Source organism: Cyclopterus lumpus, chromosome 24 (assembly GCF_009769545.1).
Source record: "Cyclopterus lumpus isolate fCycLum1 chromosome 24, fCycLum1.pri, whole genome shotgun sequence".
Taxonomy (NCBI): domain Eukaryota; kingdom Metazoa; phylum Chordata; class Actinopteri; order Perciformes; family Cyclopteridae; genus Cyclopterus; species Cyclopterus lumpus.
The window spans coordinates 7,610,432-7,682,520 of record NC_046989.1 but is presented as its reverse complement, the minus strand read 5'-3'; the positions used below and the strand labels follow the sequence as shown (position 1 = coordinate 7,682,520).

The window sequence follows — 72,089 nt, the reverse complement described above, 5'->3', positions numbered from 1 at the left end:
CGACTCTGCAGAGTCAAGCAGCATCAGCATTTGTAGGTCATGGACACATATTGGATGGATGGATGATTCAATTCAATTCAATTCAGTTTATTTTGTATAGCCCAATATCACAAATTACAAATTTGACTCAGAGGGCTTTACAATCTGTACACATACGACATCCCTGTCCCAGGACCTCACATCGGATCAGGAAAAACTCCCCAAAAATAACCTTTCACAGTGAAAAAAGGGAAGAAACCTTTAGGAGAGCAACAGAGGAGGATCCCTCTCCCCGGATGGACAGATGCAATAGATGTCATGTGTACAGAATGAACAGCATTTACAAAGTTACATAAACACATTACATGAATATGACAATGTATGAATGGAACTCCAATCCATGAAACAGAAGGAGGTAGAGAGGAGGGGGGGCGGGGCATCAGCAGGGCCAACGCGGGAGGCCGGCTCACCAGGCATCAGACATCTCCAGGTCCAATGGACCCTATGAGACGTGAAGTCACAACGACTCCGGGGAGGAAGCAGAGTTAATAAGGTGCAATGGAGAGATGTAAATTCACCCATAAGGAGAGAGAGAAGAGGAGATAGGTGCTCAGTGTATCGTAAAACATCCCCCAGCAGCCTATAAGCCTATAGCAGCATATCAAGGGGCTGGACCAGGGCAAACCTGATTCAGCCCTAACTATAAGCACTATTAAAGATGAAAGTCTTAAGTCTATTCTTAAATGAGGTGACTGTGTCTGCCTCCCGGACTGAAAGTGGAAGCTGGTTCCACAAAAGAGGAGCTTGATAACTGAAGACAGAAGACAGTTGGAAGGAATGTTTGGTAATAAAAAGGTAATAGCTGGTTTTCACCAATTAAATGACCTTGAGGACCACTCATTTCAGGGTTGTAGCGTTCAGAAGAATGAGAAGAATATGGAAAAATAGATCCTCTCTGAGGATTATGGCAACCAATGTTTGTTTTTGTACCTGAGTTTTGGGAAAGAACATAAAAATCTTGGTTGTACAACATGGTGGAGAGAAGAACGCACCAGGACTCGGCTTAGTTGCACTCAGTAAGTCACTGCTTTATGTTTTGAGAGGAAATACCTCAAAGTATTGATGGAAGTACGTGCAGCATGAATCAGTGCACTGTACTAGTTTCAAATAATGTGCTTTTATTTATCTTTTCTTTTACAGAATATTCCATATTCTTGTATTTTCAGGCAGTGAGATCGGATATTTGAAGAAAGGCATTCATTCTGGCCCGTTCATTTTCATATTGATACTGAGGCTTTATTGATATACAATACAAATGAAACATTCTCAGAGTCCGAGGTAATAACGATGCATCAAAATGTTTATTAGAATATCAAAATGATGTTGAAATGTGAAATGAAATAGATAGGTTGACCCCAAAATGATTTGTGGCCGCTGAAGTGTCGGCTTGTGGGCTTCCCATGAATACTTTTTACACAAATGACTTCCATTTACTGCAGCACTGTTCTAGGCAGTTACTTTTATACCCTGACTTGTGTCTATACAACTGGGGAAGCAATTATTCAACTTGAATAAAATATGATGGCACTTTATTTTCCCTCTCTGCCTGCATTAATCGAACCAAGTCTTCACATGAAGGCCTGTCCACTCTCAAATGAAACTGTCAAACATCTTGTAAGTCATCCAGAAACGCACTAAGAGGAAGTTTTATGATCAGAAATGAGCGCGTTGCTCAGCTGATGTCAGTCCAGTAACTGATTTGATTTTGCGAGGCCTCGTTCATCCTTGTCATCCTTGATATGTACGAAGATAAATCACGCTTCGCAAACATGAACATCTGACAATGCGGCATGAAATAAAACGTGCTGCGCTGCAGTCATCCAGCTGTTCACCGTCCCGAGGTTGGAATGTGCTGCCATGCGAAGCCTCGGAAGAAGACATTCATTAAAGGATTAGGCCCCACACTTTGTACTGACACAAGAATGAGGGCAGCTGAAAGGAGAAGAATGAAATGATCAAAATGATATTCAAGCACCGTTTTGCGCATGAGCGGAGATGCTGCCGGTGTAAGTAGCGGGAATCAAAACAAAGTGCAAAGATCCTCCCTTTTCTGAGGGAGCGCCAGGCCGGCAGAGATAACAGCTGAGGTGGAATCCTGCCGTGGCTAAGCCTCTTTGGTGCACTTTTTCCTGTTGTGTTTTAAGGTGTCAAAGAGGCTGAGATCAAAGAAGCCGTGGCCACTTTAGTGTTTCCTAAATGGAGCAGTGATCAACAGCATCTCAGCAGCCTGAGAAGGACACTTTATCCCTGGAGAGCAGCAGCAAAGATGAATTCAGAAAGTAATTCAGTTAGGGAGCGTTTCATGGGGTCTTCCAGGGCCTTCCAGTAAGAGCTCATATTTTCAATTTGAGATGTCTGCACTCTACTCAAATAGTTCATTCTTTAGTGTCCTAAAAAGTGGTCTTAAAGTGTTTCAGCTGCAGTTCCAAACCAAACAGAGGCATTGCATTACTTTGCTTGTTTATTGAAAGTTTCAATAATAGGCAATTTGGCCGCGACAGTAGGAATCCTCAGCCGAAAAACATAAAAGTGGCAGTCTGTGTGGTCTGGTGCTGCCATTTCAGTGAACTCCAAAGAAGCCGGAGGACCAGGGCCAGCGTATTTCCCGTAGCATAACACACGCCGACAGCAGGCAGACATGGCAAACTGGACGCTCCTTGTTCTCACACTCTGTGCCAAATTGGGGGGAAATTCTTCCAGTGGCAAGTATCAATTACTCACTTTAAACAAACATCTAAGGCTTTTGAATATCAACATGGTGCGTGCATGTCTCCCTGTAGAGCATCTGATACGAGGAGACCACACACACGGAGTCACCTTTCGGCATCACCTTTTCCCTCACACTGACTTTTCCTCTTTTGCACGCTCCGTGCGTATACCGGTTCTCTTGATCAAGAGTTTTATCAGACATTAATCAAGGTGACAACTTCAGCCCACAAACAGAAGGACGGGATACATTTTTCGACAATGTCTTCGACATGTCAAGTGTAGTGAAGTATTATATACACCACAGAGATTCTGTCTGACACTGTGGGGCTGTATTCAGTCATTTTTGTTAATGAGAGCTTCAGCGGGGGACGGGGGGGAACACATCCATCATCCTCATTCTGAAATGCGTCACCTGCACATCGTATGCGAGAGGAGTCGACAGCCATGAATGCTGCGCTGCCTGGCTCGGCCCCATCTGGCCGAGATACACAGGCAACTTCAAACGGCCGAGCTTCAACCTCAATCTGGAGGAGGCAGAATCTCAAGATTAAGACTTTAATTTTGCTCTTTATGTGCATGTGTGTGCAAGAAAAGACAACACAAAATTAAACACACTACTTGGGGTGGGGGCAATAAAACCGATACAGCATAGTATTGTGATATTTAGCATGGCAATATTGTATCGACACCCAGCCACCAAGTATCAATCTTATATAACAACAAACAAAGTAAAAAGGAAATAGTATATGATAATAGATTGGCTATAGGCCTATTAAAAATGGACTGAAAACTGTAACTTATTAGATAAAACTGATATTGACAAACTGTGTTATTTGCAGTTAAAAAAAGGTAATAAATCACAATATACCTAAATATTTACTATCTTGCAAATTATTTTCAAATTGAAATAATATCGTATTGTGAGGCCTGTGATTCCCTGAGAAATTAGTGAAAATAAAAGTGTTTATGACAACAGTTATTAGAGACACACTTTGTATTTCTGGGTCCATTTGCAGTTTAGTTGTGGTGTTTGTATATGTGTGCAGATTACTGGACAACTGTCAAGTAGAAAAACATTTTTTTTTACTTACACTGCAATTTAGTAGATCACTGGTTTGAAACTAGCTATTAATGACTGAGCATTTATGGAGGAATTCTTAACTATTGCAACTCAATCCTTCTTGTTTCTGTTTAAAACACCACATCGTGGCGTCGTTTCCATCTCAGCTCAGATGTGTATTATCTCATGTTAAAAGTCAGTCTGGAAATGTTTGAAAAAAATAAAGGCTTAGCATTCATTCACACAAACTAAAAACCAACAGAGGAAACCGTTACTCCTTTCACCAGCAACCACTTTGTTTAGATACGAGACAACCATAAGGATTTTGTTTTTTGCCGTCCTCAATATATTTATATTTTGACGACGAAACATAAGCCTTTAATTACCGGCAGATAACATATGCAGAGAGGCTCACCCCAGCTGTCTTTCACTCCTGCTGCTACAACATTACCGGCATTGGTGGGATGACGTTAGCCGTTAAAGCTTAAGCTGGTGCATGTCAGCAGCTCTAACACACTTTTTGTGTGAAAAGTATCTTGAAAAAGAGTCAAAAGTCCGCCACTCGCTTGGAAATTGAAAACATGAGGGCGTTCTCACACAGGAAGGAAAGAGGAGGCTTTGGTTTCCTAAAGTGTTGACAGTGCAAGGCCACCTTATACAGAAACCTCCCTTGTTAATGGCTCCTTGAGCAGCTCCCAATACAACAAAGAACTGAAGTATAATGACGGTACTATCAAAAACAAATGTATATGATGTAATATCTTCATTGGCAGTACGCTGTCATGAAACTGTAATACTGACCTGGAAGAAAAGGTCAATGGTTTGAATGTATATAACTTCCAAAATGTACTGTTGCAATGGCAAACAATCTTTCGGCTCCGAGACCGCTGTTCGTTGATTTATTGGTTGCGCAACTGCTGTATTAAGTAACGCCACTTCCATAGTTATTTTAACCCATTATTTTCATAAACCTTGTTTTAAAAACCTGAAAACCTTAGGTTTTGGAAATTATTGTAAACGATGGAAGTTTATTTTTGAAAATACTGTCAGCATGTAACACACAGAACTTGACACAGTTGCTGGATTATGGTATAAAGAAAAATGTAAGATATGTAAGATATCGTAAGATATCATACAAACCGTTGTATGAGGATACATTATAATGAGAGGCACATATCTAAATCAGGAGTCATGAGTAACTATGAAACAGGTGCTAATTAAGCTTCAGGGTTGTGTAAAGCATCTCATCCAGAACAAATGAAAAACAATCTTTTCGTGGACTGCTGATCAGAGAATGTTTTGAGGCAGCAAAGCGTACAAGTTGAAGGTCACAGTGAGAATGGCTCTCGACCACGAGAATAAAGAAGGAGCCGGGTTTTCATGTGAAACTAACAAGAGTCATATGGGGAGAAAAGGGCACCAGCAGTGCACACTGTGGATTGATGGAGAGAGCAGAGTGAGCGATCATGGCAACATTGTGTTTTTCTTGTGCCGTTAGAAAAACAGACACCGGGACTTTGTGCAAGTAGCAGCCACACCATAGTACGTGGTTTTAGGAGCAAATGAGCAATATAACCACTCGTGACTCTTAACGCTGACACCATGTATCAACATTAAACCACAGCAAACTGCAACTCACTCTCTATTTTGTCAATCCATTCAGCAAATAAATCGTGTTTTGAAATCAATCGATCACGATGCCGTTTCACTTCAGAGAAACAATCGTTGATGTATGCTGAGGAACTAGCAATCTCGTTTTCATGGAAACCAAACAAGAGTTCATTATAAAGATGATTGGAGGCTCCATCAGATCACTTTTCACTGGAAACAGCTTGCCGAAGGGCCCCGTAGGCTTCAAGCAAAACCCTAATTTCCTTGCAAATCCCATACAACAATATTAGTTTTAAACCAGGAAAGAATTGTACGTCATCTCGAGAGAGCAATGGTGGCCAAAACTGTAGAAAATATAGTCACAGGAAGGATTTAACACTCCTGCCAAAAGACTGAGAGAACTGTGTGAATGTGTTCATATTGCAGGCTCACAAAACCTCTCTGAGGGGGGATTTAAATTGTGTTATGACTATTTTTCACCTCTGAATATCCAGCGGGATCCAACTATACGATGCTATTGTTGAGAAACAATATTGATAAAATGATATTGCTTCTGATTGTAATATTGAATGTTGGAATGTTAACTCAATGACATGAACTCTGTATAACTTCAACCAGGGGCTTAATAAAGGCCCCAATAATAACAGTGTATTCAAATAAGCACATTGTGGACAGGTGGTTTTATTATTTATTTATGTGGCTCAATATATTTAAAAAAATGTCATATATGCTTGCTTTCTTCATTTATCTTTTTTTTTGCTATATTTTCATTGAAATATTGTGTCACATAATATTTTATATTCTACATTAAACATCTTAGGGATTGCTTCTTTTATTCTGCTAGAAGTAAGTGCAGGTCATTCAGTTTTCTCTCCATCATTTCCTTTTGCTGATAGAGCAACCAAAGTTCCCCTCATGGATCATTAAAGCTTCATTTTAGCTCGTGATTAACTCCAGTTTAGCTTCGAGCAGGGAGCGGGGGGGGGGGGGGGGGGGGGGGGGCCCACACACAACCAAAATGTGATGCATCGTCAGCCTGTATTTCTCTGAGAAGGATATCTGTTGCATCACTTTGCATTTTTGTGTAATGACTAATGTTTTGAAAGCAATACAAAAAAAGGCCAAGACAAAAACTAGGGTTAATTGCTGCGTGGGATTATGATAATAACTTCAGTAACTTCCCATACACAGAGCAGAGGGTGAACTGTGTTAAAGGGGAATTCAACAGCCTTTTAGCTGCCAGGTAACCTGTTTGACCACGTAAGCTCTTCTTCTGCATTCAGTGGTAAACTAAACCAACGGAAGCAGATATTCTTACCCACAAGAAGAAAATATGAACAAAGTATAATGCCGTCGAGCTAAACATATATAACATATGCATGCTAGCTAGCTAGCTAAACTGTGTGTTTGTGTGTGTGTTAGGAATATGTCCTTTTTGATAAACTCTTTGAGTAATCCAAGGCTGCTGAGGCAGTGGGTTCGGTGGTTGACCTAATCAAGCCAAAACCAGCTCTTGCTGTTTCTAAACCTACATTGGGCTTTGTGGAAGACGATGACTGATCGTAATTCACTAACCTGGCTTATTGGAGGGCTGACGTAACTTCCCTTTTCACTCTGAGTGATCACATTCACAGTTGACCTTTTCTTGCCAACGGATCATTTTCAGAGGAATGGCGGTTTTTAACCTGCCTAAAATCCAAAGAATTCACGTGATATTCAAGCCGAAGGGCAAAAAGACAAACAGATGGACAGCTGATGCAGCAAATAAGAGATCTGTGTGGCGATTCACACACCTGCTCTGTCAAATAGTGAGCCGAGCAAATAAGAGCCGGCCAGAGGATCCTGGATTGAGTTTAGTCTGAGGCGGCCAGACAATGACCTAAGAGCAGGGTATTGACTCAACGAGTAAATCAAAGAGGACACAGATTATGCACCATGGACCGTAAGAGCACGTGGCTTCAAATGCATTTCAGTAAATCTTCTTTGTTCTTCTTGAGTTCAAACAGCTGAGGCAAAATAAGCTTGTATTCCTCTAAATGCTACTCATATAGACAGCAGGGGCCATATTATACATTATTACCATAGAATGTCTTTTTTTTATCTCATCGTATTCCATTTCTTAATGCGTTTGAGACTGGTGTCGCCTCAATGTTGCAAAGTTGTGATTTTGCCTATTTACACATCCAACAGACACGGAGCACCATAAGTATTCATTTTCAGTTCCAGGCTACATGACGAATGACGAATATAAGTCCAACGTTCACTCTTCTTTTAGTTCTGTTTTTAGCCTCCAGATATCCATGTTAAGAGGAGAAAAACAGGCTGGTTTCAAGAATGATAGAGCAACACATACCGTCATTTACTTAATTGTTAAACTGTAACTCAACATTACATGTGAATAAACCTGTAATTATTATGGTTATCAATAAAATTACTTATGTGAAAGTTAAGGGGGAAAAAAAATAAATCCATTAGTGTGTGTTTTACGTGAGGAACTGAATGAACTTAATAACAGTGTTAAGGCTGGATTTGTGCCTCGACGTTATCGGCCAACAACAGCTGTGTTTGTTTGGTGAATCACAAACATGGTGAGTTTTGGATACAAGTCTCTCTGCCTTCACTTTCCGACATTTTCATCCAGATGATTGCCAGTTGAAGAATTACATTTCTATGTGATCTCAGCACCTGTTTGGCGGATCAAAGTAGTCGTGGAGGTGATGGGGCTGGATGTTAAATTTTTAATGGCTGGTGATTGATCTCAGGGGTATTTACCGAACAAGAGATTCTCTTTGAACACATGTTGGTGGGCGTTGGTGTCCAGCAGTGCTTTGGCAAAGTGTAGCATGATGTAGTCATGCAGGGTATAAAAAAGAAAATGGGATCAGACAATCCCGGCTTTTCGACATGTTTTCTGAGACTAATGTAGAGGAGGGGACAAAGATGTCCATAATGTTCTCTGCATGACTCAACAAAGTAATACATAGAAAGGTGTCAATCGTAATCTGTGGAGCAGGTAACTAGAGGAGCAGTGTTAGAGACACGTTTCTGGTTTAGGGCACAACAATAAGCATGGCCCACATTCCCGAAACCAGTAAAATGCCTCGTCTGGCTTGTAAATCTAGCAACTCACTTTTCCAATCAGGCGAGTGGTTGTTTTTTTCCCAGAACTGATGATATGATGGAAGTAGCCAAGGAGTGAGACCCCTCACTTCCCTCTCACCTCTGTTGAGAGCAGCACATGTGCAGTGTTGATCGGGCTCTCCTGAGCTCAAACTCAATAATCCTTGAAACAGGAGTTTAGTTAGAGCTGGAACTCTAGATTACATTTGTTGTTGTTATTTATTAACTAGATTTCTGAAAAAAAGAAAATGTTAAACCCTGTTTGATCCTATTTTTTCCTTTTTACCATCTTGTTTTAACTAAAAGTAAACTATGACATTTTGTCACGTCAGTCGTTTAACGAACGTCAGATCCACGAGTCATGTGACTCACAGGAATCGCTTGTCACATGACTCGTTTGTCACTAGCTGGTGAAGGGTAGTCACACGAGTGACCAATCAGTCACGTTAGCATGAACCACGTTCATTTCCTTGATCTAACTAAATAGTTGTTGTGACGGAAAATTAATTTAGAAAGGACACTTTGCGTGTAATGATGTGAAAACTGACACGTTGTCCCCGACAACTAGAGGGATATCTTGAGCATCATAGTTTAAAGAATCAATATTTGATGAGTCGAGAGTGAGCATGTGTTGATCAACTCTTGTCCGACATCATCCTCATCACTTCATGTATATTGTTTGACTTATGACGTGTTTATGGACTGACAGACCTGTCTGTTTGATGGTGGTAAAGTTTCCATCGCCAAACAAACCAATTTGGATTGATGCCATCATGCCATTATTCATCTATTGACCAATATATTACTCTAGTGTAGTGGTATTGAACGTAATAAAATGAATGCCCAGTCTTTCTGTGCTGATGAGTACTTTGGCTCTGATGAAATGCTCTCCTATTGGATTTGTCCTCCAGCAAATGGGAACTGTGACTGAGAGCTTAGATCCATACACGCTCTTGTCAACGTTACACATCCGTCTGGTTCACTGGATTCAGACCCCACTTAAAAACATTGTGAAAAATGCAGCTGTATTTCTCATTTGGAGAAAATAGAAACTAGAATGCCTCGGGGTTTACATCCACATTTGTCTAAAAATCTCATCACTTCAGAATTTTAATCCTATGAGACATTTGTGTGAAATTGTCGTAATTCGCATATGAATACAAACACATGTTTTGTAAGGTCACAGTGACCTTTGACCACCTAAATCAAATCAGTTCATCTTCACGTCCAAGTGGCCTTTCGCTCATGTTGTCGCTGAGATATCACGAGAACGCAATGGACATGAGCTCATAATCACCCTCACCTTTGACCTTTGACCTCAAAACGTCGAGTCAGTTCATCCTTGATGGGCGGCTGTTTGCGTTTGTGCCAAATTTGAGGAAATCCTGTCCAGACATTCCTGACAGCCCAAAAACATATTGCCTTCGGCCACGGCGGTGGCCGCGTAGAGGCATCAAAATGTACAAAATTAAGGTTGTTAGCTATAATGTAGTTGAAATTACATATGAACTTCTTAGTGCGTGACATATTTTGTCTTTCGCGAAACAAACCTTCATAAACCGTACAGTATACAGTGCATGAACGTGTATGTTAGCGATAGTGTGAAGTTGAAGAGGTACAATGTGTTTAGCCAAAACAAGTCATTGATTGATGGTTTCTATTAACAGGCGGTAATTTCTGAAATTGTGTTCGGAATTCAAATCTAGTCTTTTTAATAAGATTGCTAGTGGTGAGATTGAGAGTCGCGTTGATGTAGATTGATGGTAGCTTTCTTTCTTTAGACTGAGGACAAATGACGCGGTGGGTGATTAAATCCAGGCCCTTCGCTTGGACGCTTCTGGGGCGGATTTTCCGAGAGCAAGGGACTTGGCGCCGGGGATCCTGTGTATTTTCCACTCTGATCTCTGTTTGGCAGAGGCCTAAATAATAAAGCTCTTTTTACTGAGCAGCCCGGGGTTCCCTGTGTACAAACACAAGCCCTACCCCCCCTCTCGCCACTGCTGTTTTAACACAACCCCGCCGCCATGGGGGTTTACCTTACACCCCACTAAGCTCTCGTCCTGCAGTTGTCTTAAAGTCCGCCCCCACTCTGCCACACTCACACTGGGGTCAAGCCCATTTGGTCTTGAGGTAATTTTACTGGGTGCACAATGCAGGGCTTGATCAGTGAACACAGGAAGCAGCTAACTGACAAAAATCTAAACCAACCCTATAGAGAAAAAGCCATGGAAAAAGCCCCAAGCGAGGGAGGTGATTTAGGGAGTTTTCACTACAGTGCCCACTCCACCCATACATATATTTCCTTGTCAGTGAATATTACACATGTTGTAGTGTTTTGACTGTTATTCTTAATTGCATCATGGAGTGCAGCAGGGTGTGAGACGAGTACGATCACGGAAATGTAGCAGGCAGTGATGAAACGTCCATTCATGCGGGCCACGCATGGATGTGTGTTTATTTAACTACTGTGCAGGTTAATCTGGGCCCTCAAAGCTTGGCGCAGTGTGTTCGTGCCAAGGCTCACAAACTTTCTGTGCTCTGATCAGCCTGCCAGCTTTGAAACCTGAGGCAGCGAAATGAAACCTCCTCCGAAACCTAGAGCCCAGACCCTTTTTGGCTCTCAGAGGAAACTCTCAAAGGTAAATCAAGGTATGTGTTCTGCTAATTACTGCATGAATACCTCGCTTGTCATTAAGTGTCTGCACAGTGGAAACATGTTCCTACGGTACTGTTGTTAATTACAACGTGTCCCTGACTGAATTCGGTGGCACCTTAACCTCCACATGCCTATAAACGTAGACATTTTAATGGAGATCCAGTCTCAATGCACCAGCTGCGTAGGCGAAGGAGCGTGCTCTAAAAGCCAAAACAGTAGCTCGGCAGTAGAGGAAAAAATTAAGCAATTTTTCCATTTTTAACTGGCTGAGCCATTTTACCCATGAACAATAAAATGAACAACTTGTAAGCCCGGGGGAACACTGGAAGAAATTAGTGCTCGACTGCAGTCGCAAGTCAGCACAGCCACAACACACACGGCAACGCCCTACTTTGTGTGACAGAGTTGAAGGCAAATGCTAGTGTGGCACCCAAAGATGTTGTGCTGTAATAATAATAACTTTATTTATATAGCACCTTTAAAAACAGGGTTTACAAAGTGCTCTACATAGAAGCAAGGCAAAACATAACATCAATACGAGTAAACATTTCAGAAATACAGGAGGCAAAGGAGACCATACCATATAAGCAAAGAACACAATAGAGGAATAGAAAAATACAAATACAAAATAAAGCAGAACAGACAAACTAAAATAGAGGAACCAAAGAACTGCATAGAAGGACGACATCACTTAAAATCAGTTCTATAAAAATGGGTTTTAATAAGTGATTTAAAAGAAGTTACTGATTCTGCGAGCCTTCTCCCCTCAGGAAGGTCGTTCCAAAGTCGAGGGGCTCTGATGGCAAACCACACAAAAACTCACCATGACATTGTGGTATTTCAAATGTTACATCATTACAGAGGGGGGATGTTGAATGAGATTGTTTGAATTTTGAAAAAAGATTCAACTTTAATAAATGTCAAAGTATTTCAGACGAGGGCAGCATACAATCTAAATCATCTTTTTTAGATGTAATATAACAGCAAGAACTGTTGTGGCTTCTTTGTGTTCACTTGAGGATTTTATTTTTCCATTTTCTGCCCCTACCTTGAATCTTCTGCACGCTCCAATCTTTAACAAATACCCAAAACAACCAACAGACAAAAGCTCTGGTGTGTTCAGAGTCGAACACCAAATATTATAATATTTCAAACATCCAATATAACGACTGGAGGAAGCCGGACGCCAACAAACACAAACACCTAAAGAAGAGTGGCTGAACTAAGAAAATGAGAGAAGTCTTTATTTTCTCGGTGGAGTGAGGAAAGAAGATAACACTGGTACCAAGCACAGCTCCTCTGGCACCGAGCCACTGCAAGAAAAAAAATAATAAATCAAGAATCAGTTAACAGTTTGACTTTGTAGCAGCACCTCCCTTCTCTGCAGTCCATCTGTGAGTAAGTTATATTTCTCCAGAATGTGCATGGATGAGGTGCTTGTTCAGCAGCCTCTCCAAAATACACCGAGTGGCCATCTGTGTGTGGCACAGGTTCTACCGCACTTACTTGTGTTTCACTTTCGTCTCCCTCTCTTTCAATTACTTTCTTCGAAGTTGTTTCGGCATCCTCTTTGCCATGCAGCTTCGACCTCCCGTTTCTGTATTTCGTCTCTATAAAATGATACAAGGCTTTATCCAGTTATCTTTTTTGCTGTGCTCGGGTGCACACAGCTCCCTCTTAACTATACACTCTTGTCCCATCCATCTCTGCTGCTTCAGCTTCCCCCGCTTCTCCACTTCATGCTTCATGATGATTGGCTATCTGATGTCTACCATGCTAACTAGCTAACAGCATACAACTGACTGCACAATGCCTTTTCCTCCCACCACTCGAAACAGAATAAATATGTGTTTGTGATTTCTGCAGCGTATTTCAGGGTGTTGGGTTTGCAGGTGCACGATGGATCCCGGTGTGGACAGTCGATAACATCTGAGAAGCGGCAGCAGGCAGATAGGATCAGCCGTCCTCAGGCCAATGACGGACTTCATCATGCAACAACATTGCAAAGTTGACCATCATGCCGTGGATCCTCACAAGAGACAGGATACATATATACTCGAGGGCGAGTGAGGTACACCATCACCCATCCTGTGGTAATGCTGGTGATTCTGTCACATTACCATTCCTTCACATGTCTGTGCATTAAGAATGGAGCGTGAGCCAGGAGGCAATCAGTTTTAGGGATACGAATAATGGGACAATACTGACTCAAAATAGCTAGATCGGGTGTCAGTCAAAGGGGCCGATCGGTTCAATTCAATTCTATGTTCATATATTATATACATTATATATCGGAATTTTAATTCCTGTTAAAGGTTTGACCAATTTGTTGCTGCAAAAGTTTACTTTAGGAATCGGTCCGGAAATGTTTAAGTCACGCCCAATGTATCTTTACACATAAGGAATTATCCCAGTTTATCAATGAAACTCTGATCTGTTCTCCTTATCGGCCGAAACTCAAAGCCCAGGTAGCGTTATCGAGAATTTAGATCAGGGCGTCCCTATCTTAGCGTAGCATAGAGACTGGAGGGGGAAACAGCAAGCTTGGATTGTTTGCAGTAACAAATAAATGAAAAGGCAGCCAATAGAAGCTCTGCATAGAGTTGCAGGGGAGACAGATAAGATATATTCATCAAAAAAACAATTGCTCTCCCTCTAAAACCCACAAACTGTCACTTGTTTTTTGTAGATTATTCTTTTATCGTTTTCCAGAACAGTTTTCACCCTTTTCTTGTCTTTATGCTAGGAATAAGAAAAGATTAGTGTATCCGTTTTCTCACTTACTCTCAGCAGGAAAGCATAAAAGTGTATTTCCCAAAGTCTCTCACTTTTTTTGACAGACAAGTTTATTCATAGCAAAATGTTTTAAGCCATTTTAAACAATATTGCCAGTCAATGATTATATATGAATATTGGATGTGTTGCATCAGTGTGAGGAGTTGCCTTTCAGGTATTATATTAGCTCTTTAATTTCCATCTGTTTAGTCTAGCTGTAATAGTTTCTTAGTTGTGAACGTCTAGAGGATTTATCACAAAGTTTATCAATGTCAGAATCTAAAATTGCATATACTATATAATCTTTTCTCTCCGTGTCGCAATCCGAGAGCAAAAGATGGAGATGTGTTTTAGTCTGAGCCAATAAACATTCAGTGGATGAAGACGCCTCCATGTGTCTTAACATTAGCACAATCGATTTAACAAATGCTAGGAAAAGTGGGGGAAAACGGTTAAATCCTCTTTCCAACCTCCTTCACGCCAGTCTCCATTTGCATTAAGAGACACACTTTCAGAGTTTCAATGCAGAAAAATCAAGCAACCAAAGGAAACGACAACAAACAAGCAAAAGCCCTTGGTAAGAAAGAACCAAGTGACCTAACTGTTTGCATGCACAGTAGGTTCTTCCAAGCAGAGCTATGCCATATGCATACAAGGGGCCTTATTCAAACATCCACCTCTGCATGTGGGTGGGCATGTTTTCAGGAGTTTCCCCAGTGAGCCTGAGTTCACACCCTGCTCGTCCTCGTCCTTCTGTGACCTTCCTGTCTACAGTTCATATATTCCACATTAATAAAGGTTATTTAAAAAAAAAAGAAACTCTGCAGTGCGGCATACTGTATAAATAGTGTTGACACAACAAACTAAATAAACTAATAATAATAAACTAAAAGGGGAATGATGTCAGCCGTGTGTATCCTCGATACCACCAAACAGAAATCTCCTCTTTGCACTTTTTCTCACCAAAATTCTCTCCAGAACTAAAGTGTGAGAATAACAATAGAAGCATCTGAGTCATGGCGGATGACTGGCAGCTGTTGTAAAACTCATTTGTGAGAATGAAGTGAGTTAAATAAGAGTGCAGAGAATGGTACTTTTTTTTAAGCCATCCTAGCAGCTGGATTTTGCAGTAATGATTGATCTACATGCAAATTAACCTGTCGTGCCAATGACAAGTCATGACAGAAACAACCCATTTATGCCAAGAATCAGTCATTAGCTAACTAGAGAACAATGAGATCATGAGATAATCAGTCAAATGGGAGTACTGGCCTGGAGTCAGGATGAGCTCATAACAGAGCTGCTCAGAGGCAACTTTATCTCTATTTATGCCAATGAGAAGTTTAATGTAGTCATTTATTAAAACCAGGACTTTGCTGTGTTCATTTTCAAAGATGATTAAATAGCAATAGAACAAATCATAATATGGCACTGAGGACACAAACTATATCCATAACAGACTGATGATTGTTTTCGCTCTCTCTCTCTCTCATGCTACTCACCTGGAGCCTTCTGTGCTTTCTTGTCCCTGAGAGGAGGTTGTAAGTAACAATGCTGCCACCATGTGGCCAAGGGAGGTACCTACCTACAGTCAGTATTTATTAGTTTATTACTGAGAATTTATGTGATCAGGATCATAAGTAAGAATCCTGTGCAATATCGGTTAAAGTCGATGCATAGACCCTTAAATTGGATCAGAATAGCACCAAAAAAAGGACAAATGTATAGCAGCAGAGGAGTAATCCCTCTTCCAGGACGAATAGACATGCAGCAATGTCTGTACACTGTACATCAGTGGGGGAAGAATTATTCAGATCCTTTACTTAAATGAAATTACCAATATGTTCATGTAAAAATACTCTATAAAGAGTAAAAGTCCTGCATTCAAAAGCAATATACGTTTGTAGGTGACCAACGTTTCCACGACTTTATAGGGAGGGATTAGCCAATAAACCCCAGAAAGCAACAGTAGACACACACATCACCAATGCAGACAGCATAGACATGTATGAACAATAAAGCTCCATGGCACTGCAGCCACAAACACACATTTGAGAAAAGACCGAGAGCTGTAACTAATTATTCACACTAGTGTGTTATTGTAGGCTGCTCGCCAGCACCATGAAAGTCCTCATCAATCTGCTCAAGGCTCAACTTCTCTGCTCATTTATTCTTAAAGCATAATATGAGCAGTCAGTCTCTCTGTTCCAGTACAACAGTCCACTCAGTATAGATAGATATATACTTTATTCATCCCCAGGGGGAAAGTTGTTAAAAAACAGTCCATTTGGCCTCTTTGTCCCACTGTGCTCCTAAAAGTTTTCAAACATTTTATAAATCAATGAAACTGCAGTCAAATAACAGCAGAAAGTCCTCACACACACACACAGAAACACACACACACGCACGCGCACGCACACACACGCGCACACACACACACGCACACACACTGGAGGTGTTAGTAAACCACGTGACAATAACATTGTCTGCATGACTATATATAATCCACTTTGTTAATTTAATAACGTTAAAATTAACGCCTGACAACGACGAGCCGATGACGACCACGCGACTTGCCGAACAGCCAATCAGAAGTTGTACCATCCGATTTGGGTTTGAGCATGCGCAGCGTTTGCTCTTTTTTTCCCCCCACACACTCGTGGTACTGGACATTGTGGGCGTGGAGCGGCGCTGCAACTTCTCGAGACAAACCCCATTTTGAAACGACACTTTTAAACTGTATAATAATGATAAATCACATGATTGTTATGTCATGCATTCATTTTAATTGTTAGTTGAAATAATTCATTAAAAACACAAACACCAACAAAGAGCTTCTCCGTTGGCCGCCATGCACAGCTGCCATCTCTCACGGTTTCGCCGTGTGACACACGCATTTGCATGTTTTCACACGCACTCACGCCACACAGCCAATTTCTCACGGCAAAAAAAAATTCTGATTTTGGGCAGAGTGGGAGGTCTGTCCCCTAGACGCGTTCGTTCCTTTTCAAACTCCCCGGCGATAGGTGGCGCTAAGGAGCGCATCCGTAACCCTATTCGCTGCATTGACATCCTATTTATCCCAAAGAGTCCCGAAGTTAGCAACAGAAGAAGATGTTCAAAGAGACACTCTGGAGGAGCAGAGACTAAGGTATGTTAACTCTCTTAAACTTAGAGACTAAGGTATGTTAACTATCTTAAACTTAGAGACTAAGGTATGTTAACTCTCTTAAACTTAGAGACTAAGGTATGTTAACTCTCTTAAACTTTAAATCTTGAAATAAATGATTCGTTGTGTTTTGTGTGGTGAATGTAAACTCAGCTGTCATAACAAGCAGCAGGAGAGCACCTTGTTAACCTCTTGGTATACTGCATGCTCAAAACATCATAGCATTGAGCATACTCACATAGCATTTATCTTTTTATTTACAGGCCAAAGAAAAGGACCCTCTCAATCGTTTTCCAAACAGCACTTTGAACAGGTAAGATGTATTCCAAAGAATTTAACATAAAGACAGGACATTTGTGCAATAGAATTAGGCATGTTTTTGTAAATGAGAGTAGTTATTAAAAAATATTTTAATTCTTTAAGGTAGCAAAGATGTCTCGTAAAAGACCTTTAACTGGCCGAGGACAAACTATGCATGTTGTATCTGAAGTTTGTTACAGTATACTTACAGTATTAATGAAAACAAAATATGGTATGTTTTTCCATTTTGTTTTTGGTTCATTTTCAATAGGTGACAGGAGCCAAAGAATTTCAGAGGCTTGCTGCCGTCGCCAAGCTGGTCCTGGTGTTGCCCCATTCAAATGCAGATGCTGAGAGGGTGTTTTCAGTTGTGGGACTAAATAAAACAAAGACCAGAAATAGCCTTGGCATTGGATGGCACCATGTCCTCCATCATGGCCATAAAGATGGCCGACCTGGAGCCCTGCTTCAGATGGGAGCCCCCTCAGCGGTCATCAAGGCCTCCAAGAAGGCCACAGGCCAGTACAACCTTGCCCACAAATCGTAAAAAATTCTGATCTCTGATACCTCATTTTTTGTTATTTTATTTATGTGTTGAACCATTGTTTTGGTTAAAAAGGCTACTGTTTAAGCACTTTATTTGTTGCACTTTTTTGTTTCATAATGAAAAATATTCCTCCCTAACTAATCTTGTGTCATTTTTTGCTTTTTTGCTCTTAAGAATACAATTATTAACAATATAGGTTAGGTTTCAGTTAATAATTAGTTGAATACCATTGTAATCAGAATGTCAATCAACCTACCTTGGTCAAATCTTAAACACATGTCTATTAATTAGGCTATATTGTGATACATAGACAGTCATTGAGGCACAACAATAGTTTTCTGGTTGAATGTTCAGCTCAAGTCTAGAAGGCCCTGCAAGTCATGAGCAGATGAACATGAATCAGAATAAGTTCAGGTATTGCACATGCATGAAATAACATCTACTTAAACCAACATTTCCTGGAGGCGGACCACCGTGTCTTTGCTTCACAGAATGTAACCAATGTTGTCCATCTCCAGTAGGCCGCCCCTATCAACGACTATGGGCCCCACAAACCACCAGAATGCAGGGCACAACATGGGCACAACGCCAAATTAATTCCAATTTCCTGATATTTGAGCCACCAACGTGTGTGGCTGCGTGCGCGTCAACATTTTGGTCATCCCCGACAAAATCTCACTCCCAAGGTTTTTTGAAAAGTTGGCAGCTCATGATCTCTTGTGCAGCTTGATTTACATTTACAATGGTCACGTGCATCCACCAACAAACGGGTGACATTCCTGTAACGTATGTATGTTAAGTGGATGCAACTGCAGCATCCCGGCTCAAAGGCTGCAACTTAAATGAGAGGTCATGCAAGTGTCAAGTATAGTAAACACATTTATTTAATAAAGAATACCAATAACTAAACAAGGCAAACACGGAGAGTCAGTAATATGTGTGTAAATGTCTGGAGCTAAACAAAACTGAACAGCAGCTGGAAAAACCCTTTGGCCGAGCTTTCGTAAAACATTACACAGTCCTAATAAAAAGCACCAGTAACGTCAGGGCTTATCATTACTTAAGTATCAAATCATTTTAAACATGTATGCGGTTCTGTTTCTACACCGAAAGATACACACTGTATGTGTGTGACCCCAGTTGGCCACTAGATGTCCTCATTGGTTCGAATTTGGTCAACCGTATCTTGTCCTTGATGTGTCAAATAATTTATTCAAAGGTCATAAGGCAGGTTGGTCATAAACTACATTTGTAGCCTGAATCTTAATATTTAAACATCAACATCAAGAAATAAGTTATGTTGCTTGAGATATGTTCTGTATGTTTGCCACATTGTGGCTGTTTGATAGTATTTTGGCGAGTATTTTGCCGTCCACATTTCCTAATGAAATCGGTCTATAGCGACCACACGGCTCTGGAAATCTCCTTTTTGTTGTTGTTATTGTGAACAAGGTTTATTTTCATACTTGCAAGTGCACTACCAAATGCAGTCAATAGTCTAGGGCAGTTACTGTATATCATTTATATATAAAGATCCAATGGGTAGCCATTGTCTCCATGCGCCCTTTTGGACCTCCCTCTTGTGGAGTCAGGAGGAATCATATATTTAGTCTGCTCCTTTATATCTTCATCTGTGTTTGAATCCCTTTGAACTTAAATCTTCAACTTAGTGAGAAGGAGAAGTAAGACCAAAGTTATCAATGTTATCACTAACATTCCACTTCAGAGTTCACATCAGTGATCAATATTTAAAAAAAGCAATCACTTACTTCACATGTCTCAAATATCTTATCTTGGTCAGCATTTAATCCTGGATCTATAACATACATTTGACCTGTAGGACAGCTGGTCACGTCAGACAGAAACACATTTCAGGACTCCCTGAACAGAGTGGAACGCAGCCACTCTCTCTCTCTCTCTCTAACGCTCTAAAACTCTCCATCTAACTCTATCTCTCTAAAACTCTAAATCTCTAAAACTCTCCATCTAACTCTATCTCTAAAACTCTCTAAATCTCTCCAACTAACCCTCTCTCAAACTCTCTCTTGAATGTTCACATTTCTAATAAAAAGTGACTGTCCTGTATTGTGTATGTAAACAAATACATTCCTTGACTTGTGTAATGCATTTAAAAACAAAGTATACTCATCGGGGCCTTAAAACAGGTTTGAACTGAGGGCCTCTCACACGGTGGGCATGCTTCAGGCTTTATTACTGCAGAAAGTCTTAACAGAGAGTCTTTGTGCCCTCAGAGGCGTTGGGGCCCCACAGCAGTTGTCAGCTACCCAGTTTGTAATCCAGACTTGAATAGTGAATTTTATTCTTTACAAACAAGGACATTAACTTATTTTAATAGTTTAATTTTACTGGCTAATAGGACATAAATGTTGTGACAACCCCTTTCTATCCATCAGGTGGTTCTTCTTTGTCTTGACGACACGTCATGCTGTGATTACTGGAGGGAGGGAGGGGGAGAGGGAGAGAAAAAAAGAGAGAGAGAAAAAAAGAGAGGGAGAGAGAGCTGCTGTGCATTTGTTTACAATGATCTATGGCTTTCAGTCAGGTATAGTTTCACCATAAGATATACATTGTGATGTAAAACACGTGAAATAAAAACAGACTTTATAAAACTTGTTTTATTTCATGTTAAACATGAATAGTGTTACAGATATTACACAACTATAATATAATATAATAATCGCATCCCTCACTGGACTGCCATGGATTAGAAACGTGTTAATATGCTGCTGTATTTTAAATCACAAAGATCTACTTCCAAAATCACCACCAAAAAAAACGTGGATACTGTGTGTGTGTGTGTGTATATATATACACACATACATACACACATGTATATACATACATATATATTTATTTATATACACATAGTACACAATTAATTGTAAACTTAAAATACTGACTGGTTTTTTTCATATAATTTAGAAAATTTCATACACATTATATATATATATATATATATATATATATATAGCATATGTTTAAAATTGTGCATTCTCAGATTTAATTCAGCATTTCTTTTTCATAAATAGAAAACACATTATAAATTGACTCTCGGAAGGGAAGTTAGCGTGGGGGGGTTTAAAACTTGGATTCTTTGATGATAGATGCTGCAGCCGGGCTCTCATTGTGGCAGTCGGATGGTCCCTATCAATCAAAACAGGCTCGTTAATTCAACCGTTTTATGGAGTCAACACAGAAGTGGTCTCTGAAGATGGCCGAGTCTGAGAATTCCTCTAAAAACAGTAACACCCATCGTCCCTTCCACTCTGCTCAATCTTTGTAGCTTTACATCTCTACGCTCATTCTGTACACTAAATAAATAAATAATAAATAAAGATAAATGTGTGACTGAAAAGAGCCCAGATGATCTTTTTCACATCATCTTACCTGCACATTTCTACAACTTTTGCTCCAGCTTACTGACAGACACAAGGTGAATAAAATAAGACTGTAGTTTCATTCATAAAGATGTAGTTTCAAATCTAAGTCTCTGTGTACCAACATGTAAAAGTATATTTATGCCTATAATAAAACAGGTGAAGTGAAATTTCTTTTTCTTCACATCATTGTGTGAATTGAATTCAGCGTGCTCGTAAGAAACCGAGTGTGAGACAGAAAAGTCGGGTGGAAGGCAGTGCAGTGGGTGATTACCGACAGGGTGCTGATGATTGCGCGTACCTTTGTGCATTTGCGTGTCGAGCTAAGATTTGAGGAGGTTTTTTTTTTTTTGTGGAAGCAGAAAAGTTTATTGATCAGGCTTTGAAGGAAGAGTCTCTGGTTGGGAGATGAGCGTCGTGGCTCCGTAGTCTTGTCCCGGTATCTGCCCCGCCGCCTAAAACAACAGCTGCCAATCACTTCTCATTCAGTGCTTATTAGAGGCGCGAGTCTCCGGCCCAGGATGAAGCTGCTGGGACAGAATCTGATCTACCGGGCAGTTTTTATGAATCCCTTTTTCTATTTTATAACTGAGATTCTTGAAGTTAAAGTCAAATCCAGCTTTGCTGTATTTCGTAAATGGAAAAAAAAGTTTAGCATTGTGCAAAATAAGTTTTATTTCCTAGAGTAAGTCGAGAAAAGTGAGCTTTTGGGACGTTATTAGGGGGATTTGGTTCCATTCAATAGAGGAAGCCAACCGTTTCTCCCCGCTTCTCTTATTTAAGCTCATCGTCTCCTGGCTCTGCAGCAGCTTACATTTACCAGACAGATACGAGTGGTACCAATCATCTCATCTAACCTCTCTCTTTTGGAGTATATCATCTCTGTTCCTCACTGCGTCCGAACATTAGAAGAGAGTGCTGGTCTCCTCACGAGCAACTTCATCACAGACCTTGGAGACTCACGCAGGCATAAATAATGACAATTTTGTCCACGATCATGTCGCCTCCCGAGGGCAGCATTGCAGGTTCTTTTTCCAACAATCTTCTACCAACGGCTGGCAAGTTATTCAGTGGTGGTGAAAAATAAAAGGCATGCATTGGTTAAGGACTAAGCCAGCGTGGATTAAGCACAGTGGGTAAATCACAGGGGGTAAAGCATTACTTGTCGGTACTATCCAGACAAATTCAATAATCTTCAAAGATGTGTGTTACTTAACACATGCAAGCGAAAGAAAACCATCATGCAGTGGAGCAGTATCGGGTCATAGTCACCCATATTTTTATGTTAAATTGGGGTTGGCATGCAGGCCGACTCAAAACAACACAAATAGACACAATAGGGAGCAGAGGGAGTTATTTCTGGAGCGTAAGACACACTTTGACTTTGACTGCACGCAAACGAATGGCATGCAAACACATAACACATGGGCCTATTTCCCCTAGCAGCGATGTTGACTGGTCCCAGTAGGAAAAGCACAGGTTTTACTAATAACATTAACAATGGCTCTGTCCATTCAAATGTCGGGTACGCTCTGGGAGAACCTGAAGCGGCTAAATGGAATTCGGCCATTATTAATTATATTATTTACACCCGTGCTTTTCCCGTCTCGTGCGGTCAACGTCATGAAACTATACCACCACCCTTGTTCCACTTCAAGTACACAACAAACAAAAACAAAAACGCAGCACAACGGCCGGCTTCTCGCTTCCACACTTACTGCTGCTTTGGCCATCTGGTTTGCTTTTTGTCTCCGCAGGTCAGACTTAATAAAGCCTGCAAAGGAATAAAGAAACATAACACGTGAAGCCTGCATGACATAATGAAACAAAAAGTGTAGAAAAATGGATTTAATTAAAAAAAAAAGTGGTGACCGTCTCGTAAGTGGCTCTTGTGCACAGACACTTTGCAGTAGTAGTGCACCTTGTTGAGAAGACTGTGGGGTACGTCTAACACAACACATGCCCCCTAACTTACTTTGTAAAATTATGGAAAACAGCCTGATTGCAACTTAAATCATTCACCTCAATTTCCAGTAAGGAGAATGTAATATATTCAATCACGAAAAGGCTACTCAGAGAGCCAGTACTGTACATAGGACTCTGCGGTATTTCATAGAAGTGGGAGTTCAGTTGTCTCACAAAGCGTCTCTTTTCCCCGACACGACGACCACATCAAGAGGTCCACTCATATCTGAATGCTGAGTAAGTCTGCTGACCTCCGTGAGCAGAGTAAGAAAAAAATAATAACTCACCAAAATGTCTTGCAGTGTTTTTCTAGTGTGCACAATGTGTAACGCTTCAGTGGCTAATGGATATTTTAAAAGTTATACATTGCTCATAAAACACTGAAGGGGCCCGCCCATTCAAAAAAATCTTATTGGCTTAATATTGACTGAGGTGGCAACTGAGGCCTGAAGACATTTCATTTAACCTGGAAACAAACTGCTGTTTGTAAGTCTTCTGACTGTATGCTAATTACTTTTCTGAGTGATGTAAAGTTTTCCAATACTCTGTCAATGGACAACGAAATGATTACGGTTTCACCTCCGGACTCGTTACTAACAGTCACCTTGAGTGAGGGGGACAGAGGGAACAACTGAATGCCCGTGGCAACACCCTCTTTTCCAAACTGTATCTTGTTTAAGGGGGGGGGGGAGGAAATGTAAATGTTAAACTCACCTTCTTGTAAATAGATGACATATGTCTTTCTTAAGTACATGCTACAATAAAACAACATTTGACATAATGCAACAGTCTCTGTATCAGAGCAGTTGACCTTGAAACTGTTTAAGTGGCACAGTAGTCATCTTCTGCATTGTTGGAATTCAACATGTTCCCCCCCCCCCCCCACAGGACTGCAGTAAACTCATAACAGAAACAAAGCGCTGAACACGCCGTTACTCTACACGGCGTATGATGCACATAAAAGATCTTACCTGTCAATATTGCGCCGATTAGAAGAAAAACACAGAGGAAGATGTTCCCTGCCAGTGTGCCGAAGGAGTCGATGATCTTCCCCTGGCAGATGGTGAATATAATCCCAAACACCTGTGCGTGCAGGACGCAATGCAAAAGTGAGGAACACAGCTGGTGCACAAATACACACGCTCTCACGACCCCAATAAAAGAACGCAGCAAAAAATCAAATGTTTGCTGAAGCACGTCAGCTCTCCACTTTATCAACAGCAAAGGCCTTGATGTTTGTCTGCATGTAACAAACTCATCTCCAGACTTTAGCACATATTCTGCAGGCCGTTATTGTTCTTTTTGGAGCCATGTATCATTTTCATACATGTCCCCGGGGTCTCTTTAGAAAGCGTCAATGACACCGAGTGACTGTTGAGGTGAAAGAAGGTGAATGACTCACTTTTGTCTGTACAACCAGTAAAAACATTTGTTCTCGTGCCAACTCTTTGGGCTTTTCTGCACTGTATGTTTATGACGTGTGTCGTTGAGCTGCACCTGTGCTGAACAGTTGAGGAGTCCGGATGATGTCCCCTCCGACTCCGGGTACGTCAGCTCGACTGCAAACTCAAAGCCCAGCGGCAGGTAGCCCGTCATGAAGAACCTGGACACACAGTAATGATTAATCATTCATTAAAAAAAGAACAAGCTGATTTAAATCACAACATTTCTGTCACTAATTTGATCTACTTTGAATAATAGAGCCAGTATTTTTTTTTTGCATGAATGAGAATGCAAAAACACACAGGACAGACTGTTTATCTTTTTTATCTACTAAATGTCAATGCCGTGCAGGTCCTTCACCTGACCTGCATTGCAGCAGGAGTGTGGAGCTAGCTGGAGCTCATTTAGTCTCCATTAACAATTAAGCTTTTCTTTCCGTTTGAGTTTGACAGTTCAGCCAGAGTCACATGAACGATGTACAATAGCCGGCATGCATGCATGGCATGATACACGGCATGATACACGGCATGATACACGGCACGATAACATGCCACAGAAATGTGGAAGACCGATCGGTACCGCTGAAGAGATGGAATGATTTCACCAACAGACACACACGACTGCATGTAAAAGTCCTGCTGGCAACAAGATCTGCTTTCAACATTTTTTTGATTCATAGTCGCTCTACAACATTCATTTTAATGCATTGCACGCACAGTACTGTGATGCTTGTAATCTTTAATAATTATTCCATTATTGTTTGTTTTGAATATACAGCATGGACCGAGGCCTCATTGAAAACAGTTATGATGTCAATTAAATGAACTGTTAGAGATGATTCCACACCACTGTGGCCTGTATCCACACATATGTTCTTATCCCCTGAGCAAGAGGCTCATCACTTCTGCTCTATATACTGAGTGTGTGTACTGGGTCAGTATGTAGAGGCACATCTTCCTCTTAGACCCTACTGTGTATATGCTTAATACTTATCAAGATGATCTCTAAATAAACACGTCTGTAGATTGTTGTTACAAATAACATCAGAAATATTGCATTCGGAGAAATTATGGAACAGGGTTGCAGATTTCCAGAAGTTTTCCATCACTGATTTATATTAGTAAAATAAACCAGTGGTGAGCCTCCTTATACGAAATGTGCAAATAGTTAGAACCTAACATGTGATGTTATTAAGGTCACTTTAGCTGGTTTTAAATAGGATATAATGCATCAAGTTTGGTTATAAATATTTCTTCATACATTTTATTTCTGTTTTCTTGGCTGAACAAATTAAGTGTATAGCAACATCAAAGTACTTCTATACCCATCGAAGAATGAATGAATAAATACCCAAGAGCTCCAGCGGTGATGAAGACCACCCAGAGGTGTCCCAGATCGAGCGTTGCAGCATAGACGACCATCCCCACCAGAGCCATGATGTAGACTGCGAGGGTCGTCTGCCTGGAAACACACATGAAAGATATACACAACAATGAGCACTAAAGTGACAACATATACAGAGTACTGCTGCAGTGTACCTCTCCACGCTGCAGTAGACTACTGGAGCTTCTCAGGTCATTTAAAAATGTATTCAGATTAAAAAACAGTCGGATTTAATGATAGACAGATTATCTCATTCTTCGACGCATTGTGGAGTTTTTGACCATTGGGGGCGCTATGGAGCCATTTTGTTAGTTTGTTTTTGTGTGTGCACACAGGACCCACTAGCACATTTTAAAACACAGCATAATCACACTACTTATACTAGAGAATTCACATCAGATTGTCACACAGACATTCATTCATCTTGTTCACAGTGATCATAAATCAAGACTGCATTCTGACATTTGAATGAATGGTAACACCGATAAAATAAAAATAAATCTGTAATTAACTACATTTGAAAGAAAAAACATGTCACATCAATTAAGATATTATAAAAAAAATGCAGTATTAGGATTCTACAGGATTTGTAATAACATTGAAATGTTGAAATTAAAACTGCAAAGTACTTAAAAGACGTGGATTTGACAACAAAGCCAGCTTCCCATTCCCCCCTTTATCAGAACCAAACCCCCCTCCCCAACCCCATCCCCATCCCCATCCCCATCCCCATCCCCCACCCATAGGGTGGACACTGCTGTCCCAGCACGGCCAACAGGCCCATGAGGTCAGTAAGATCACTGTTTGAGCAGCCTGCTGCACCTGGATAAGCAGACAGAGTCCACACACCTAAACAATAAACACGATCTGCAGCGATACAATAAACAGAATGGAACAAAGTTGTCCAAAACAACTTTGACTCCCTCTGTGAATATTTGAGTCCCGACACTGGAAACTAAAAATGTCCTTCAGGAAGAAAAATGCTGTTCTTGCTCTTTTCTGACTCGTCTTACTTGTAGGTTTTTGTTTTGTCCAACCAAATGCCACAGATGAGGGAGCCGACCATCCCGGCAATGACAATGGTGAGGCCAATCCTCCCAGCATTCACCTCTTCTCCCTAAAGGGGTCAAGGACAATAGAACAGAGATTAGTGACCTGATGGTTTGAAACAAAGCAGATAGCTGAGATGAATGATAAGATATCCTTTAGATAAGGTCAAATAAGATAATCCTTCAGCAGTCCCGCAGTGGGGAGATTCACAAGTGAGTTTCTACATCAAGCACACAGTCGGTCACATTTATCAACAAAACCTTCTCATGGAGAGTAACATCATTTCATAAATACATATTTAGAAGGAGTCTATATTGATATTTTGATGAAGAAAAGTATTTGAAATGCAAAATATAACAGCTGAACCAGCTTGTCAAGTCTTGAAATCAGTCGAACTGTGGGAGCTGTAGCATAGTGTGTGCATAATACAGTATATGGCAATACAGAGGAGGCCCTATACTTTCTGTCTATGCACATCCAGACGCAGTCGGCAGGACTCACGGGGTAATGCTCGATGATCATGCGGTTCAGCAGGGTGCCGACAGCATAGAAACAACCCACGTTCAAACCTGGGAGATGGAAAAGAATGTAAAACAAAGTCTGCACACCATGACCCACAGGACCAAAACATAATTCATAACATTTAGGTTCAAGGAATCATTGAGCAGAGTGCTCTAAAGTGAGCAGTCAAAGGTGTTTTGGGGTTCTAATCCGACTGGTTTCCAAAACAGAGAGCGGTCCCAAACCAAACATTTCTATAAAAGGACACGACGGCACGGAGTGTTTCTTTCCTCGAACAAAAGTTTTTGCTGATGTCTGCAACTGAGATATAAAACTGCACAGAAAGAACATTCCCATAAATAAACAAGCACGCAACAATAAGTCTGCTACTTGAACACAACAAGATTTTCAGGGGGAGTGCAGCCGGCAGACAGAGTGACAGGTAGATACGATACGGCCGGACCAACGGGCTACTGAGAAATACACCAAGCTGACGAATAAGTACAAGTACGAGCAACAAAACTACTGAACTGTTGGTGTTTGTGATCCCTGAACTGCGCGGTGACATTACAAATCATACGCAGGCAAACAGCAGGTCAGAGAGACAGACGCACGCACTAATAATAATAATAACAGTCACATGAGTTGTCACGTGAAACGAGGTTAAGAGAGGTCAAAAAGTGTTTACTTAAACTGCTCACAGCTGTTCGACTTCAAAGTGACTTGACAAGCTTGAACCAAACTCATTTCATATCTCAGACCTTGACCTTCATAACATGTTTCATCTTCACATCGACCATTTGTTAAACATTGTCAGACTACAAGTAAACTTTGTACACACTGGCCTCTTGTCTTTATGGAGCGTTGGCACAACAATGATATCTATGACGACATTTGAATTTGATAAACGCGTGGTTAAAAAGGGAGTGTTGGGGCTTTCCTGAAAATCAGTTAATGGTTTAACTGCCATTTCATTTAAGATTAATTCAATAAATCCTGAAATAAATAAAGGCTATAAATCTATCATCGAAATATAAGTATATAAATTAGTCATTATAGTCAATAAATTAAGCTTTAATGGTGAGAGATAAAAAATAATGCTGAAAAAATAAAATATTATTTTCCCATATCTTCGAAAAATTCAAAAGCACAAACGAGTTGCTCTGCCATTACTGTGGAAAAGGGTGAGGACTGACCGTAAGTGACGATGAGGAGGATGAAGGGCCTGTTTCGGAGCAGCCTCAGAATGGAGGCCATGTAGGAGTATTGCTCTGGTGGGATGCTGCGAGCTGTGGCCTGGGCCTGAGTCGGAGGAATTTTAGGACGCTCCTGGAAGACTGACATGCGGAGAAATCAATGTTTAATGCAGAGAACTCACAGAACAGCAGCTGCAAACTCACGCATGTAAAATAAAAAACGGTGGTTACATGTGAACGGGGAGATCAGCCATGAAGGATGATATGCAATTCATACACGTAGTATAACTATAGGCAGCTATACATGTCCTGGTATATTATTGGCATGCTGCATATTTAACATTTCATATTTCGTCAGCATTTTAAGTCTTAAACAGCTATACAATACATGCTGTATTTCACTCACTCAATTTCTTTTTACTTTGAACCCACTAAAAGGGTAAATCCTAGGGGTACGGTAATATTGGGTGCATTCCACTTGTTACTAGGATTGACGGTACAATGCATAAAGGTGAGAGGGACCAGGAGCCCAGGTGAGCCTTGCAACAGGTTACATTCAGACACGTCCACACACGCACAAAACCGTTTGTGCGTGCCAATATTTACCACCACTCTGGGATTCCCCTTATTCAGTCAACCAGATCCACTCATATGGTCTCTAAATGCAGACTCTCTCCATGGTGAACTTTGGCTGACAATTTGTTGAGAGGAAGGCAGCGGCCAAACTTCTTCTTCTCGCTATCTCTCTCTGTCTCTCCTCGCTTGGCACACACTTTATGCAAATCTCTGAATCCTGGGACTGTGTCTGCCCTGCTGACTCACAGGCTTTCTGTGGGGCTTACAGATGGCCCTGCCAGCAGGACAACCCTCACACATGGCATCTCGCATGCATGCGCGAGGGTGTGCGAGTATATGCGTCATATCATGAAACCACTGTGGCCGGCTGGTGAGAATTATCTCGCTGGAGTAACTCGGAGAAGCAGAAGTCCCGTGCATTGCCCGATGGAATCCCATCACACGACCGAACGTGGGTGAATTTAAAATATCCATCCTTCTTTCTCCTGAAAACAAACAACACTAACAGTTTGTTGTGTTGTACATGGTGCCACTATGCAATGCCTTCACAGGCATGCTTTTGTGTTTCTGAATGCAGAACGCTTATGAGCCCCCCCCCCCCGACCCCCACACACACCCTGTCCTGACAGTACAACAGCTTTTTCATGAAACCAGTTCCTCTTCCCGTACAACTGCCCAGCCTACTGTTCTCTATGTACTCCGTAAAACCTCCCCCGAGACATTTCATTATGCTACATGCATGCCAGATTGTGAAAACAGGATCAAGAATCATTTGAGAACCGAACGTACTTGTTCTGACATTGAATGGAAATTATTTGATGCAATTTGTCTTCTTTTTTCGCATTTTTGTTTGAGTTTTTTTATTCTGTTTATCTGTGTTTTTATGTGCGCTTGTACGATTCCACCTTGGCCATTGATTACAAATCTCACCCTGGATAAATAATGGTTGTATAAAAATAAATAATTCTGACTAACCACTCCTGTTATTAATCTCCCTCCCTGTGGTTCTAGTTTTCACCTCAATAACACTGAAGAAAAGTGTGATTTTCTATATATGGAGGTGCTAACAGCTCAATTAAAAAATATAAACTCTGAGGGAATGGTTGGACAAAGAGGGTCAAAATTCATGGGCAGCAGATATAAAGAAGACATGAACTAAGCATATTTCCTCGCAACTCACATCCTGTTACTCACTTCTGTAAAGTCAAGCCAGTTCCTTCTACAAAAAGTCCTTTTGTAGATTCTCCATTTCTAATACATCTAGAACAAACATGTCCTTGACAAAATAATACTCTGGTACTTTTGCCCGTTCCCGTGACATTTCTCCGGACCTTACTTGTACCACAATAGCGTCTTTTTGTGAATTTGCCCTCAAGGGAGGTTTTAGTTGTGGCGCGAACATGCAAGTCAGCACTTTTCTTGTCCACTTCTTGTCAGAGTGGAAGTCTGCCGTAAATTGAAACCATCATCAGGAGGATCCACTGAATAAGAAAATCCAAGTGGACCGAGCGAAAAAGGCCCGGACAATGGACAAGAAGAAGTCCGAGTACGTTTCTGAGGGACATGATACAATGTGGGGAAGTGGACTGAGGTGATGTCACCTTTTCACTCACTGACCAGCTCGCCTCTCTACCCATTCACAAAAACAAATCTGTGGTTACAAACGATCCAGTAAAATCAGTTTTAAAACAGCATTTAAATCCAGTTAATCTAGTTCGTATGTAAATTAAAAAAATTAAATGAGTCTGTCTGCATGGCTGGAGAACACTAGACGTCAGTAACTAAACACTAGTTTTGTAATGTGGACTAAGCCTTTATGTTCTACATGACACCTCTTACCACAGACCACAAGGATGAAGAGTAAGGTGGCCGCTCCGGCTGTGATGTAGAACATGATACGGATGTGGTGAGCCAGCTCGTCCATGTCTTCCACGTTAGGCACCAGGATGGGAGGCACAAGGAACCCGATGGCAATACCCAGCTAGAAGACAATCAATACATATTAAAGTAAGTATTGTTCCATAATAATAAATCAAGGATGCTTTAATGTCACATATTTTCTATACATTCTATATACTGACTGAGTGGTACCACAATAAGTATTAAGGGGCAATTGTTGCTCGTTTTGACAACACTTAAAGTGTATATTTTAGTAATTTCATATTATTTATTGGTTTAATATACATTTAATAACTTTATGACCCAATTGGTCTTTAAAAATAAAATACATTTTTTTAAAAAGGTAGCTGGGAGCAGTATTATCTTCAGTATACATGTTATATTTTAATTATTTCAAGAAAGCTTCGCTCCAATGTCTCGCATCTGAAACTTGCTTGTGCGGTTCAATGAAACAACGTTTTGTCAAAAACAAACAACTTGGAATATGTGTTGTCTTATAACTACCAAATCAGGTTGCTTTATGTTTTAACAGCATATGTGTCATCTGAATAATCAAATGCAGAACTTTTTACATTTAAAGAGCTAAACAACAAGGAGGTTTCAGCAAACGGTTAACACAATTTTCTCTGGACTCTCGCACCGAGACACTAAACGGCCTATGTGACTCTGGCATCCAGCAGAGCTGCATAATCTACAGACAGCTGCCTCACTGTGTGGAGCCGGCTTTTAGAGGAGACATTCAGACAAACCTGGTTCCCCATAACTCCGATGGAACAAGCCGTGGACACCTCCTTCTCTCCAAACCACGTGGCGGCAAGATAAGAAGGAATACCGAGGATAAACACGGTCGCTACCGAGCACAGAAACTGGCCCAGAACGGTGACTAGGAACATACTTGGACTGGCACTACCAATTTTAATCCAAGCACCAATGCAGTTAAAGGCAGACCCAACGATGACAACCTCCCGGAGTCCCCTGTTCTCCAGTAGCCACAGGACGGGCATAATGAGTGGAACGTAAGCGAGCAGATAGATCATGGACAGCCAGTCGATGGCCATCGAGTTAATGTTGTAGAAGCGCGTGAATATGTCGCTAATGATGCCGTACTGAAGCCACATGAAGGCATTGCTGGCTGAGACAGCGCTGAAGACAAACAGCATGAGCCAGCGACGGTGGTAAAGTTTGGTCTCCGCCTTGGGGACGGGCTCTGCCAGGTCCGTCTGTAAAGTCTCAACGTCTAACCGTGAGCCAATGGAGATGGCGCTGCCCAAAAGTCCTGGAGTCCACTGCATTGACGCAAGGCCCGCAGCGGGATACTTTACAACCTTGGACCGGTCTTTGCCACAGAGCAGTGCCTTTTCATGGTTGTCCGTCAAAGTATTGTTTTGCTGCATTTTAACTGTCCGAAAGTGGGGCTGTTAGAGTCCTAACAGCTTGCTGCCATATTAAGCAAACAGGTTACACACTGTGTGCTTTAAGCACACCAGGTGATGTGTAATGAAGGGAGGGTGTGGCCTAACGGAATCAACACCCTATGTCAAGGTGAGCATAATTGTTAGGCAGTTTCTTTTCCTCAGGCACCATCCAATGTTGTGTTGCAATTGTCAAGAAACATGTTGAGAGAAAAGACACAAATTAAGTGCCAAAGATTTGAGAAGAATCAAATGTGAAGCTACCAGGAACCCGTTATCCTCCAGTGCTGTCATATTCTACAACCGCAGCCTACCGGGAGTGCCCAGCAGTACAAGGTGTTCAGTGCCCAGAGACATGGCCACGGTAAGGAAGGCTGAAACCCGACCACCACTGAACAAGACACCAGCGTTGAAACGTCAAGACTGGGCCAAGACATATCTGAAGGCAGATTTCTCTCAGAGGTTTTCTGGACTGATGAGATGAGAGCGACTCTTGGCGGCCCAGATGGATCCGAAACGGGCACAGAACTTGTGGGCCCTTCTTTAACGGGAGTTTTACGGTGAAGGAAAACAGATCACCTCTCTGAACAGAGTCTGGGAGGCGGCGGCTGCTGCTGCACAAAAAGTTGATAGCCAACAGAACAAAATCCAGTTTTGAAATATGACCTAGAGCAGTGATTATTAACCATGGGGCCGCGGCCCCTGATTGGGCCGCGAGCACCACCTAGAGGGCCGCAAACATCTTTCAGTTTTGCGAGTGCCGCGCTACCGCATAGGTTATCAATTGAAGACACCAGAGTTACTACTGTTATCCATGAGACGCTCAGTTACAATACAGCTTCCCACCACTTGATGGCGGTAATGCGTCAGTCAGTTGTTTTACAAGCGCCAATAGGCCGAAGAAGACACTTGGCCGGCTGTAACTTGTAAGTTATAGAGAAGTATTTAAAACCAAAGAATGAAGACGAAAGTCGTGATAAAAACACCAAAAGTCTAAATGTTTGCGCAAGTACAATCCCGACTTCACTAAGAATGGCTTTATTAACGGAGGTGACGAGACAGAGCCCAGTGTGTAGTGTATGTGTGTGTGTGTGAGCTAACGCTACCAACGCAGCACTGTAGCCTCAAAGCTAAAGCGGCATTTCGAGACCAAACATCAGCGCTCGTGGGTTTTTTCAAGAGAAATTAAAATGGGCTCCTGATTGAGTCCCTCTCTAGTAAAATATATGTATTAGTTATTTTTGTGTTAATAAGCCTGACTTGAGCCTTTACATTTGTTCTTGTATTAGCTTGATTTGTTCTCCTTGTTGTTGTTGTATGCACAGGTTTATATACACATGATGAACAAATGTCTTTGTGATCACATTGAATCATGTTTTTGCTTGTTCAACTGTAAGTGGATTTGATTTAGTTATTGAATACAAATCAAACCCAGGTTAAACCAATACGGTGTTACTATTTGAAGGGGCCACTTTGTACTTGAAAAATTGGGCCCCGAGGTCAAAAAGGTTAAGAGCACTGTAGTTGTTCAATAATAAAGTTAATCCTCAAAATTACAAGTTGCCTAATACTTGTGCACGCAGTGTAGTAGAAATGTGTTTTTTCTCAGAGAAGCCATGAGAGCGATCACAGCTGGAGTTACTTTTGCCCTGATCAATAACTCACTGATGCAATTGAGCCTCTGTTTACTGTCCGGATAAAAGTGACCCCAGAAAAACCAAACACATTTAACTTTAAAGAAGTCTCATTTTGTACGCGTGTCATTTCAAATCTAGAATTTAACAGTTTTACGTTATCAATTCATAACTTTTTTAGTGTTATGTCTTTGAGTCATGAATTACTTTATTGTTTAATAAAGACCATTGGAGAGACTAATATGATATGTGCTCTTACATTAAGGAAGTTAGGATGCAATAAAGTAATCTATGACTTGTTGATCGGATCCATGATATCTAGTCCTCGTCATTTATTATCACGCCTTGAAAATTGTTTGTCACGCACAAATGACACGAGACAAGTTGGGTCAATTATATTTATAAAGCGCCAAATCTCAACAGACGTTAGTTATCTCACGACACTTTTCATGAAAAGCAGGTCTAAAGTGTATTCTTTAATAGGTCTTTAAAAAGCTTCTGATGTTAAGAAAATAAGCTCTGATATCTTCAAAGTATTCTGGCTGTCTGGAAGTGTTAGTGTGAATAAGAGGAAGGAAAGTTTGATCAAGGCAGTTTTGAGTGTGGTGTTGAACTTGACTGAAGGCCAAAGTGTTGAATACACAAAGATCACAAACACAGAGCTATCCCGCACCACGCCATGACTTCTCAGTGACATTTTACTTGGAATGGACGCACTGTAAGTCGTGTAGGTGTTGTTTGTTTGGTGTTACATTGGATGATTGAGAGCTTACATAAAAAGCGGCACAATGCTGCTCTGCCACACTGATTTTTGGACATACTACAAGATTCTGCCCTCGTTTCTTTTCCTTTCAAAAAATGTTTGAAGATAACAATGACATATTCTTCTAATGTTTTGTCCTTTTTCCATAATTAGTTGAGGTGTTCCCTGGGCCAAGACCAAACATGTGTGGAGTAGCCTTTCCAGAGAGCCTGATGATCTTAAAAGACATACCTTCCCAGTGTAGTTAAATTAGAGAGTATTACTTTGCTGCCTTCCAACTCCCAAAAGGATATTGGTGATTTACACAAATGTGGATCCTTTATTAGTTTGTTTCTAACAGACATCTTGTTCACATCTACATTTTCTTTTTTGTATTACCCCTTTCTTTCCTATTATGGCCATGGCAGAGGGTAAGTAGACAGAGGTTTGACCACCTGACAAGCTAAAAAGAGAGGTTGTATCTGATCCTTTTCATCGCCGTGGTCATCGCTGGTAAATGATAAGTGGCTGTGAATTGACTGTTTCATGTGTGTATAACAGATGAAACGGGTTTGTCTTCGTCTCTCACTCTTACAAAAACAATATCTTCATGAAAAGGTGACTGCATTTATGTACACACCGGTTGTCACTTCTTGCATGCTGCTGCACTGTATACTGCTGCCATTCACTCCCACGTTAAGCAAGCGATGCTGTGGCTTGCCCCTGAACGTGCGTAATTACGCAGATGTTCCAAATAGATCAGGATGTATTAATGTTGGCTAATCCATAACGTGATCAGTGATAAAGTGACCTATTGATCGAGTGACCTATTTACTGCCTCAGCCTACCTGATTCCCGAAGACTCCGATGGAGCAGGCGGTGGACACTTCCTCTGAACCGAACCACACGGACGCGATTCTCGACGGCATCCCGAGGATGAACACCTGCGCCAAGGAGCAGCAGAACTGTCCCAGAAAGGTGACGGCGAACAGGTTGGGCTGGACGCTGGCCACTTTGATCCACGTGCCGGTACAGTTGAGCGCAGTGGCCACCAACGCGATGACCCGGAGCCCCTTTTTGTCCAGCAGCCAGGTCACCGGGAAGATGAAGGGGATGTATGTCAGCATGTAGATCATGGACATCCAGTCTATGGTGAAGGCGTCCACGTTGTAGAACTTCATAAAAATGTTGTTGATGATGCCGTACTGTATCCATTGGAAGGAGTTGCACAGTGAATAGGAGCTGAAGAGGAGGACAATCATCCAGCGCCGTTTGTACAGGCGGGTGGGTCGCAGCGCTTCGTGCCCGTCCAGATGACTCGGGTCGTCGGCGCGCTGCTCCGCGTTTCCCTCCTCCAGGCGGACGTGGTTCTCCAAGTCCGGCGAGGACTGGTCCGCGTCCAGCGCGGTGTCTCCTAACGGTAGCTTCTCGCTCATATTAAAGCAGCGTGCTAAATATACTCATGGAGTATGAACTGCGCGCTCAACAATCCGTGTGGGGTCGAACCACAACAAACTTCACTAGAAAAAAAAGGGGGGGGGCAACAATTCGCCGTGTTTCATGGGTCAATCCTGAACTTCTGTTAGCGACCGACAGGCTTACGACTTCATGTTTTCATTTAAAAAAAAAAAGAAGAAGTTTAAACTTAAGTCAAAAGGCTGTTTAAAAATCTCCAGCATACTTATTTAATCAAGTATAGGAAGGCTCTACAACTTCCAGCCTGAGCGGCATTTCCTCCCTCTATAGTTTTGAAGTTAGTTCCGTGGGTCGGATGTGCGACTGAACGGTGTGAAAGTTAAATACATCACAGTGACAAGAGAACGGATACATATGATCCCTTGAGGACGATGCTTCCGTGTGTTCACACGTGTCAGCGCGCCTGCTGTAACCCTCTCCACCCGGGTCCTAAAACCGCTCCGGGATTGAAACCAATCGGTCGAATAAGGGCGGAGTTTCACAAACTGTTCTTTGTTGCATCTCAGCCGCCTGCGACGCGCAGATAATGTCACATGCTTTACGTCCACTTTGTAACTCCACGTGGGGCCACTTCTTCTCAAGATATCGACTATTTCTACGAATATGTGAGCACAGCCACTTTGTTGTTGTTGTTGTTGTTGTTATTGCAACTACTTCCCAGTTCATAAACCATTGCGCATGTCCAGTTATTTATGTGTGCACACTTGCGTAATAATTATGGAATGGTTACATCAAGGTGATTGCCTTAGAGGCCTCAGTTGTGTTCAAAGACCAAACGTGATTCCTACCCACTCAGGGCAGGAATGTTTATTTGTGTGCTTAACGTGGGGTACTTTAACTTCACCTGCTGGTGAACAGTGCCATCTAGGGATTCCCTCGTCAGAGAAATAACACATGGAGATGTGTTGTCACGTGTCCCCCTGTTATCAACACCAGTACAGATTTCACACAGTCTGCTCGCCAGACAAGGACAAACACTGCAGGAAGACATGAATAACAACCATGTGAAGGTCAGAAAGTATCACCTACAAGGCTTCACATTTAATAAATATATGTTTTCCCACATCAGCATTGTCACCAGTACACAAGTCGAGACTCGTTGAATGCCCGTTCCTCACTGGACAGACGTATCTTTGAAGGATTTTTTTTTTCTTAGGACTCTCGACTTTACATTCTCTTTGTCCACAATCAAATCTGTCAAAAAAATCTCCTGAGCATTATCGATCTACACTTACACATTGAAACACATTCATAAACACGAGAAAGTAAAACATGACGAGATGACAAAAGGGGCTCTCCATGACACTCAAAATGTACAAAAACCCTGCACCGCCTGAGTCACCCGAACACACAGTAGGTTGTTCTTTTTCTCCCAATGTAAACATCGACTGGTTCGTAACCATTTAAGTTCACATACAGATCACTGATATTAATCAGGTGAAAGCAAAGAGATGAACACAAGCAACAATAAATAGTTTTGAACACTGCTTTTGACAGCATGGGGTCTGTACTGTCATTGATTGGCAAACGTACTGGCCGGTCATGTTAATGTTCATGTTTTAGAACAATGATCAACACACACAGACACGTTCCCAGTCCGTCTTTTTCTCCATTGAGGTCAGTCGTCGGTTCGCAGCACGCCCTCGGTGGCCGCTCGGGTCAGTGCTGGTAGTGTGGCACGGTGATGTGCTGGTGGTGGTAGCTGCTGTGATGGGGAGGGTAGAGGAGGTCGGGGGTCTGAGGAGCCAGGCCGGTGCACTGAGGCTCGTGGCTGCTCAGCACGGAGGACAGATACTTGGCCTCCTCCGTCAGCTGCTTCACCTCCTTCCTCAGGGCGGCGTTCTCCTTCTCCAGGTTCTCACTCTCCTGCCAACGCACAGGGACACCATGTTTGTTTATTAGTGATGCAAGGTTTTTTTTTTACTGTGAGGTGCGCAAATGACATGAAAGCAGTATAATAGCCGGTTTCCACACAAGTACTCTTTGCATATGTTAATGCTTTAACCACACATTTAAGTATATTTAACCCCTGAACATATTAATCTATTAAAAATGTATTTCCCTTATGTCTGTCGGTTGGCTCACAGCTAGCATCATAATGAGGCTGACATTTGTGGTTTTGACTTCAATTTCTCCGCAATAACTTCTGGATGGCGTGCCAGTATATCGGCCCACTCATGTTCCCTTTAGCATAACATGTCATAACTTTGGTTCTCCTCTGACTTTTTATCTGCTTTCCATCTTCTGGCCAAAGTTTGAATCTGTGCAACACATTGGTTTATGATAAAAAATACGTGGCAAACGAATGTCTTTTCAATCAGCTTCTCACTCAGCAAACACGATCATGCCGGTGAACTTTATAAACTATGAAAGATGAGCTTTAGCATCTTAGCATTGCCATTGTAAGCATGTTAGCGTGCCGGCTTCAGTCCTTGACTCAAAGCGCCACCGTACTGTAGACGTGATGCTCAATATGAGTACATTTCAATATTTTGCACAAATGCTACTTGAAGAGTAAATGTACTTTTAAATGGGTTAAAAGGCTAACACATTGTATTTGTGTGCAGTTAAAACAGTTGAAATAGGCCTTTTACACTTTTACATAGCAGGGTAATAAACACAGTAACTGATGAAATAAATTAATTATTGTCTTATTCAATACACTCCCAGAACCCTGCCCACCTTAATGGAACAGGGCCATAATTCATGTTATTTATCACACCTGTGCAACTGTTTTGTATTACCAGAAAAACACACACCAGAACTTAAGTAATAAAAGCATTTCCACAGTCTTAAAGGAACGTGTAACTTTATATTCAAATGGTTTTCATTTCCATACTGAACATGAGTGAAGACATGTATTGTGAGTTCATAAAAACACATTAAAAATCTTCAACATGCCTAACTTTTCCTGAGCTACTTTATTTAAAACATGTTTTTAAAGTGGCAGTGTCCTTCAACATCAACCCTGTGAATACTGATTCACACAGAAAGTACCACAAATCAAAAGTTAGATGATGAAAGTACATTTTCCAAAACAAGCTCTCACGAAGATCATAAAAGTAGAGCAAACTGTGTGTGTGAGAAAAAAAAAGTGTTTCAGGTGTGGGAATAGGACGGAGGAGGGGGGAACCTTCCACTTGGTGAACGAAAAGGTCATCACACCATGGCCGAACGATTATAACGCTGAGCTGTGGGTCCTTTCTGTCACAGCACCTTTGGGCAAACCCCGTGTACATGCGTCACTTAGCTAAATACAGCCCACTGCTATCAGCGCTTTACCAGAAGTGACTGCCTTTTTCTCCCCTCCTGCCCACGGTATACAATTTACGCAGAAGAAGAAAGAAAAAAATACTACTGAAGAAACAGGAAATAAGCCACGGTGTCACAGAGAAGGAAAATTTGCCTTCCTGTTTATCTAGCAAGACGATGACAGAGAAACCACAGAATGTGTTCTGTGGTCCCCTGGTGCTCTCTGTGACTGACACACTTGAAAGACATGGATGTTTTACACTTCACGGGGAGGTTCTCACGTATTAAAAACTCCTTATCTGCCAGCGTGGGTTTTCTGAAGGTCAAACTCCCTTGACTTTATCGGATGAAGTTCACAGAAACAGCTGCTCTGAAAACATCCCGGTGACAAGAGTACAATGCAACACTGATCAAATTGGCTTGAGCTCGAACGAGGAAGTCCCACAGATATGTGGATAAGGCCTCAGCATGTTGAAATGTGTGCTGGTGTGACGGCATGGAGAGTTATTGCAGGTGGACGCGTGAGATAGTTGCATCATCGGCTGAGAGGTCATTGTGTTCCTGAGCCAGTTAAAAGAAGATCTGAGAAAGGCCTGCGCTCTTTTTTTTATAGATGTTTTAGTTCAGTAAAAGACTCCTTATGTGTCCAGTCAAACAAGTATAAACACAGACTACCGATCACGACGCAGAATTAGCAGCATGAGAAGAATAACGGAGGGCATCGGATAAAGTGGCCGTCCCGAACGCCCTTCTGTCATCGGCGCTGCAATCTCTAGTGCTGGATTCTGCTGCAAAAAGGGAGTGATTGCCCACACGTGCTAATTTATTCCTTAAGCTTCTGCAAACACACAGAGCGGCGGCGGTCCAAGTGGGCAGCTCGACAGAGGCCATGACACATCGCCACATGGTCAGGTATAAGAGTTTCGTAAATATAGTGCAAGGCCATTCCCAGAGGCTGTTCCCAAAAGCCTTACTTATGGCCGCAGAAACATGTTCACTAATGCTGCTCAACATCCTCTGGTATGCACCTGTATAGTCTGATTTGTAACCAGCAGTGCAGTTGGGGCTTGAAATAAGGCGTGTGCATCCAGAGTAATCCTTCAGTTTCCCATCCTTGCTAAATATGTGCAGTACTTCATCAAGGAACAGTCATATCACAATGCATTGCTTTTGAGGTCAAATATATTTTAAGAGCGAGGTGTATATTGCAAAGAGAAGCCTCCTCACCAAGTGCAGGCTGTCAGCTTTCTGAGTTTGCCTCATCCTGCTCTTCTGAGCCGCGATCCGGTTCTTCTCTCTCCGCATCACCTTCTTCGCATCGTCCGAGGAGCTCTGATAACGCACAAAGGTCGACAATTAACTGGCGTGCGCCGTGACACACACACACACACACACACACGCACACACACACACACACACACACACATCAAGTGGCAAACCGAGAGAGATGTTCCTGAACCTGAGAAAGTGAAGACCAGACTGAGCGCGTCACCGGCTGCTGCCGGTGAGGTTCATGTGTGAAATGGAGGCGTCGTCTGTCTCAATGACAGTTGGACAGAAGTCGGCTCAACTTGACACTAAATGTGGAGGGCAGGCTCGGGGGAGAGGCTGAGTCACCGGTTAGGTACAAGGCACACCCTGTTTCGTGTCTCGAACACTCGATTTTCTTGGTATCGTAATAACTAATCCACTCCAAAATGTCAGTTATACATCAAAGAGATTACAAAATGCACTCTCTAACGTCTTCTGGATTGTCCGTTAAAGCCCAGAAGCAAAAGGATGCAGCTGAAAACTCCTTTATCCACGTACGAGTGACGCTCCCAGCATGTAACTTGTATAAAACATTTGATTTGCACAAGAGAATGAGCAAGCAATGTGCAAAGGGGACTGGCACATGTGCAGCAAGTCTCACGTGCAGGGACACGTACATTAGTAATAATAAATAATGATACAGCACTTAACACGCTGGCTGTTCCTGACAGCTCTCCCATCATTCACAGTTTGAGGAACTTGCTGAAACAAAGGAGTCCCAACAACTTGGACAAGTGATACATTTTGCAATTGACGAAAGCCTCGAGTGGAGGCGAGTCACGACTGCAGCCCATGTGTGCATGAAACACTTCTGAGAAACTGTGAAGAGAGCCGACGGAGGCAGAAGAACCTCTCGTTGACAGGCGGTGAGTGGCAGCCCACGAAATATGCATCACTCGCTCCAATCACACATTTGGGAGAAATCCGACCAGGGTTTCAGCCACAGGGTTTGTATTTAATCTACAGCTCTTCAGAGTAAAGTCGGATGTAAACAAGTTGCTGAGAGGGAACGAGGAAGAGCACACTTACCGGCCTGCTTCCAGGTGATGGGGACTTGTAACTTGTGTCATTGCTGTCAGAGCCCTGAGCCATAGCCAACCGCGGCGACGGAAACCGTGTGTCTTTGTCCACTTCTGCTTTGTGTTCTTTAGTGTGTGTGTGTGTGAGAGAGAGAGAGAGAGAGAGAGAGAGAGAGAGAGAGAGAGACTCTGTATAGCAGAACGAGTGCTAAGAAGAACTTGGCTTAATGAGTCTCTTTCTTCCCTCTTTTCTTTCCCTTTCTGTCACTCCTCCTTCTCTTTCACTCTCTCGCTCGCGCTCTCTCGCTTTATCTCTCCCCCCTCTCTCTCTCTCTCTTTCTCTCGTTCTCTGACACACACACACACACACACACACACACACACACACACACACACACTGTGAGACTAGCTGTTTGCCTAATTAGATGTATCTGATGTGGCTTCTGGTAAGAATCTGGGTACGTTGCATTAGACTGGAAGTCACATGTCTGATGGAAAGTTAAAGCACATAAGGTCATCTTGTAAACTCCAGAAAAATAACATATTGGGGGTTTAGGTTATAATTAAAATACAAAGGTGGTGGGTATTACCAGTTTCAGAAAAAAGTGTCAACTACTTACCTAGCTGACTATATGTAAGATCAATACTATTGTATGTCGAACCTAATGTTTGGTATAGTGGCAAACTTTCTCCTAAAAAACAGATATTAACGTCGCTGAAACTGTTTTTTCTTGTGTGATTAGGGGTATTAGACATCCTGGGCATTCCCTTCCTCTTTTGTTTTAGCAGCCATTTATGATATGTTTCGACCAAATCCCCAAGAGACAGCGCATCCTAAAACTCCACATGGATGACTGAGTATTCACACTTCATGGTAATTTCCAGAAGTGCACCACGTTTTCTTGCCAGCTGCAATAAGGTGAGGCTGCGTCGAGGGCTCCACCAAAACCCCACCTCGAATCCCCTCGTCACCCTTTCACTCTAAATGTCTCTGTGACGTAGTGAAGGAGTGTGGGGAATCTTCCAGAAAATGCATAGTTTGAGGAGGTTAAATATTCACCGACTGTGTACCGTGGTGGTGTGGCATCAGCGTTATTAAAAGGTCATGCGAAGCCGCATGTGTGATTTCTTGTATTATTTTCTTGTTTACCCCCATCACGAAGTAGCATTTGGTGATGCAACAAGAAGAAGAAGAAAAAAAGAATCAGGACCAAAACAGCTTTGCTTGGCAGAACAGCCCTCCCACACAAAAACATGTTCTACCATCACAGGAATTTTTGAAGAGCTCGGGCACGGCCAGACATTTCTAATACTTGGCATTTAACGCTGTCCAAAAGAGTTGAGGCTGTAAAAGAAAAAGAAAGAGGAGAAAAGCTGATTAGTCAAATTCTGCTAAAACCACAAGCACAAACACAACACAAGGAGTTCATTTCTGGATCTTAAAGGACCTCAAGGTGCTCGGGATATGACAAGCCTTGAGCTCCTCAGAAACTACAAGATCTCATGAATGTTGAAAGGATTTTGATCCCCAAAAAAAATGTGTAGAAGAAGAATGATTTATTTATCTATTTGATATCAGAATGACGAATGTTTCCAGTGACCTATAGCTATTCCATCTGGAGATTATTCAAACAAAGGGAGCTTTTTGTTCCTTTTTTAATCAGGAGCTCAATCGAGCCCCCCGAGAGGCTGTAAAACAGGCCTGATGAAACAAGCTCATAAAACAGAGTTCAAGATGGACGCGCTCGCTCACGTCCATCCTGAGTCACATTCAGTAGAGGGGACGGCTCATGAGAACACTTGACTGCTCTCAACAGTAGTCTCTCTTCTTCTTCTGGCCCCCGCTTAGTTGGAAAAACCCCCGAAGGGCCATTTATTGAGATAGCAAACTGAGATGCCCTCCTTTGTGGTGTTGCTTCTTTGGAAATGACTGTGGGAGGTTTCTAATAAGAACTAAATTATTGAGGGAAAGTGAAGACCGTCAAAATAACATCGGTAGCCTACACATGTTTAAATATACTGAACACATTGTTCACTTCAAAGCAAAGGTCATTTATGAGTCAATAAAGTCCAGTCTGTAAAAAAAGATATGTTCAGGAGATATGTATGTACTGTAGTCCTAAGTATGATGCTGACATAAAGTTACTTTAATCCAATCGCAGATATATAGTTTGGTTACGTTTTTGGTTTACTTTTGTTTGGTTAATATTGGCCAATAACATAGTTTTTGGTCAACCACAAATGTCACCTGTTTGGTGGTTTAGGTTGCTCTTTGTTTTAAAATGATTTACGACAGGAAACATTTCTGATGTGAAAGAATGTTGTTTGTATTAGTTTGAGGCAACACTTCCTCATCATCATCAACCAAACAGCATGTTTGGTCCACAAATGATCCATTTGATAATCTGTAACTCTGTCACAAATATCAAATGTCACTCTGTCCTAAAATCATGGATTAAGAGCAACACTTTGATAGCACCAGCTGCTGGAAACTAACACTTGATATGCGAATGACCGCATTTGTGTTCAAAGGAAGGCAGTAGGGTTCAGGTAGATTTGTATCACTATCTGTCGATAATTTTAATATACCTATTAAAACACAGTCTTTAATTTAAACATACAACAGCCAATGTCAAAACGTTGATGTTACAGTACACCACCGACATTACAGCACTGTGAAAGCCTGACGTGTGTATAATATGTGTATAATATAAAATATAAATTGAACTGACGGTTTGATTAAAATGCTTGAGTAGCGTCATCTACCTCATGAAAAGTATCAAGACAAGCTACAAAGCACTGAAGCCAGAAAAGATTGTTCTGATCCTGGTTTTACTGGGATGGGGTTCGATTCCCTGCAGTGTCCTGCAACTTTTTTGGCATTGACATGAAAGACCATATTATTTTCACGCCGAGAGCGTACGTGTAACCGGAGTCAAATTCCATGTATGTGCACAAATACATGGCCAATAAAGCTGATTCTGATTCAGAAGTAGGATAATTCTTCAACCCATAATAGAACACGTTATTCTTAAGTTTATCCTAAAAAAAAAATCACCAAATACATGGTTTTCACTGAATAACTGGAAAAATAGATTCCTGAAAAGTATCTATAGCTGTCAGACAATGTGGGGTAAAAAGTACAACATGTACCTCTGAGAGGGAGTGGAGGTGTAGAAAGTAAAGTACCTTGAATATATCACATGCCATACAGAGATATGAATACCCAGGTATTTGGTATTCCACGTGACCGCCATATACCGAATATAATCCAAAACAGATACTGTCAAAGCTTATTTGTCACAGCCAGAATGTCTGAGAAATGTCATCTACAAGTATAAGTATGGTTGATGTAGTTGCAGGTGTCCTCCAGGTGGAGGCAGTGTATGACACTCAGAACAGCTGCTCAGTGAGGCTTTTTCATGTGAATAAGAAGATAAAGAAACACCGATATAGCTGCTCTTTGGTGTCAATATGTAAGGTGTGTAACAGTAGATTAAAAACGAGTAAAAGAATCTGGGTCCCGCTGTATTACTCAGGCTGCACTCCAGCGTCTATTCACAGGCGCGATCCCACTACTGAGCGGCACGGGGGCTTTGACCTGCTCCGTTTCCGACCTGGACCGGTGCACCCCTCCTTAGACGACCTGGTGGTCCCGGGCTCCCCTAGGAGCACCATATCGATACCGAACTTAGTGCGGACACCCGATCGGCATAGTGCACTGCAGCTCAGAACTCCTGAGCTCAAACGCTCCGCCAGACTCAGCCTCCCAGTAACTTGGATTACAGGCGCGCGCCACCGCACCCGGCGAGGAAGAGGAACGTCCATAGGCCTTTCGACTTGGACTAATGTGACGTCATCATGCTGCTGCGGCTTCTAGTGGCGTTAAATCAAACTGCTGCTGCAGAGATGAAGGCTGATGAAGCCATAAACCATCACAGATAACCTGACTATAATTAGCTAATTGTGCCCGTTTGGATCACATTTTATTGACAAATTAAAGTCTCAGAATATTGATAGTTATTTTTATTATCTGCATAACAGTTGACATCAATAACTATGGGCCCAGTGTCCCTTGTACACAGAGCATATCTATGAATTTGTCAGAATCTACAGATGTGTCAATTTTGACAAATTGTTATCATTGCTCTTTAATTAAGAATGTATTTTACTTCTTCAAGTCTAACATCTATGTACTGATCTGCCTGACAGTTTGCCTAATTGATCAGTGAATGCATTTGTGGTCATTGATACTATACTTTCCCAGTAAAACTATCATTTCCAAAAAAGTTACCATAGTCAATGGTGTCATCATCAAGTGTGCATGCTGCCTCTTCCTGCTTGCCTCTGTAGCTCAAACCTCTTTGGCCGATGAGCTTCATCACATCTATAATGCGCTCCAACACTTGTCGCCTCCTGTGGACTTGCTCTCTATGAAGCAACATCTGAGGTCCCATGAGAAGGTCCTGGATCGTACTCCTTGAGGATCTGAGGAGATATGTTGGTCTTCCTCTCTGGTCTGCGTCCTTGGGGGGAGGGCGGGAGGTGGTCGGCTGGCGGGTGGCTGGTTTAGGGGCGGTGGGACGGGCTGCGGGAGGCCAGCTGCGGTGGAAGGTGGGGCTTTGGTTACAGGGAGCTGGGGGTTGTGGCCGAGGTGTTGAAAGGAAGCACGTGGAGGCTGGATGGGATGGAGCGTCGCAGAGCTCGCAGTTAAGGGAAGGGCGGGAAGCGAAGACTCTGCCGTACAGTTCTGGGTCGAGGGTTCCCCAGTACGTGCCCTGGTTGAACTGCTGCACCCGGCCGGCGAACAGGACGTGATAGGTGTAAAAACCCGTTGTTGCCGAACCGCAAGGCTAGGTTGAAAATTAGGGTCAAGTAATTGTCGAGCTCGGGCCTGCGGTCGGGGAGGGCCGAGCAGATGACGTCGCGGTACAGGGAAAAAGTGTAAGCGAACTCCGTTGTGGTGAGTTCCTTGGACCGGGTGGGGAGAGGCTGGCTGAGCTCGACGGGGCCGAGGACGGTAAGAAGTTCTCTAGGGGTGTGGGGATCTGCTCCCTTCTGCCTGCCTCCGGTGTTGTGCCTCGGGACTCACGTCGGTCCATTTAGCTTTTAATAATTTAGACTATTTTAACTTACTTTTCACTCTATTTGTGTTAAAAATAGATTACATTTTGTTTTTGTTATTTGAGTTTCTCTTTAAATGTGTTTTTATAATGCACATATGAATAATATGTACTACTGGCACATTGTTATCATTCATTTATTAGGCTAGCAGTATATGAAGATTTTCCCTCTGAGAGGTTGTTGTGGTTATCAACTTTTATACATCCAAAGCACATTTATTTTTACTCACACACATTGTGTATGACCTATATAATAGTTTTCAACTGAACATTTTCACCTCAATTATCAACAGTGATGAAAGTCCATAAAATAAAACTCAAATAGGCTTCTCTATGTTAACGTCCTGCATTACAATTTTCACAGATGTGAAAGTACAGACAATTTTATCAGTAGAATAAACTTTGGGTTTCAAACATAAAATTATTCACGATGCTAAAAAATGTCCCTTTGAATGTTTTCTGTTTATTACTTTCCTATAACTATTAATAAAAGTATTTATTGTATTTTAGCCTATAATATTTGGTCCTTTCCGACTCAATCTGAAGACATTCAAGAAGTATCACAAAATACAGTTGGCCTAAAACCGTACGGCAAGTTTAGGTTACAGTCGAAGAACAGAGTGAAAGGAAGTGGTCTATTTATTTATAACTGTACTATGATATAGCCTATACAGGTATTATATATCAGACACTATTATTCACTGAAAAAAATGATACTTTGGACTAACCTAAAAAAAAATCACTCTAATTTGTTACAAGTAAATGTATTAGTTTTTCTCAAATTATATTTTTGATTTGGTTGAAACCTAACATTTTGATTCAATATAAAGTAAATAAATTACATTCATACAAAGTAAAATTATTATTTATTATAAAGTCAATTTTTTCACTTTGGTACAACTTAATTTTTTAATTTGGAAAAACCTAATATTTTGTATTGCAACAATTTTACTTCACCTAAATTTATTAGTTTTTCTCAAATTATATTTTTGATTTGGTTGAAACCTAAAATTTTAATTAGATAAAAATCAAATTATTACTTTTGAAAAAGACAAAAAAAAATTACATTTACACAAAGTAAAATAATTACAAACCAAAGTTTTTTTTACATTGAAACAACTTTATTTTTCAATTTGGAAAAACCTTATATTTTCTATTACATACAGGCAACGTTTTTACTTTGGACTAAAACTAATTTAAACACTAATTTGTTACAGGTTATTTTATTAATCTCAAGTTACATTTCTGTTTTAGTACAAACTATCATTGCAATTACACAATAATCAGAAATTTAATTTAGTCCAAAGTAAAAAAAAAAGTTACTTTGTGTAGATGGATGAATGAATGAAAAAAAAAAAAAAAAATATATATATATATATATATATATATATATATATATATATATATATATATATATATATATATATATATATATATATATATATATATATATATATATATATATATATATATATATATATATATATATATATATATATATATATATATACACACACACACACACACACACACACACACACATACATATACTACAACTTAAAACGTTTACCATGGACAAAAGCCACATTTGCTAGAGTATAAAACATTTTGTTACAATCAGTGTAATTTAGTTTACACTAAATAATAAACAAAATATTGACAAAAGATCAACATAAATCTTGACATGAACAATATGGTTACATCTCTTAAATTGCTAGTGTCCAATCTTGGAACAAGGGTTTGTGCATAATGAGTTAAATCCTTTGTTGTGCATAACAAACATGTATAACATGCATAACAAGGGTTAAACCCTTTGAACAAGGGTTTGTGCATAACCCACTGTAACAAAAACATTACCAGTGCTACTGAATTGTCGTGAATTTAGCATTTTTCACATTTTCAGTGTGCAGAATTAATACAAAATGAACATTTTTCAAACAAAGTCTGTTTCTTTACCTTCCATTATCGTGGAGTGTATTTGAATACAAGTTATATAACAGAACAAAAACACATGTTGTATCCAAATGTCTTTTCATTGGTCCAATATTTAGAGTTTGAGATTCAGAGTGCACACTCTGCGCGTCATCTTTTTTGGTTCAATCTCCATGATTATTTTTTGCAGAGCATCAAAAGTGTATTTGAGGTCACTTGGGTAGCTCAAGTTTAGAGCATAAATGAGCCCAAATAACATAGCACATGCATGCGCTACTGATGGCAAATCATTAAGGACTTTCACACCATCGATAACAACTCCAATGTCGTGTGGCGGCTGGAGGCGATCCTCCTCCTCCCTGAAGACAAAAACTGCCATTTTTCACCTCAAAAATTCATATCATACAGGAAATTAAAACTGGTATACTAATGGTGCGTTCACCATTGTGAATGGTGCGTTAAGTTTACAAGGGCATCTCCAAAGTCTCTGTCTTGGTACTGCAGTCTAAAATTCCCATTCAACTCACATACTTTTCTGACTTCATTCAACATCTGCTCTATTGTCTCTGGAATTCCATCAGGCAGAATTAGCTTCCTGGTGTCATCAGAATCCAGAATCACTCGCAACTTGGCTGGTCTTTTCACTGCCATGTCAGCCCATCCAAAAGGATCTGTTAAAAACATGAATGAAAACAGTAATATTAGTGTCATAGCATTGGCCATAACATCAAATTCATATTCACAAATTCATTAATATACAACCTTATGCATGAATGTATCTCTTCAGAGAGATGATACGCTGTCCAACTATGTAGTGAGCCAAAGGATAGGGATCTGTCAGTTCATCCACACCAACAAGCCGTAGTTCTTTAGGACTAGATATGACCAAGCCATAAGCTCGATAATGTTACAGGTACCAGGCATCCACTTTTTTGAGTGTGAGCAGTCCATATTAAATAATCAAACTCTTGCAAAAGTTCATCAACAGTCACTCTAGACACAAGATAAATATGTTCTAGCTTCAGTAAGAGAGAGGCAACTTTGATCTCAACATTATATGGCAAGTCGTTTAACTCCTGAACATTGAAACTAGAGTCACCTAAATCGTTTGTACTTAAATCATCTGACGGCTCAGTACCAACACTATCAATCTGGATACTGCCAGAATTATTACCGTCAACAGAAAGACTTAAACTTGACTCCTGTTTATCAAGTATTCCTGACTTTAAGTCATTTACTGAACAACCCTTATGATTTCTGCTTCTGTGAGTTCGAAATGAACCATAAATATTTGTTTCGTATGAACACCCCTGAAAAACACAAACAACTGTTTCACTGTTTTTTAGATGCTGTGCTATATGTTGAAAATAGTCTTTTAAATTAGAAAGTTCACAGTAATTGCACAACAGACATTTAAAAGGTGGTCCGTTCAGTTTTTGAGGATCGCTGATGACATCTTGACAAGTGGCTCAAAAGTGCATTCCAGGTCTTGCAGGTACATGGACCGTTCAAATGGATGCACGGATAGGAATGGCGGCGGCCGTAATGTCTGTGTTCTAGCTTATAGTGTTTAAGATGCTCTGATCTTCGTGAAACAGAAGTACCAGTCTTTACATTTCCACATTCATCGGAAGACTAGGAAAAAAAAAAAAAGGACCCGTTTACACAATTGCCTTGTAATCATTTTTTTTTTTACAAATGCAGCATGGTACATTTGCACCTTGTTTGTTTTCAGTTAGGAACTTTTTTTTTCTTCCTTTAAGTAAATTTGACTAGAGTTATTGTTATTAGTCTGATCACACCATCCTGAACATCTTCACATACTCTTCAATAATTAAAAAGTTGGAATAGGCAAATAGGTTTATACAGTTTGAAACACAAAGAAAGTGATTTTATGTATGGCATGATTATCTACAATTCAGTCATGCAATGATTATATATAAAAACTATAGTAAATGACTTAATATTGAATGTATGCATTTATTGTTTGGTGAAATCTATTCACATTACATTGGGTGGGTAACTTCTTGATTAGTTTTGACTAGGGTTGTCACGATACCAAAATTATAACTTGTTATAACTATCTGCCATAAATATCCCATTACCCGATACTTACGATACCAGAATTCGATACCACAAATACGATACTGGTATATTTATCTATAATAGTAATAAATAAAACATCTGTATGGTTCCCTTTTTACCAGCTTGTTCCAGCCCAGATTTTTGAACACTTAACAAATGTCATTAATATTAGCCTAGATATTAATGAAAACTACATGGTGCCATCATAGCATTGATTATACACGGCTATGTAGGCCTTTTGTCTGCATATGACCAGATGACTACATAGTTCCTTTCATAAGTATGAACAATTGTAAAGTTCATATTTTAAATCTTAATTCATGGAATAAATATTTTTTTTCCTTCACAAAAGAAAGAAAGAAAAGAGAGATCCACCCTCAGGCTCCAGCAGCATGTAGCCATTTTGCATCAATTGCGTTTCATTTAGTACACGCGTGTGCATTGTGACCTCATGATCACATAGGCTTGTCATTAAACTAGGCTAAGGCTACTCATGTTAGGCTATGTGGGTGAGCTTAATGTGTGCACCATGTTTATAATCACATTTGATTACCTGTAGTTCTTTGAACTCTTTGAAAAGTTTGGCGTGTCTGTCTGAAAGTTGCTTTGCCATGTTTGACGTGTTGCCTCCCTGGTCTGAGAGACTTTGAAACACTGTCTGCAAAGTGCTGCAATTATATTTTGGGTTTGTCATTCACATTTAAAAATACATGAACATGTTGACAGTTGTCATATTGTGACTTACCAAATTCAGCAATATGGCTACAATGTCAGACCGCTACAGGAAACAGCAGCAAACCTGTAAACAAAGGAAAAAGAGAGAAATAATGTTTTTTGTGAGAGCACTATCCATAATTGTCACTACACATTTAATTAGGCTTTAGACATACTGGAGGTATTGTACTATACTGCAAAATACTGACAGCTGAAAGAATGAAATATAATGTTGTTCCTCATTATCTAGTACTAATAGAGGTGTGCTGAGACACTTATCTGCATCTGTTCAATCAAACAAAATCCCCCCCACCCCAGTGGATAAAGATAGGGTTACTGGCTTAAATACAATGTAAAACATCGTTATTTTAATTATCAACTAAAAACCACAGGCTCCAAGCTTCATTTTGTTGTATAATTTGTGGTATTTGAAAGAAATTAAGTTGTCCCCACACTGCGAAAGTAGGCTATAGTTGCCTGAACAGAAAAGCACATGGCTAATTATTATGCAGAATGACATTGCTTGCATTGAGGAAGAATATAGCGATTGCTGTGGCTCTGTAACCATGTGGGATGTGGATGCCAAGCAGCAGGCATTACGTTAACAGGCGTAAATGAGTTAACAGGCGACATTAGCTAGCTGGCGCTAACGCGATGTTAGCTAGCTGGCGCTAACGTTACATTAGCTAACGCTACGTTTGTTTCATCCTCCTTAAAAGTCAACATTCTTGCAAATGTTATTCAACCTAGCTGTCGTTCGCTTTTCTTCAGTCGTAGAATATGTAAGTTAGCGCACGTTACGTTAGCTAACGTTATCGAACATGTGCGAAATATATAGACAGTTGTACATTCTGCCACTAACAATAAATATGCATGGAAAACGCATGTTCCCTTTAAACAACACAATTTATAATTATTACCTTTTTTAAATGAGTTGACTTGAAGAACAGACGATTTTCCCATCAGAAGTTCAGGCGAAGCGAGGTAATGGCGGAAATCAGAAACCACAGAGAGCGTCCAGGTGCAACGTCATATGGTCACGTGGTGGTCACGTGACATGTAAACCTCTGGTCTAAAGTGAAAATACGACTTTTACTTAAAGTATTGCTTTTCATTTTGTCTATAGGGAGTGCTTTTTGCTTTTACGCAAATTAAAAAAACATGTTTAAACCGGAAACCATAATTTTTGATTAGACCAAATTAATAAATGCACTTTACATGAATGACACAGTTGTTTCACTTTTTTCAGTGTAGGTTTCTGTCCTGCTGTACAGTCAAACATTGATATGGCTGACAATCATCAGGGTCAAGTGCTGCTGATAATACCAGGTATTTGGTATTCCACGTGACCGCCATATACCGAATATAATCCAAAACAGATACTGTCAAAGCTTATTTGTCACAGCCAGAATGTCTGAGAAATGTCATCTACAAGTATAAGTATGGTTGATGTAGTTGCAGGTGTCCTCCAGGTGGAGGCAGTGTATGACACTCAGAACAGCTGCTCAGTGAGGCTTTTTCATGTGAATAAGAAGATAAAGAAACACCGATATAGCTGCTCTTTGGTGTCAATATGTAAGGTGTGTAACAGAAGATTAAAAACGAGTAAAAGAATCTGGGTCCCGCTGTATTACTCAGGCTGCACTCCAGCGTCTATTCACAGGCGCGATCCCACTACTGAGCGGCACGGGGGCTTTGACCTGCTCCGTTTCCGACCTGGACCGGTGCACCCCTCCTTAGACGACCTGGTGGTCCCGGGCTCCCCTAGGAGCACCATATCGATACCGAACTTAGTGCGGACACCCGATCGGCATAGTGCACTGCAGCTCAGAACTCCTGAGCTCAAACGCTCCGCCAGACTCAGCCTCCCAGTAACTTGGATTACAGGCGCGCGCCACCGCACCCGGCGAGGAAGAGGAACGTCCATAGGCCTTTCGACTTGGACTAATGTGACGTCATCATGCTGCTGCGGCCTCTTGTGGCGTTAAATCAAACTGCTGCTGCAGAGATGAAGGCTGATGAAGCCATAAACCATCACAGATAACCTGATGATAATTAGCTCGTGTCCGTTTGGATCACATTTTATTTACATATTAAGTCTCAGAGTGTTGATAGTTATCCTTTTTTAAACGTATGCAATGTACTTATCTGCATAACAGTTGACATCGATAACTATCGGCTCAGTCTACCTTGTACACAGAGCAATAATTTTGCCTGAATACACAGCTGGTGTTCATGTCAACATAACTGCGTTATTATTACTGTGACATGCAAGTTAAGAGTGTATTTCTGCTTCTCCAAACTAGGACTTGCAGACCTCTTGTCCCCAAAGAATATTACACACATTGTTTTACTCCCTTTAACCCTCCATCTTGATATTATATCTGAATGAACGTGTGTAGACGAAATACAAATTTTGACTTCACTCATACATTATATTCATACAAATATATATAAATATTATATTTCAATCTGTGTCGGCATCTCCTGGTTTACTATTAAGGAACTTATATTTAAAATGTTAAGTTAACATCATGTTAATGTTGATCAAATCTTTAAGCTTACTAGAGGACATTACTTTCCATGTACATTGTTATATTTTTAACTGATTATTGTATTTTGCATTTGGTTCCATGTTCTCTGCGTTCCCGTCTGCATGGGACTTGATCTCATCCTTTGAGTAGAGAGCAAAACAGCCGACAACTATCCTGACTTGGTAACTACTTTATCCTTGCACATAAAAAAAATAAAATAATCATCATCAATGGTGAACAGCTGCACAAACCAATATCATACGGAACATGATAAATGACAAAATAACATACGTTTAAAGTTCACTGTTGCGTATTTTAATATTCGGAGAGAGCAAAAACCGTTTGAGCTTACAAAACAATTCATTTAAAAATGAACGCAAACAAAACATTAAAATGAAATGAAACAACAGTTGAAGAATGAAAATCAATAGACACAGATGGCGAACATCATCCAAAGCTTAAAATGTTAACCATCAGACTGTCAGACTCCCTGGCCTTTATTAGCTGTGAGAGAGAGAGAGAGAGAGAGACACACACACACAAACAGCAATTAGTGGATGAAAGCATTACTTATTTTATTAATTCACATTTTATAAAATGTATTGGGTCATTAGTGCATTGGTTAGATTATTTAATGCGAGGGATATTACATGTCCACCATATGGAATTTAAAATGCCCCCATCTGCTCACCTGCTCTGTGTTTTTGTCCACTTCAGGGCGTGTCTCGGAGGCACCGCTGTGGTCGGGTGGTAGAAGGTACATCCAGTTCGCTTACACTGAGCCGCGAAGCGACAAGGCTGCGGACGAGAGGCGCCAACATTTAGAAAGTCTGACCGCAACTTTGGGTTGGTGCAAAATGTCTCGACCGGAGGCAAGAGCGCAAAAGAAAACTGCAGCTTTTCAAAATGTAAGCCATGAATATTCGAATGACCATGACAGATCAGAGCACCACACCCACACTTTAAAAAAAATAAAAATAATAATAATAATAATAATAATAATAATGTTTTACCTTGGGATGATAAAATGGACAGTCCATCTTCTTGCACTCTGGGAAGAAGCGGCACACACTGGCAGTTTGCACTGGCTGCACTGCTGTAAACGCAAAGACTCCAAGTTAGAAGATCTTCACATCACCTTTATGTTGTGGCTTTAGTCGTAGAATCTAAATACACTCTTACAAATCTTAGTTTGTATCATAGTTGTCGGGACAGTTTGTGCCGAGTCACTGTAATGAGTACCTGGCCTGGGCGGAGGAGCAGCTGTGCTTCTCCGGCTGACATGAGTGAAGGGACAGTCCGGCTTGGTGCATCTGGCGTCGTATTTACAATTGGGATGCACAAAAAGGCATTTATCCCCAAACTTGCAAGTGGGAAAGGTCCTTTAGAGAATCAAATAGGAAATCACCAAAAAATATTTAGTGAATGGCGAGCCATAACAACTCTTATTGTTATTATTATCAGTATATTACAGAGATACTCACTTGCACTGTGTTGTAGGGTGATGGTACATACACTCGTCTCCACTTTTACAGACCGGCCAAAACCTGCAGCGCTCCGTCACCTTACGTTTCTTTAAAGAGACGGGACCCTCTTCCGCCATCTCAACCTCCATCATATCATCTGTCAAAAGAGGACAGGATGTACGTTGTTTGAAATGCAACAACAGATAAAATGTGTATTATTGCAGTAAAGAATTACTGTGACAAGACCCCACACCTTCTGATAATGCGACTCTCCCCTGTAGTCTGTGAAGGATGCTGACTTTGGAATCCCTGTTGACGTGGGCGGTCGCCTCGGTGACCTTTGAGGGCGGTCTCACGTAATCCAGCTCCATCTCGCACTCGGCGAGATTCCCCAGTGGGCTTGGTACCCCATCCAGTGTCACTATGAACTTGGGGCTTGCAGAGTCCTTACTGGTGTGAAAATAGAAACGCTCATGTATTAACAAAAAGAGCAGCAAATACTCATTACATTTGTGTGCGACTGTGTGTGTGTGTCTGTGTGTGTGTGTGTGTGTGTGTGTGTGTGTACCTGGCCTGGACAGTGCGTGGTACAGCAGACTGGAGTTCCCCTTTGACCTGAGGAGGCGGCTGGCTTTTGGTTGAAGACTCTCCCAGCTGCGGTCGGCTCACTATAAAGGAGCGGGTATCAAACGGCTTTGTATCACTGCCCTCAGCAACCTCAGCACCTAAATAAATCCCAAACATCTCAGTCTGATGCGAGACTAAAGACAATCCAGTCGGAATCTTCTGGGATATCCATAATTAGTTACTACTTTTACATGTTCGCAGTAGAAAGAAAAACATGTGCGAGAGGAACTTTTTATTGTAGCACATATCTAAAGAAGCCCCATAAAAGCAAAAAAGACTCACCATAGTCACTCTGCTCTCCTCTTTCATTGTTCTCTGCTAAATCCATCTGAAGGCGAGAAGCTAAAGATCTCACTGGAGCTGTGAGGAAACACATCAGTAGAGTCATCGGTTGAGTAAATACAAATTATTTTACATTTGTTTATTAGTTTAGCTCACTGGGATTCTGGCTTTCAGGTCGCAGATTGTTTAAAGCAGTTATCAGGAAAAGGCACACCATGGGCTGCACCAGCTCTACTCTTCACCTACCAGTGCTTCTGGAAGGAGGTAGCTCTGCAGAGGTGTAGGTCTGAACCCTGGGGGCCAGGCTGTGGAGGTGCTCCTGGACCAGCTGGATGGCTGCAGTCATATCCTCACTGCTAGCCATACGGGTACGAGGTGCAACAGGAACAGTCTTCCTCTGCGCTACTGGGGTTAAAGGACAATGTCAGGGATAACAGCAACTGCTTAAGATGCTTAAACTGCAGCAAATAAACAAAATGTTCATGGCAACCCATTAAACATACTTGTGGGGTAGGATGTAGTTCTGGTAATCGAGTCTTGAGCCTCAGAGATGGCCTTCAGTATCAGATTCCTGTTGGCTTGCTTGGCTGGAGGGAGAGTGGGCCTGAAGCCATAGACACCACAGTAATGTTAAAGTTCAGCAAAGACTTTTAGCTGTCTGATTATTTAAAAGATCAGTCAGTGGTGGATTGTGACAAAGGTCTTATATAACTACTGCAGTGTAAAATATGGATTCTAACTGAATGCAAATACTTTGGACAAATCCAATTTGCTACATAATTTTGGTTATTAACAGTCCTTGCAGGCCGTCTAATTCAATAATGTATACCACGTTAAAAAATATCACATGAGGCATTAACACTGACTTCCTTCTGGAATATTTAGAGTCAACAAGAAGAATTAATAGAATCTGAGAATTAATTACATTTTTGTGTTTGGTTTTCGTATAAGAGATTTACTTTAAAGTCCAAAGTTTACTAAAAAGCTAAAGAAGACACTGACTTGCGTTCAGGTTTGGAGGGTAGGGACACTCTACTGGAAAGGCTTCTGCCTCCATAGCCTGTATCCTCCTCTTCCATGTCGTCGCTGTCCTCATCTGCCGCTCGGTTCACTCGCACCACTGAACTCGCTACCGGCGCCTTACGCTTCCGTGACAACTCATCCTGCTGCTGAACAAAGACGAAGATCATTAACATGATGGATCCTAACCTACACCCTTTCGGGCACCATGTCCACTAAAAGTTGCTGAACACATTCATTGAGTCCCAGTACCCTGCTGGATCCGGTTCTGGAGGTTCTGCTACTTCTGCTGTCCTGCTGCCTGGAGTGAGAGGATCCTTCTGATGATCGACACGTTTCTGCAGAGCTTAATGTTGTAAACTTGCTCTGACCCGGTCTGTAGATTTCAGCTGTGGGTCTACTAGCTGCGCCGCGTGATCGACCATGGTTGGTGCCCATCTCTACAGGATCCTCGGCGATGAGGTCATCATCATCCATCTCTGGCTTGATGTCAAGAACCGCATCTAAGGGGTGCGGCTCCATGAGGGGCTTAACCGCGGAGGTAAGTCGGGAGGAACTCTTCTCCAAGCTACCTCTCCTGATAACAGACAGAGGTATGCAAGTTTGTACATTTGCAAGGTCTGTCATGTGTGCCGTTAAAGAAAATTGTCGGCAAACATTGAATGTCAGAACATGACAACAAGAGAATTCCAGCTTTGCATTAAGCACCTGCTTTCATGAGCGGAACTGGACACACGCGCTTCAGTCCTATCAGAGCGGGAGCTGGACACCGTCAGCACCTTCAACTCCTCTGCTCTGCCGTCCTCGCTGATAGATGACCGGTCCGTCCCAGCCAAAGTATCACCATCAAACTGGATCGGATTTCCACTTAGGGATGCGGGCTCTGCAACAACCGTGTAGGCAAGCGGAGGCAGAAAGGATGAGCTTTGTGTAAAGATGCTAAACCTACAAGCTATGTGCAATCTGAAATTATAAAAAGAGCTCTACATGACTTACCGACTGCAACGGATCTTAACTTCTCAAGGACACCCTGTAGCCTAAAAATCAATTTAACAAAACAAAACATGTTACGGCTAGAACTGGTAGTAGTAGTGTGGAAATGAATAACTGAAAAGTGCAAAGGGGTTGGGGGTTCATGCTTCTTTCACATGTTACCAAACAAACAACACAGTGGAATTTAATAAGACAGGAAATAGACACGTTTGACAGTTTTCATCATACCACACTGTGAATTTATAAGTGTTGTTTCCAAGGAAAAGGGAGAGATCGTCAGACATCTGTTGAGAGGTTTTCTTGTTTGCAACCATCACCATAATATAGTCCGGAAGCTCTTCATCTGAAGTCAGCAATGAGAAGAAACACGTTAAATTACTTCATGTAAATTGTGTGATCCGAGTATCAAGCAGCTCACGTCCGTGACGACTAGGCGTGAATTCTGTTCACTTACCAATATATGCACCGAGCTCTTGAAGCTTGCCTTTGATAGCCGCCTGAAAACAGACCAAAAGTACAGTGAGGTGATGTCGCGCGAGCTGAACACATTCATAAACTAAAAGCTAACACACGATAAAGTAGCGCTGCGGATCATTGGGACAGAAGTTTCCTTTAACGAAAACAAAAAGCTGCCAACGTGTCTGCGCAACCAGCCTGGCGTGCACGGGGCGATCAGTCCACCTCCACCGGCCTTGATAATCAAAACCTGTCCGTTAACGCTGGCACGCGTATATGCGTAGCTAGCATAAGCTAGCGACGCATACAAGGTAACCCGTAACCAGGCCGTAGGTCCATTTAAATACGTCGTATTCAGCATACACTGCTACTCACTCTTATTTTCTTGCTTATTTCTGTCCCGATCTCCATGGTTGTTGTTTAACTCAAGTAAATACGTTATAAAAAAGAAGACGCGACTTATACTCTAGCTTCACCGCTAACCAACAGCTAACAAACGGCGACAACTGTGACGTCAGCTGGCCGACGAAGGGAGCCGACCAGGGACAAAACAAGGACACAACTATTTATCTTATTATCTTATCTTATTGGTCTATGATCTATCTATGACATTGTTTTTTCATTCGGCAGTTGTATTGTTCATGGCTATCGTCTCGACGTGTAAATGAATAGCACATTACAGTAAGGTATTGAACAATAAAGTATCAAGCTCCTGCACACTGTGCGTTTAAAAGATAAAACTACAACATATTTGTTGTAACGCAGAAGGAATCAAATCACAAATAGCCCAAAAATGAAACTAATAATTTATTTCAAAATCCACAAAATGCAATAGATGAAAGAAAACTTGAGAAGTAATGCCAAATAAGTTTTTATTTTATATATATATATATATATATATATATATATATATATATATATATATATATATATATATATTTTGTTGTTGTTGTTGTTTTATCAACAAGTATATTTAAAGTGGAGGTGGAGCGTGAAGAACATCATATACCTGTGTACAATATTGTAAATGTGTGCTGCTGTTTTCCTCCCTTTATAGGTGATAGCAAGGTTGTATGTGTGTATAAAGTGTTGTGTCTGATTTCTATGTGAATGAGCAACAGCTTCTAACAACAGCTTATTTTCCAGTTTTCTCAGGATGTTCACAATCCCGATAGGATACAAATCTGTAATAATTTCGGTTAAACAAAGATATGGAGATCAGATGCTGCAATACTCTTTTTGTTGTATTGGTAGTTGTGCTGTGCAGTGATACTAAATTCAATGACATTTCCATCTGAGTGCTGCATCCACAAGATGGCGGAAGAGACCATTAAGAACAGAACTGTGATATTTAATATAAGTCATATTCCACAAATGGAGGACTTACTCCAACAAACAATGATCAAAACTAATTCAGAAACCTAAACCAGAAATCCCTGATTGACCATTCAAATGTAAATTTAGTGATCACTGGAAAAAAAAGATTGATCATAAAAATACAGATTTAAAAGATTATGGTTTTAGCATTAGTCTTAAATCTGTAAACTGACATACTAATCATAGACGTTGTACCTCAACCTGAAAACATTGTGGGGCTGCACGTTGAAGAAATGTATGTTGCAGCATGTTATAGTGAAGAAAAGAAAAAGTTTATGAAACTCATGTTAGTGTTAGAATTTAAGTTCACTTAAATTTAAAATGATGTTAAAATGCTGTGTTTCGTGACACGTGTCTTTGACTTTCTAATGTTCATAGCTGTATGTTTTCCTCAGATATTATTTCCTGTTTTGCAGCCCCCTCAATGCCAACCAACAATGACGGGAAGGATCTTGCTCGGCGTCTAGACGAGCGTCTAACACTCTCAGACTGCCTGCTGTACTGTCTCTGCCTGCTTTGTTCACACTGTCTGTTGCACACATTGTTTAATATGTAGAAACACCAACTTGGCTCTGTTTTCACAATCACGTTATGTAAGAAACTGACTTTGACCTCTCATAATATTCCTGTTCATACATATTGTATATTAATACTCTCATTATGTGCAGCATTTTTTTTAACGTGGGTGGAGTTTGAGAACATGAGAATGTACCGTTTGGATAGGACCACGATGAGTGTGGCTGTTTGGTCTTCAGAAGTTCAAATCGAACCGCGGTAATGCATTCAGCTTTGATTCCCTTAAGAACGACAACAAACAAAAGTGTTCATCTGACTAAAACGTTCGGCTCGTACTCATGAACCACCAGAAAGTCACCACCTATATAATTTGTCACACACACACTACAATTTTCTGCGGTTTCCATTAATGTCAAGGGGAAACAAGAGCAGTTTCCTTTTCTATCTTTTTTCTTCTTCAATGGGAATGAAATAGAGCCTCGAATGGCTCCAATAGAAACCCAGGAGTGTGGCAGGAACAAATTCCACTCACGGCAGAAAGAGGCTTTATCTCATCGTTGCTCATTTCTCTAGTGCTTAATAGGATCAAGGCCGAGGTAGGACCTCTGCAGTGACCCATGTAACAATAGTATTGCAACAACATCCATTAGCAGAAACAAAACAGCCCTCGTACTGTATCACCACAAGCAGCAGGAGGTCTGAGCGGCTGCATGTTCTGAGGCATGGAGTATTTTCTTTTTAATCATTCTATGTGTTTGCTCTCTTGTGAGATATTACTGTGCAAGTGCAGCGCACACCAGGTGCATGCTGTATTAATCACTAAAATAGTGAAATATAAACCAAAACCCATGTAGGTGCAGTGAGTGTTGGCAGATTCCTGGATTTAACCTTGTCGTCCCTGTGAGATTGCCATATTTGCCTCGGCGTGCCTGCAGGAACCTCTACTTAAGCCTCAGCTCACTGATGATATTTTTCAACCCACGCTGTACAGAAGTGCCGGGCTGCTGGGTAATCTGGATAACTCCCAGTAAAACCATGCATTGTAGTTTTGACATTACTGTTTGAGTATACAATGTAAACGAACAAGACATGGCCCGTTAACAAGGGAGCTCAAGAGGTGCTGTTGGTAGGTATATCTTTGGACTTTGTACGTTGAATGATAGTCTGCTTTAGCAGTGACGATAGGCAGACCTAACAGGTTATTGGATATTGGTGCGACACCTCAGAACCTACTGTTAACTCAATCTGGATAACCTGATGTGTGACCTTTTCAAAGACTATTTCTTATTTTATATGATTTGTCACAACTGGCAGCATATTATTAAAATCAAGCTAGAAAAGAGACTTTGTCTGTACTTTTTAAAAAATACAATTATTTTGGGGCTCCAGGTGACACGTACTGCATTTGTATGGACGTCACACCGTACCAGTAACACAAGATAAGGGTGCAGTGTGAAAAACACTTTTATGTTAATACAACTGCATTCAGTCCCCATCTGTAGGCCTACGTAAGTGACCGCAAATCTGCTATCGGCTGGCCTGCACTCCTGGGACTGCGGTTATTATACTTCCCTTTTCTGTGAAATGTTGTCATAAACTAAGTGACTTCAGTTGTGAATCAGCTGATAAACTTCTGCGAATTCCACCGCCGAATGCTCTCTACTTACCATAGTTATCTGCCACCAAGGCGTCTCACCTCTCCTTGACTCAGAGCGACACTCATCCCTCGGAAACCTCTTCACCATTAAGGAAAGTAATACTCTTTTAGTGTCATGTTGCAGTTTGTACAAGTCAAGATCCTGCCTTGAGGCTGGAGAGAGGGATAAGAAAGGATGTAAAGGTAGATTACAGGAAAGAAGCCTTGAACAAAGACGTGCACAGGAAGATAATTCATTGCACCTGCTCTGACAATGTCCAGTAACCCGAGACGGGCTTTCCTGGACAAGATGACACCTGTATGAATGAAGCTGCTGCAGCTGGGTGTCACATTTACATTTTGCACAGATACACACAGAGAGAGGAAGACTAGTATGCATACAGAGTCCCACAGTGGAACAGCTGCTCAGATTTAACACTTAGATAGTGAAACAGAGGTGATGTCAGAAAAGTTCCAGTGGAATTTGTTGGTTAGCTGAAAAAGACCCCCCCCCCCAAAAAAAACATGCGATCAGTTCAAAGTGCTCGTTTGCAACCAAGTGTGCAAACAATACTTTCCGTTTCGACGACACTCACATTGCCAAAAGGGTTAACCCAGTTTTGATTCCAAACATTTGAGCGTTGAAGCTTTTACTCATTAGTATGACAAGACAGCACAAGGCCTATGAAGATGTACAGCTGGTCTAATCGCTGTTGGCCAACCTGCTGGAGGTTCAGTGGAGGGACTGGCGAGTATGCATTAATCAGGGTGACACAGCTGGCAACATTTTCAAATATTCATCTTTGTGTTGTTTAGGAGTGCAGGTCAAGGGTCAAACGGTAAATTCAGAGAATGACACAACCCTGGAAAGTGGTCGACATGACTCTGACCTGCAGTCTGTATTATGTGCATTTCTGTAACAGCCGTCTCATTAGCATAGAGGTCCATTGCCACACTGCACCTCCATGTATTATTAACTGGCCATTGGGAGAGCAGCATTGTTTGTGTGGAGTGACTGTTTTGTTTCTGTTTGAACCTTTTATTGGGTTTTTTTACACTCACCATCCACCCACACAGACTGGTTATGTTTTGGTAGCTTCTTCAAGAGATATGAGCTGGTTGTTCAGAACAAATCCACACTCTTTGTTGTTGTTGTTGCTATCATAGTGATCAAGGGCAGTAACCTGTTATGTGACTGATTAGTGGGAAGACATATTCGAGGGAATAGTATAATAAAGGAAATATGTGTATTTGCTTTGTTGTTTCATGAGAATATTGATACCACTCTTGCGTTTGTATCCTTCATATGAAGCTGCAATCAGCAACCGGTTAGCTTAGCGTAAAGACTGGAAACGGGGGAAACCAGCGAGGTCTGACCAAAGGTAGAGGACTCTCGGAAAAGCCAGGCTAGCTGTTTCCCTCCTGTCTTTATTCTCAGCTAAGGTAGCTTCTAGATTACTCTCAGCAAGAAAGGGAATAAGCGCATTTCCCACAAAACTATTTCTTGAACATTTGAGCTAACGAGATGTTTACAGAGCAGGTTTTTAGTTATCTAGTCTCCTGATTTTACCATCTTGTGAACACATTAATCTAATGTTCCTTTTATGCCTTGTGTTGACGGTCCAAGCCAAATAAAAATGTCTTACATCACCATTGTTGGAGAGATTATGTGTCATGGATCAAAACTTGTTTTCAATTTGCAGAGGAAGAGGCAAGCAAATACATATCCAATGCAAAGTACATCTGGCAGAAAAGAATGCCATAGTTCACTATGAATCCTTAAATAAGGAAGTGACATGTTGGTTAATGACGGAAGTACTATCAGGACAAAGACATTGCCAAAGTACAAGATCCTTTCTGAGCTTAAAAAAAAAAATCCCCTTTACATATATTGCAAAAGTATCAACTATTACACATGTTATGCAAAAAGACACAGGCTGGTCGCGTCTGATATGTCACAATATCAAAAGTCCATTATTTTTCCACATGCTCTCGACACTACAAGCCAGACTTGTGCGCAGCTACCCGGTGCATTCGGGGAGGATATGTTGGTCTGACAGGTTTAGTTTACAGCTACTCAAGACACTTCTCAGATGAGGCCTGCTAAAAAACCTCAACATCTTGGCACGGCTCATCGAGTCATGTAACAACGTGTGCTGATTGCATTTGCAGCTGGTTGGCCTCAACAAGTGCATTTTTTCAATTTGAATAGACAACATATGTGGAGTCTCTTTGTTTGCAAAAAAGGTTCAACTCTTGATGTTTCCTTGTGCTGTAGCTTTTAATAACACGTTTATAAGTCTAAGGGCCTGACATTTGGTCTTGAGGTTTCTGCTATTTTCATAAAAGGTCTCAAATAACACTTCACGATATGTTGTTGGGACTTCACCATGTGGCTGTAACAAAGAGAGTCATTTTGAATGCCTATTGTGGAATCGCACCAACCCCTCCCCCCTCAACAGGCGTCAACATCTCACCTGAGTGTAAGATTTGGTTCAAACCACGACAATGGTGCTACATTGTTCGAGAGCCACAGAAACCCCAGGGAGTCCCCGTGACACGGTGCAGCTCGCTCCCCGGTCTTAGGCCAAAGTCCAAAGAAACACACACACACACCACGAAGAGGCTTTTGTCTGGGCGGAGAAAGCCCGTAGAGTGTTTGTCACCATGTTTGGTTTTGTTTAAGTTAACTGTACTACTTAGTTAGTGAGTATCTTACGGACCACTGAGTCCCGTTCAGTATTGCGTAACTCAACTGTTGTGCTTGTTGCTGCTGTAAAGTTGGTAAACTGCACTTTATTATTTAAAAGTTCGCTGCCGCAAAATCTGAGTTTGCCAGTTGGGCTTCTGTGTGATAAGAGAACAGTTGCTGTACTTGACTGCTGCGGTGAGGATCTGTTCTGTTTTGAGTGCTTTCTTCTTCTTTTCAAACTAACCCACACACACGTATGTACACACACACACACACACACACACACACACACACACACACACACACACACTTAGGTAACTACGTCCGCCATCTTGCTCTCTTACTCGCTTACTCTTTCTTTTTCCCTCTCTCCCCCCTCTTTTACACACACACACACGCGCACACACACACACACACACGCACACACTTCCCTCACTTTGTAATTGCATGTTGCTTTGTAGTATGCTTGAATTTGTATAATGGATGTTTTGTTTATTTCTACTATTATGGATTTTGATCAGTGTTGATAAGGTCAATAAACTATATATAAATAAACGTTATGGTTTTAAAGAGCAGTTTTTCTTTGATTATTATGTACATGTGCATTGTTGTGATAATAGATGGTTGTTATAGTCAGTTCACTGTTGACATTTTAAATGAACACCAATTTTGAGTCTTTATCCACATTTTCCTTTATTGGTCCCAGGGTGGTGCCCGTTATTATTAATATATGTTAATAATCCTATTGATAATAATGTTATCAATATCAACGATTTTATTTTCATCCTCGCTAATAACCAAACTGCCAGATCCCAACAATGTATTCCAATAACATCATAACCGAGTGTTGCTTTTCAAGAACTTTTGCAGTATTCATTAAGCCTACAGGTTTTCTTTGACCTTCTTGAACAATATCTTTCTCCCCCCTTTCTACTTTATAAAGCACATCACGTTCAGGCTATTTTCCCTAATAATGTTCTTATAAATACGGGAGAGCCATTGAGGTGGATGTGGTGTGATTATGTGATGGAGCAAGCTGTGCAGCTGTTTGGCTTTAATTAGAGTATTAGCAGGGTGCCGAGTCGGGCTTTTCATCACAGGACCAAAGGAGGGAGAAGTTTCACAATGAGATCCCCTGCAGAGCTAGTTTATCACTGATGTTGATAAGACTAATCTCCTCTGTGAATGTGGAGATATGATATTCAAATAAAATGGAATAATAATTAACATGTTGCTTTTGAATACATTAGGAGACCCTATTATTAAGCTGCAAGATAGATGATTATTTTCCCGGCTCATGGGATCTGATGATTCTTGGCTGTCATCATAGTTCAACATAACCCTTGTTTCTACTTTGGCAGATGATTCATTATTATTTCTACAGCTTTCCAATCAATAGGTTGAGCAACTTCTAACATGTTTATGTTTACCTCCTGTAAAATATTTATTCGCAGCTGATTTAAAATGCTGACCGGCAACACTCTGAATACTAAATCACTTGGATATGCACTTATGCTTAATTTCCACTGCACGGTTCAACTCAACTCATCTGGCTTTTGAGACTGGGTCCTTTTATCTATTTCATTTTCCAGAGCAGATACACTGCTCCCTCACATCGCCTTTGCCATGGCACGGGAACGGCTGTGAGATCCTCTTCAACACGACACTTGACATTTCATTCTTTAATCGGCAACTAAAACAGGAACGTCTAAACTTTGTCACTTGTACGCCGTAGTTTTTGCAAGCTGCCATTTTCTCAAAGGAGTGGCATCCAATGGGGAGGTTACAAGCTGCAACACACCAAATAGCCAGTTGCTCCCTCCTCCATTTACAAGCACGTTGAAGAACTACGGTGGCCTACAGGTCACATATCGACACAAAAGGCTCCCACGAGAGCCAGTGTTTGGACTCTGAGTCGGACCTGCTCACTATGTGGACATAAGTCTCATTCCAAGCTAACAAAAACACAACACTTCTTAATAACAGGTGAGGATGAACTAATGACAATATATATCATATTCCATTTTGGCTGATATATCCCCCGAAGCCCTACACACTGCCACTTTTACATCTTAAGTGATTAACAACATTGCGGTCTTGGCGGTAGCTTGGCTGTTTAAAATCGGCATGTGCAGGATGTCGTGTGTCACGTGAGGGACGATTCTGGTGACCAATCAGTGGAGTTTAACTCCACTCGGGACAAAAAGAAAGGTACCAGGTGCTATCCACAACTTTTGCTGATGGAAAACAAAAAAGAAGAGACGTGCAGAGCCTTGCCATATACCGTGCAGTTGAAATGCGGCATAACAGCCACATGAAGGACTTCTCCTTACATCAGGATACATTCATGTCGACAGGTCGTGGGTGGGAAGTTGCTCACTGTAAGTCAAACTTCTAAAACCACTGAAACAGTTACTACCAGTACCACACTGGTCAAACAACTAGCTATTGAGCAATCATTCTCTTATTATAACCATTACACAACCAAAGTCCTATCTGATAACCACCAGTTATACGTGTTTTATGTCAAAATCTCTAGCCATTAAGCATATTTTACCTTAACAACATGCTTTTCTATATCGACTGAGACCTTCCAACAGGGAATCACATGTTTCCACAAAGTCAGGCTGCTTATTCACTGTGACTGTTTTTATTTTTACATCGTCCTTTGTTTCTATTTTTCTTCTATTTTTTAATAAAAGTGAACTAAATAAAGGTGACTTGTGATACATAAAACAATGCAGTGCCCAGGTGTAGGTGCATCGATAGCTGGAGTACATGAGGTGCCTGAGGGCTGCAATGCAATGGCTGTGTGTCAATAACACGAACACACGAAAAGTGCTGTTGGAGAAATGGTTGTGATGACAAGACAAGTCATTTTAGCAATTAGCAATTTGAAGAGGTCTGGACTTTTCTCTGTCTGATGCCTGGCAGATGGCTCTAAGCCGGTCTGGAATCCCTCAGATGTTGTGAACTGTCCGAACAACAAGTATCTCAAAATGGTAATTACGTGGTCATAGCCTCCGGGTTTGAACTGTGACCTTGTTCTCTAAACTCGTCTCTCAGTACCGTCATTTACACAACTCTACACCTTTACCGCCACTCGCCTCATCTCGTTCGTAAAGGGTCAGAGGAGGAAAATGGTAACTTTCTCCGTAATGATTTTTTAAATAGGTTTCATTTTGTTTTGAATTAAGTGCAATTTAAAACCTTCACTTGGTTACCTTCATTACATTCTGTCCTCACAGTACAATTCCCCATTCCACAAAGGGCAGCTGGTTAAAAGAGCACCAAAAAAAAGAGTAAACCCCCCCCCCCCAAAAAAAACTTTAGATATAACTTTTCAGTCTCTCATTTAAGTCTGTCTTTCAGCACTTTTCATTGCCCTCCTACCCCCAACGGCCTGTAGCTATAATTATCTGACTGCGCTGTGAATGGGGTAGCAGCCTTAGGTTTCCAGATTAATTACCTTTGCGTGAACTTCACTGCTGGCGTTGCTGCATGAATAAAGCTGTCGGACACACTACACCTGACGGCTGGGAGAGGGAAGGCCAACACTGAGGAGCTGGACTTATCTCAGAGGGTCAGACAAGCCGTGGGAGATTACGGGTGCTAAATGATGAGGAACAGAGTGAGAAGACAAAGACGTTTTCTTTTCTTTTTTTCCCACATCATTGTCACATAGAGAAAAAAAATTGCTATTGATGATTTAAATAACTTGCTGTTTGGTAAATAACATTTGAGCTTCCTGATGAATAAATGAAGAATTTACAGTTTCAAATTAAATTGGTATTTCTTTTCTTTTCTTTTTTTTGCAGCAAAATGAACAGACACAACGTTAAATCTGTCAGTGCTTGTGTTTAAATAATCCAGCTCTTGGCTCTGGTCGCGTCTATTTTCGGTAACAAATTAAATAATTATTCTAATTCTAAATAATAATTCTCTCATATTTTCTCTAATCTTGTTCCAAAGGTCTCTTCTAAACAACATGTTCCCTTTTTCCTTGAAGGTCAAGTGTTCTGACAGAAATTCCCCCACACAGTCTCGGGAATCTTCTTCAGCTGAATCATTTTTAAGGGACTTCAGTGGGGAATTCCTTCACTGGCCGATCTGTACTTACATCAAGGCTGAATCCCTGCTCTGGCTGAAGAAAAAATGAAATGACCATCATGATATTAATGTAATCCTTTTTGTTCATTTATAGCATGAACATTTATAGCTGAGCCAGGGTCTCCACCAGCGAATGGCTCGACCTGCAGTTGACCCCCTGACCCGGCATCGGGGGGGGGGGGGGTTTAAACAAAATATAGAAGATATCTTTTAACTATACAGTTACAGTGGAGCGGCTCGGTTGAACATGTGGCTTAATGGTTGGAAAAGCTCACATCGATCATAGCCCTTTAAAGCGGGGCTATGATCAATGTTTTTATAATAACAATGTTTGAAACGGCAATGTGAAAACAGTTTAATGTGAAAGAAGATAAACCTACAGAGAATCATCACGTAAATCTGAAGTTTCAGAGCTTTAGAGAGTTTCAGCTCATTGTTTAGCTGGCCGGCCCACAACGTTACTCTTTTGCTTCACTCTCACTGCTCTCATTGCGTCACGTTCGGGGCAGCAGGCGGCGGTTTTCAGAAAAAAAAAACGAAACACTGCACGCTACCTGTTCAGCAGAAAATGACAGACAGACACAGTAAGTGGATAGCTGGTGAACAAAGTGGAGCATTTAGCTCATATTACACAACGCTAGCCCGGATTTTCTGCTCGCTCAGATGCAAGTAGGCGCCTGAGTCGCAGTCGGACTGTCCAAAGACGCAAGCCGAGAGTCTCGCCGGTCGCCTCACAGATTCCAAATATCCAACATGCTAAAATATCTGGACATGTCGGGGATGAGGGGAAACCCGGGGAGGGGTCGCCTCGCCTGTAGCCTCCCTGTTGGAGCTATGCTTTGCATATGTTTCACATGAATAATGTGACTGATCGACGAAGGGGAAATAGTGAGGGCCGTGTGGAGACGACAACATCCCAAAGCACGGCCCGTGTCACCGTGTGCTTCTGTGACATAGTGTGGACTAGTCCCGTTGAACAATCAGAGTGAAAACCACAACGACTTCAAGACTCCTGATTACGAGTCAGCAATTTGTGTTATGTGAGCGTTACCAAAACCACTTATCGTGTATGTGCATACTCTACACATAAGACTCTCGTGTACATGTGTGTGTCCTCATGTGGTCATTCAATTCAATTCAGTTTATTTTGTATAGCCCAATATCACAAATTACAAATTTGTCCCCAGAGGGCTTTACAATCTGTACACATACGACATCCCTGTCCCAGGACCTCACACCGGATCAGAAATAACCTTTCACAGGGAAAAAAGGGAAGAAACCGTCAGGAGAGCAACAGAGGAGGATCCCTCTCCCCGGATGGACAGAAGCAATAGATGTCATGTGTACAGAATGAACAGCATTACAAAGTTACATAAACACATTACATGAATATGACAATGTATGAATGGAACTCCAACCCATGCATGTGGCCATTATTCTCTGCGTCAGTGATGAGAGTTGAAAGGTCAGCTCGGATGCGGTGTGAGAACGCCCCCGGGCTGTTCTCCGGGGGAACTTTACAGCCATCAGGGGTCACAGCTCTGTCTAATGCGAATTACATATGAGCAGGTAATAACAGAGCGCGTACTCTGCAGCTGTACGCGACATGCCTGTGCATGTAGACACAAACAGGCAATTCTGTGTGCATCCTACAGGCCATGCATATAGCGATGGTGACTGGAGAAGTAATACCTTTTCACCCCGTGTACATTCTGATCCACAAATACAAAAAGATGCACAGTGTTAGTCAAAAACCTGTTTGTGGACGTGTTTAAATGAGCTACATTATCGAGTGTGCATGTCATTTGTGGTATTAGATAAGAGAGGTAAGAGGAGAAGTGTGGTTTGACATTGTTGCACTTTCAGTTCTTACTAACTTGATCATATTTTGTCTTTTTGTTCAGACAGTTTATCAGCCGTACTTTCCGTGAAAACATGAGTGGGGGGGGGTTCTTCTCACTTTATCCACACTTTTGGCAGACATTGTGAGTCAGAGGAGTCATAGGAAGTCATCATCTCAATCTGGACCCAGTCTGGCAACAACAGAATTAGAGAACTCATTGTACGTCTCCTTCTCATGGAGGAAACAACTGTCAGTAGTTATTCACTGTATGCTAACCTCGTCTATCAACACGTGCTACGGGGCAATAACAAACAAGGGGAGGATGACTAACGATGGCAACAGAGAGCAGATTCACATCTGCGCCGTTTCCTATACCTGAACTTTGGTGGAAGAATAAAAGACAACACTGTGATGAACTGATGACAAAGTGCATGTTGGGC

At 41.3% G+C, this 72,089-nt stretch overlaps 3 protein-coding genes and 1 long non-coding RNA gene across 10 annotated transcripts; all 4 read right to left on the bottom strand.

The window, feature by feature from the left end:
* Positions 1-20,604: 20,604 nt before the first annotated feature.
* On the bottom strand, positions 20,605-37,344 carry flvcr2b (FLVCR heme transporter 2b). Of its 3 annotated transcripts, none has more exons than XM_034527290.1 (10): positions 36,034-37,330; positions 31,338-31,479; positions 28,923-29,063; positions 27,727-27,794; positions 27,189-27,292; positions 26,143-26,253; positions 24,847-24,952; positions 24,321-24,432; positions 23,103-23,158; positions 21,687-21,839 (listed from the first exon to the last, which is right to left on the bottom strand). In XM_034527290.1, exons 1-10 carry the CDS (start codon positions 36,619-36,621, stop codon positions 21,753-21,755), a joined length of 1,515 nt encoding a protein of 504 aa, XP_034383181.1. In that variant the 5' UTR covers positions 36,622-37,330; the 3' UTR covers positions 21,687-21,752. The 3 variants fall into 3 exon arrangements, with proteins under 3 accessions (XP_034383179.1, XP_034383181.1, XP_034383182.1); XM_034527291.1 differs by lacking the exon at positions 36,034-37,330 and adding an exon at positions 32,147-32,879; XM_034527288.1 differs by having other exon boundaries at positions 20,605-23,158; positions 36,034-37,344.
* Positions 37,345-37,666: 322 nt separating this feature from the next.
* On the bottom strand, positions 37,667-42,589 carry batf (basic leucine zipper transcription factor, ATF-like). Its single transcript, XM_034527292.1, has 3 exons — positions 42,254-42,589; positions 41,141-41,245; positions 37,667-38,527 (listed from the first exon to the last, which is right to left on the bottom strand). The coding sequence occupies exons 1-3, from the start codon at positions 42,314-42,316 to the stop codon at positions 38,321-38,323; spliced, it is 375 nt and encodes a 124-aa protein (XP_034383183.1). The 5' UTR covers positions 42,317-42,589; the 3' UTR covers positions 37,667-38,320.
* A 6,300-nt stretch (positions 42,590-48,889) lies between these two features.
* LOC117727360 lies at positions 48,890-53,125 on the bottom strand. Its single transcript, XR_004609038.1, has 3 exons — positions 53,018-53,125; positions 52,129-52,182; positions 48,890-49,969 (listed from the first exon to the last, which is right to left on the bottom strand). It is a non-coding gene; the product is annotated as an uncharacterized LOC117727360 (long non-coding RNA).
* Positions 53,126-54,923: 1,798 nt separating this feature from the next.
* Positions 54,924-60,002, bottom strand: zc3h14 (zinc finger CCCH-type containing 14). Of its 5 annotated transcripts, none has more exons than XM_034528031.1 (17): positions 59,851-60,002; positions 59,474-59,516; positions 59,248-59,362; positions 59,023-59,063; positions 58,735-58,909; positions 58,279-58,603; positions 58,009-58,175; positions 57,510-57,610; positions 57,253-57,411; positions 57,007-57,084; positions 56,666-56,822; positions 56,351-56,547; positions 56,116-56,254; positions 55,874-56,013; positions 55,645-55,727; positions 55,323-55,429; positions 54,924-55,135 (listed from the first exon to the last, which is right to left on the bottom strand). In XM_034528031.1, the coding sequence occupies exons 1-17, from the start codon at positions 59,884-59,886 to the stop codon at positions 55,132-55,134; spliced, it is 2,067 nt and encodes a 688-aa protein (XP_034383922.1). In that variant the 5' UTR covers positions 59,887-60,002; the 3' UTR covers positions 54,924-55,131. The 5 variants fall into 5 exon arrangements, with proteins under 5 accessions (XP_034383922.1, XP_034383925.1, XP_034383924.1 ...); XM_034528034.1 differs by having other exon boundaries at positions 56,666-56,765; positions 59,851-59,993; XM_034528033.1 differs by having other exon boundaries at positions 57,253-57,408; positions 59,851-59,993.
* Positions 60,003-72,089: the final 12,087 nt, after the last annotated feature.

Excerpts from the sequence above, each read along its gene's own strand:
- flvcr2b (XM_034527288.1), bottom strand. The coding sequence starts at position 36,621 with ATGAGCGAGAAGCTACCGTTAGGAGACACCGCGCTGGACGCGGACCAG. Across the intron at positions 31,480-36,033 it reads TCGGAGTCTTCGGGAATCAG|CTGGGTATTGCCATCGGGTT; the intron begins GTAGGCTGAGGC and ends ATTGTCTTCTAG. Across the intron at positions 27,293-27,726 it reads TGATCATCGAGCATTACCCC|GGAGAAGAGGTGAATGCTGG; the intron begins GTGAGTCCTGCC and ends TGACCCCTTTAG.
- batf (XM_034527292.1), bottom strand. The coding sequence starts at position 42,316 with ATGGCTCAGGGCTCTGACAGCAATGACACAAGTTACAAGTCCCCATCA. Across the intron at positions 41,246-42,253 it reads CATCACCTGGAAGCAGGCCG|AGCTCCTCGGACGATGCGAA; the intron begins GTAAGTGTGCTC and ends GTGCGTTATCAG. Across the intron at positions 38,528-41,140 it reads AAGCTGACAGCCTGCACTTG|GAGAGTGAGAACCTGGAGAA; the intron begins GTGAGGAGGCTT and ends GTGCGTTGGCAG.
- zc3h14 (XM_034528031.1), bottom strand. The coding sequence starts at position 59,886 with ATGGAGATCGGGACAGAAATAAGCAAGAAAATAAGA. Across the intron at positions 56,823-57,006 it reads AGGAGAGCAGAGTGACTATG|GTGCTGAGGTTGCTGAGGGC; the intron begins GTGAGTCTTTTT and ends GGATTTATTTAG. Across the intron at positions 56,255-56,350 it reads GAGAGTCGCATTATCAGAAG|ATGATATGATGGAGGTTGAG; the intron begins GTGTGGGGTCTT and ends CTCTTTTGACAG.